Here is a 72,089-nt window from a genome sequence, read left to right as displayed (position 1 = left end):
ATAACCAGTATCTTTCCCACATTTATACTACCTTGAAGATATTAGTAACTCCCGTTACCACACAAAATTATTTAGAATTACTTTCTAGGAGGCTAAATGCAAACATACCTAACTGTTCTAGTCAGGGCAAGTGTTGGTGCAGCACAACACCACGACCAAAGCGATCAGGGGAGGAGAGGGTTAATTTGGCTTACACGTCTACATCATTGCTCATCATCAGAGGGAGTCAGGGCTGGAACTCAAGCAGGACAGGAACCTAAAGCAGGAACTGATGCAGAAGCCATGGGAGAGTGCTGCTTTCTGGCTTGCTTCTAATACCTTGATCAACCTGCTTGCTTTCTTTCTTTCTCTCTCTTTCTTTCTCTCTCTTTCTTTCTTTCTTTCTTTCTTTTTCTTTCTTCCTTCCTTCCTTCCTTTCTTTTTTCTTTCTTTTACTAAAACAAAGAACCATTTTATTGCTTCTTTGTGTATTTCACATCATACACCCCAACCCCTCCTATCTCCCCATCCTTTCATATCCATCTTTGTCACCTCCCTCCCCAAAGAAAACAAAAACAAAACAATAACAAAAAACCAACTTGTCATGGAAGCTGTGGTGTGTCACATAGCTATACCCTTTTATGTCCAAACAGCTTTACTTGCAAATATACATTGCAGTGAATTGTTCATTGGTCTGGTTTGAGGTCTCTGGCTCTTGCTAGACCATCTATTGGATCCCCTTTGGGACTCTTCTGGGGACATCCTATTGTTGCTCTGTGTCATGGAGATCTTGGAGCTTTGGTTCTGTAGGACAGGCCTCTTTACCTGCTCCAGCAGGTCACAGATGGGGTAGATGTTGGGGTGGTCAACTCAAAGCCTTGGATCTGGGGCTGGGTGGTAGCTGAGTTTGTCAGCCTGCCAGTTCTCTTGCTTTGCCCAGTCAAGGTGCAGAGCCAGGTCTTCTGGCTGGAGTGGGGGTGGGGAGGTGGAGTGGGAGTGGAGGGGGATAGGGGGAGCAGCGCTCCTGCGCTCATGTTCTTGGGATTGGTTCACCTTTGCTAAAACCACTAGGGCCAGCTCTACTGTGCTGCCATGAAGAGGTGCACCACCCACTCTCCCAAGTGTCAGCCTGCCTTCTTATAGAACCCAGGACCATCAGCCCAGGGATAGTCCCCCCTACAATGGGCTGGGCCCTCTCCCATCAATCACTAATTAAGAAAATTCCCTACATGCATGCTTTCAGCCTGGTCTTAGGAAGGTAATTTCTCAACCTAGGATCCCTTCTTTCAGACGACTCTATCATGTTTTGAGTTGACATAAAACTCCCAAGCTTGCTAACTCTGAAAGAAAAGCTAAGCCAGTCTTAGCTCCATTTGGGCCCACGGTTGCTCTTGGCAGAGTTAACAGTGTCAAAGTGCCCAGTGCTCAAATGTAATCAATGACATCATTTTCCTCCAGTCTTCACATGGTTCATTCACATTTCTGTGGGCTGCAGATCCAGCTACTTGCTCACTGGTGATTTTTATTTATTGCCACTTACTACCTAATGGGCATCATGCTAAATGCTTTACCTACTATCTACTTTAACAGCCAAAATAACCCTATGAGAGGTATGCCTTCCATTATATAAGTAAGAAAGGCAGAGGGAAAAGGCATACATTTCCTGAGGTCTTCCAGCTTGTAAAACCTAGAGCTGGGATTTGAATCTAGTCATCAATTACTCCAGAACCCATATCTTCACCTGGTGAATTTACTGCACACCAAATACTATATGATATTAATCCCACTAAGAAACATATATTGGATCTTAAAAACTATATATATCAAGGAGGGATGGGATTGGGGTGGGGTAAAGGGATAACATCTCAAATGTAAATACAGAGTATCTAATAAAAAAAGAGAGAGAGAGAGAGAAAAAAGAAAATTTGGGAGATATTGAGTGCTAGCTTTATCTTAATAAATATGTTTAACTTAAAAAATATTATATATATATATATTCCAGGTAACAAAGATACAGCCATGGATAAGTCCAACCTCACCTTCCTTCCAGTGTGGTTTGGGGGTGGGGATATTGGTGAGATGGGAGGTGAACATGATAAACTCTATGCCAATGTCAGCTAGCAGTAACTGCTCTAGAAAACATACAGTGACCTAAGAAGACACAGAAGGGGGGCACAGTGTGGCCAGGGAAGACCCCACTAGTGAGAGAGGTGTCATTTGACCAGAGCAAATAAGGAGAAAAGACATAGAGTCTCTGGGGTGGCATGGGGTGCCTGGGAGTCCCAGGGAAGAGCAGCCGCACAAGTCTTCAGACATTGAACACTTACTTAGTTGAGAGTGAGTCAGGGTTGGATAAGGCTGGTTCCTGAAAGCTTCGGCAGGGGGATGACTGTGATTTCAAGTGTGATGGGAAACCTTGTAAGGGCTTTTGGCAAAGTCACTAGTGTGTAAGAGGAGCCTAGAATAAAGTGTCCTCTTGCATCGACTTCAACTCCAGCCTGACCTTTTGATCACTCTCTTGATGCCTGCATTCCCAGGAGTGGCCCATTTCAGCTGCGTTCTTGACTGTGCTCTGAGCTCTCTGTGGCCACTAAGTTGGCAGTGCCCAGTTGTTCCTCATCTGTTCACCCAAAGAACTGCTTCTTCATCCTGTGTTTTGGCCAGATATCAAGGGGGCAATTGGAGGTTTTTCTGAACTTTTCTGGATCAGAGCTAGAAAATTCTTTGCTCTTAGCTTCTGTATGGTAAGTCTTGTGTTAAAACTGAATTCCTTATTTATCTCCCCAAGTGTAAAAATATTGCATTGTATAATACTATATGTAAACAGAAAACAAATTACCCATAATTCTATCCTAGTACTGTTATCAAACAGCAAACGTTGTCATCCCACTAGGTTCCAATCTGTTTACTATCTGCACATAGTGTCTTAGGGTTTCTATTCCTGCACAAAACATCGTGACCAAGGAGCAAGTTGGGGAGGAAAGGGTTTATTCAGCTTACACTTCCACATTGCTGTTTATCACTGAAGGAAGTCAGGACTGGAACTCAAGCAGGTCAGGAAGCAGGAGCTGATGCAGAGGCCATGGAGGGATGTTACTTACTGGCTTACTTCCCCTGGCTTGCTCAGCCTGCTTTCTTATAGAACCCAGGCCTACCAGCCCAGGGAATGGCACCACCCACAATGGGCGGGGCCCTCCCCCTTGATCACTAGTTGAGAAAATGCCTTACAGCTGGATCTCATGGAGGCATTTCCTTAGGGGAGGCTCCTTTCTCTGTGATAATTTCAGCTTGTGTCAAGTTGACACACAAAACCAGCCAGGACAATAAGTATTGCTCTGTGGACTTTTCCTTTTTAATAACATTATACCACCAACATTTTCTCTGATGCTGGAAGATGGCCCAGCAGATGAAGATGACTGACTGTCACCAGACCTGACCACCTCAGTTTGATCCCTAGGACACACATGTGCAGTGAGAGAAGCAGCTCCAGCAAATTACTCTCTGAGCTCTACAGGGGAGCCATGCTGTGTGGGTGCACGCACACTCATACAATAAACAAAACTCCCAACCTTCTTATTACAGCAAACTTCTAACATAAACAGTACAGAGAGCTGCCTAATGGATTTCCCTGTGCCTGCCACCAACTTCCCACAAGCCATTCACCTCGTTTTCACTGTCACCTCAGACTGTCCTCCCGTCAGGACTGCTTTAAAGCAAAGATCTGTTGTGTTAGTTCAGATATAAATTTTCCTCTTTGTTTATTTGAAATTATGGCTTTGAACTGGGGACATATCGCTCCTGGGAAGTATGTGGCAGTGTTTAGAGACATCTTTAGTTATTAGATCCATGAGGGGGAAGTTGTTAGTAGCATCTAGAAGGCTGAGACCAGAGATGTCATTAAATAGCCTATGGTGTATACAAGATAACCCCCAAGGAAGTGTGACCTAACCTAAAAGCCGAGGATGAGAAAGACTGCCTTAAACTACAAAGCTTCCATTAAAAAACTTTATTTTGGTATTATGTCATGCAGAAAGCTCACAGCTCAGAAGGGAACAGTATCTGTGAACTAACTGCATGATCCAGACAAGAGGCAGCATGCTGCCCCACCCAGAAGGCCCACTGAGGTCTCCTCCTCAGCCTCCTCAGCAGACAGGTGCTTCAAAGTCCGAATACTGCATAGGGATGCTTGGCACTGGTTCATCTCCTAGGTTACCAGTGAGGTGCTAGAATAGCCTCTGGCAGTGATAGCTATATAGGAGCTTTGGGACCCTTGATAATAGCACGACTTCCAGAAAGAGATAGAGACAAGGGCCTCAGAAGGTGCTAGCCCATGCCTCTATATTTAAATACCACATACACCTTGGACACAAAGACTTGGGAACTTTGACTGGATGAGTTTGTCACACAGGGAATAAGCACCCTCCTTCCATACAACCCATCTTGTGTCCAGTCTTGCTTGGACTCCACCTTGTGCATTTATTCCAATGATGATATCGGTCTGTGTCTATAACAGTGACCCCAATAGCTTCATTGCAGTATAAGTCTTGGCGGGGTGCTGGCTAGAGTAGCTTTGGATCCTAAACATATCCACGGCCTCTGATTTGAAATTCCTATTCACCCTCCTGGAGTGATTTCTCCGTCCTCTACCTAATGCCCACTGAGTCATTCGGCTGAGGTAAACCCAGTAACCTATGTCCCATACCATGGAAACACTAATTTGTCATGCAAACCCTTTGTCCTTGGCCTTATACTCTAAAACAGTGGCTCTCAGCCTTCCTAATGCTGTGACCCTTTAATATAGTCTCTTGCTGTGGTGACCCCCAAACATAAAATATTTTGTTGCTACTTCATAACTGTAATTTTGCTACTGTCATGAATTGTAAATACCTGATATACAGGACATTGGATATGCAACTCCTACAGGCTCTTGACCCACAGGTTGAGAAATGCTGCTCTAATCTATGAAAAATTTTCATCTTGTTCACACACACACACACACACACACACACACACACACACGTACTGTTGCTCTTTTCCTTCAAGCTAGACTATGTTACCATCACAGCAACTGGATTTTACTATATCTAAAGTTAACAGGTTACAGAAAGCATGGATTTCTCTGACCATAGCCACAGAGGAGACCCATAGAGACCCTCATCCTGAGAAGTAGAATGTCTCTAGCATCAAGCCATCCATTGCCAAGTATGCCCTGGCCTGCTCACTGGCAGAGGAAACTCAAGGGTTGCTATTATTTATTGTTTGCAACACTATATCTGGACAGATCTCAGGCTGACCTGAAGCTCATCATCCTCCTGCCTCAGATTCTAGAGCAGTGAGTGGTTCTCTACCTGTGGGTCTCCATCCCGTAGAGGTCCTCTATCAGATATTTACATAATAATTAATAACAGTAGCAAAATTACAGTTAGGAAGTAACGAGATCACTTTAGGTTGGAGTTGTCCCACGAGGAACTGTATCAAAGGGCTGCAGCACTGGGAAGGTTGAGAACCACTGTTGCAGAAGGCTGAGATTACAGCCTTTATTTCCATTCCCTGCCCCTGGCACGCTTCTGACTAGTACCCATTTTCTCCAGGAGTCTGTTTAGCCTAGGAGAAGTAGATTCACGTTTGCTAGTCAGTATACCCACCTATTAAAGATTAATTCCCTACTCCCCATGCCCATCTCCGAAAGGGAGAAAAGGGCCAAGTATTCTGGTGAGCCAGACCGATTTTAACCACTGGCTTCCCGTCCCAGTTCACTAAGGTTGTGGTCCCCCACGTAAACACAGCAGATAATAGCGGAGCAGACTCCAGCAGTGTGCAGACCTTAACTGATCCGTTAAGTGCTCCCGGACAGGAGCTTCACGAGCTTCTTGATGTTCCCAGATATAGAACCTGGAGTGGTCTAGAACAGCCTTATCTTGGTGCTGTTCGAGGCCTCTTTACTGCATAAATGACTTCCTTTTGTTAAACTCTCCTCCTACACCATCGGGAAGAAAATTTACAGAATGTTACGTGCCTAGGTTTTTGTGACAGAAAAATGGGCGACTGCTCTGATTCCGTGGGAGAGGGAGAAGAGGCTCTGCAGCCGCTCACCACAGTGAGCCAGCTGGATTCTGGGGGATTCTGGGCTGAACATTTTTGCAATCTAATTAAGATGAGTTACATAAAGTACCATTTGGCCTGGTCTGCCTTCGTGTGAAGGTAACTTAGACTTTTTGCCTCTTAGCCTTTAACACGGAAAGCAGAAGCGAGCAGATTTAAATTAAAACATTTTTTAAAAGCTTTTATTAGTTGAAATAACAAAAGATCCAGCGAATGGATAGGTACCAGTCATTAACACCCCCCTGGAAGAGGAAAGTGCCCCCTGCTGTCTTTGATGGACACACCCTCTTGACGGCCTTGTGTTCAGAGAGGCCAAAGTGAGCAGCAAAGAAAAGCCTTGGCCCTTACACTAAGTGCAGGTGCGGGATTCTGAGGAACAATAGCTTTCAGACTGGTGTCTTCCGGCTCCTGGAGCAATGCCATGGCAACATCTGTGGGGAAAGAGTGCGTGGGCGAAGGGGCTGCGCCAGCATATCCAAGTTCACGCCATGGGAGCTCATGTGTTTCGCGTGGATCACCCTTGCTTGTAAATCTCCACATTCCCCGATGTATTTATCCAGTCGAATATCCTTATACCAACCACCCTCAAGCAGCTCCTAATTGGTACTTTGAGCAAGAACAACGAGTGAAACCGAACAAATTTATCAGTGAGGGGGGACAGGAAAGAGTGCACACAAGCCCACGCCACACAAGTGAAGCTAGGAGCCGAAAGGCGCTTTAAGAGCTCCAGAGCCCCACAGGCATGCGATTTATGGGGCGGTATCCAGATCACTAATAGCTCTTGTGGGGCTGGAACGTCGAGGGAATTGGATTCTGTCCTCAGGTAGAACCAAATTGAATGGTCTTTTTCGGCTTGGCAATTTCATGTCGGTTGCAAAAGATTCAAAGGAACTAAATTTGTTCACAATTTAGTGGCTTAATTTTGGACCGTCAACTGAGTTCTCAAAATCTTTAAAATATTCCTCCCTTGCTTAGCTGAAAAGCAGGGGAGAGGAAGGATGGTGAGAACCGACGGACGGACGCTGTAGGAGTGGGAGAAACATCTGGGGTCTGCTTCTCTCTGCCAGAGGTTCAGAAGTCAGCTTTTATTCCTCAGATACTGGAGGGGCCAACTAAATGGGCCCGAGGTTCAGGAAGAGGGACAGAGAAGTAAATAGCCCCAGCGGGGGTATTTAATGGTAATTGGAAGAAGCATTTTTCAGAAAGACCAACGGGAAGTGAGGTCCTGAGGATGGGCGGGGTGGGGGTGGGGGTGGGGGTGGGGGGGGTAGGGGGGGTGGGGAGAAGTCAGTGAAGGAAGTATTCCCCAGGAAGATGGAAGAGCAGATATGCACAAAGGCCCCGGGGCAGAAAGAACTGTGGCAGATACAAGGAAGTTAATGTTAGCCAAGGGGATGCGCTGGAATTTTAACGGGGAAGGGAATGGAGGAATGTGCAGAGAGGGTCAGAGCACAGGGATGCGTAAGGAGGAGGGGCGGAAAAATGGGAAGAGACAGTAGTCGCTGGGCACTGAGCATGCCCGTAAGCAACCTCAGGGAAAGACTGTTACATTGGTTAAGAAGCTAAGTAGAGGGCTGGAGAGATAGTTCAGTGGTTAGAGCACTGACTGCTCTTCCAGAGATCCTGAGTTCAATTCCCAGCAACCACATGGTGGCTCACAACCATCTGTAATGAGATCTGATGCCCTCTTCTGGTGTGTCTCGGGACAGCTGCAGTGTACTTATAATAAATAAATAAATAGATATTACAAAAAGAAGAAGAAGAAGCTAAGGAGACTGGCTGCCAACTAGGGCCAAGTTTCTTGCAGGTCAGTCATTCTGTTAGCCTGGCCTCATGCTTTCCTCACCAGCCTACCTTGCCTCTGGGGATGAAATGCCCAGTGGAGGCTTTATCTGAGCTGGAATCCCAGCGTTGTCACTGACACTGGGGACCTCAATTCCAGGTCTCTCACTGGTACCCTCAGCCAGCAGAGAATGGCCCTTGTTATGATCATCATCACTAATGCTTGGAGAGGAGCACAATGCTCTACCAGCGTGATGCTTGTGTCTTTAGGATCCTGCGTGTGCATGGGCAACAAAGAGGGAGCTTCATGGTAAAGGTATCCCCATCCCCCACCCCACAGGCCTCAGACCTCTTCTTGTAGCTTTGGGCTTAATGTTGGTGAGAACCAGGAATACTGGCATCACCTGGGTGTTTGTTAGCCACGCATACGCACTCTGCCCCAGATAGTCCCGAGTAAGATTTTCACGTGCCTCTCAGACGACTCGTGTGCTCATTAAAGTTTAACAAGCACTCACCTAGGTTTGGCATGCCAGGGAATTTATGGCATTAAATATTAAATATTTTAGAGTTAGACCACCCTGAAAACCCACGTATCGCTCGCCTAATTGAAACCACAGCTAAAGTCAACTCTAGCTGCTCAGCTAGCACACGGGCTATGGCGTTCCTGTACCACACAATGTCAGTGGATTCCGCTTTCTCCAGTGGGAAGTTTCTTTCTCCGTCTACATCTACACCACATTCCCACGGTGTTTCAGAATAAAGACGAGCTCTCTTGTATCTCCTCTGCTGTGTACCTCTTCTTCTGGGTCCTTTATAACCAGTCAGGGGCCTGGGAACCGTGAGAGGCAATGACCTTCTAGCTGAGCAGATAGAATCTCTCCAGAGACTCCCAGAAAACAGCAGAAAGACACAGCAAGCTGAAGAGCGCACCCAGCCAAGGACTGGTGGTCATGGAGGTCATGGGATGAGCAGAGCAGCAGCAACCCGAAGGGAGAGGAGACGGTCCCCAGGCCTTGGTGACTCTTCTGAAGAGGGGAATCTACCGGATACTGATGGCAAGGATTAGTAGGAACCGATCCAGCATAGCGGGAAAGGAAGATGATCAAGGAGAGGGTGAGTCAGAAGCGCGGTAGGACTTAGCAATCATACCTCATTATTTCTTCAACTCTGAGCTTGCCTGAGGTCAAAACCGTCCCGATCCAGTCCCCTCTTAAGCACACCTTCCCTTCTCCAAGTCTTTGTCCCTCCCCTGTTTACTATTCATATCTACCTCCTGCTGCCAAGTCAATTTCCCCTTCTGGTTTTGTCAGGTCTTATCCTGTAAAGCTCTGTTTTTAATTTTAATAGTTAATCATTGCTTAACAATACAGAAAATTATTTATATGAAGTAAATGAAAGTGAGTGGTATCTTGATTTGTGTGTGTGTGTGTGTGTGTGTGTGTGTGTGTGTGTACAAGTCCTTCCTGAGTTGTCTTCTTGAGACTGCCCAGGGAGAAGTCTGGAACATGGCTAAATCACAACCATGACTTATGGGGACCCTAGAGTGAGCTCAGAGAAGGAAAGAGTCCTCCTGCTGAGTTTGTATGCTCGGGTTATAGCTCAAATGTATTTCCCAAGCTCATGAGTTGAGAACTTAGTTCTCAGGGCAACCTGAAGCATGGTTAAGAGGTGAGAATTTAAGAGGCAGTTTGGCCCTTGGGTATAAATCAATGCCATTTTTTTTAGCAGTGGGGAGATACTGAGGAAGTGGGTTCCTAACAGAAGGGTAAGTTCTGCTCCCTTCCCTTCTTGCCCTTGTTCTCACCATCATATAAGCAAGACACATCCACTCCATAGAGTGACACACAGGCTTGAATTTCTTTGGCTCCAGGGCCATAAGTAAGTTCCTGTCTGTTGCAGCTAGTGGACTCTGTGATGTTCCGTTACAGTACCAAAACACAGAGCAGCAAATGCCTTTAAATCTTCCTTTTGTATCCAGATCTTCACTACTCCCTAACTGTCTTAGTTAGGGTTTTACTGCTGTGAACAGACACCATGACCAGGGCAATTCTTATAAGGACAACATTTAATTAGGACTGGCTTACACATTCAGATGTTCAGTACATTATCATCAAGATGGGAGCATGGCAGCATCCAGGCAGGCATGGTGCAGGAGGAGCTGAGAGTTTTACATCTTCATCTGAAGGCTTCCAGGCAGCTAGGATTAGGGTATCAAAGGCCATGCCCACAGTGACACACCCACTCCATCAAGGCCTTACCCACTTCAACAAAACCACACCTACTCCAACAAGGTCACACCTCCAAATAGTGCCACTTCCTGGGCCAAGCATATACAAACCATCGCACTAACTGATGCCCAAACTTTTTACCAAAGAATGAAGTAAAAGAAAATGAGATTGTGAATTAACTTATCAGTGTAGTTCCAGAAACCGTGGGATCAAATTTTGAATTCAGGTTTTGTGTCTTTCAGGTTTAGAGCCTAAGAAGACGAGGAGTCACTCCAGGAGACACTGATTCTGTTCTGTGCTTAGCGGGAGTGTTTAGGACTCAGCTTGTCATTGTAGCTGCCTTAAGCTCTTCATTGTTCAGTGTCACTAAAAACAGCAGGGACTGGGAGATGGTTCAATGGAGAAAGGGTTTGCCATTTTGGACAGCCAGAACCATGTGGAGGCTACATTTATAATCCCAGGACTCATGAGCCCACTAGCAAAGGGTTTCTAGGACAAGCTGGCTAGGTCGAGTAAGTGAGCACCAGGGTCAGAGACAGGTCTTGCTTCAATAAATAAGTTGGAATTGTAAGAGCCCTTGGTGGTAGATGACTCCAAGGAAACAGCATCTTTTAGCTACAACAGGGCTGAAGCACATATGAACTCACTGAGACTTTGACAGCACACACATGACCTGCACAAATTCAAACCAGTCAAACAACCTACCGGGACAAAGGGGGTCTGGCACAAAGTCTCACTCCTAACCAAGGAGCTCTTTAAAATTGATACCTGTGAGAAGAAAGATGATCACTACTTTTCCATTGGAATGATAGTAGGTATATTGAACAAACTCCAGCACAGGCCCCATGTCAGGGTAGTTGACCAATACAAGGTACCATGTTTTTTGTGTGTGCTTTATAATGTTTTTTTTTTTTTGTCTTGAACATGTAGTTGGATATATAGAGGAGGATATTGGAGGACTTGAGAAGGAGAAAGATTATGATTAAAACATATTGTATGAAAATTGAACAAAAAATAATTAATTGAAGGGTAAGCGTGATGTCACCTCTGGTGCCCCATACATGTAAGCACATACATTCAAACACTCATGCCCACATACATGCAAACCACACACACACACACACACACACACACACACACACACACACATACAGAGAGAGAAAGAGAGAGAGAAGAAAAACAAAAAAACAAAACAAAACAAAACAAAAAAGCAAGCACCTCAGAACAGAGCCTACCTCAGTGGGGAAGTGTGTACTGGTTGGTTTTGTGTATCAGCTTGACACAAGCTGGAGTTATCATAGAGAAAGGAGTTTCCCTTGAGGAAATGCCTCTATGAGATCTAGCTGTAAGGCATTTTTGCAATTAGTGATCAAGGGTGGGAGGGCCCATTGTGGGTGGAGCCATCCCTGGGCTGGTAGACCTGGGCTCTGTAAGAAAGCAGGCTGAGCAAGCCAGGCAAAGCAAGCTAGTAAGCAGCACCCCTCCTTGATTTCTGCATCAGCTCCTGCCTCCAAGTTCCTGTCCTGTGTGGCTTCCAGTCTTGACTTCCTTTGGTGATGAACAGCAATGTGGAAGTGTAAGCTGAATAAACCCTTTCCTACCCAACTTGCTTCTTGGTGATGAGGTTTTGTGCAGGAATAGAGACCCTGACTAAGACAGAGTGCGTGTCTTCTGTATATGAGATCCTGTGTTTCATTGCCAATACCACAAAAAGAGAAAGAAAAACCCACTCCATCTCCCTATGTGGACCACGAATAACTTTATGTTGATAGTTAGTTTTATGTCAGATAGCGTTCAATGGCCCAGCACCCTACCCTGAGGAGCACTTTGTTCCATGTAAGACAGATGCTAACCATATAATTGATGACATCATATGTGTAATTTTGCTGTGCTTTACTGATTTCACCCACAAGAACTAGAAATAATCAAATTCAAATTCATGCTATGGTAATAAAGATCTATCCCTCTGGATTACTCTTAGAAAAGTTGATAAATTATCTTTCCCCTGGCTGTGTAATAGAGATTGAATTCAGGGTCTCATGCATATTAGGCAAGCATTGTACTGGTCAGCTATGTTCACAGCCCTGAATTATCATGCGTGTATGCAGTATGTGCATTCATATATATTATTCATAGGCAAAATGTGTCTGTTACAGCAACTTTTAAAAAAGAATTTATTAGGGGACTGTACTGGCTAGTTTTATATCAACACGACACGAGCCAGAGTTATTTAAAAGGAAGTAACTTTAAGTGGGAAAAATACCTCCAAAGATCGAGCTGTAGGGCATTTTCTTAATTAGTGATGGATAGGGGGCATTTCTAGCCCATTGGGCATGATAATATCCCTGGGTTGGTGGTCCTGGGTTCTAAGAAAAAATTTGGTACTAGGTTTGCAGGGTATTTTTGTGAGAGACCTGACCATGTGGTTTTGGAGAGGGTTGTGGAAGAATTTTGGAACTCTATGTAAGAAAAGCCTTTGACTGTTCAGTGCATGGTGAGCTCTTCTGTGGACGCTTGGAAGATAAGAAAGTGCAGTGTAGTTGATGGAGACCTGGCTTGTGACATTTCTGAGGGAAGTTTAAAGAGTCTATCTGGGCCATTTGTCATTTTGAATTAAGATTCTGTGGTTCTGGTTAGCTGGGGCCGACGAGTCAGCCGAGATTAACAAGAGACCCGAAGCATTAAAGGAAAAGCTTTGTTTTGCTGGGATACTCCATTTCTCATCAGCTGGAGCTGAGACACGCAAGGTTGGCTAAAGAGAGACCAGCATCCTTGAAGTGAAATGTCCTGGGAAGTGTTTCCTGAAGTTGGCACACAGAAGCTGTTTTCTAGAGGCAGCCAATGCTGCAGCAGAACTTGGTAGTGTAAGAGTCACCCAGGTGCTACTGGTTTTGAAGGCATGAAGGGGTCACAGAAAACAGCTAGGGCTGGGCTCTGGGAGAAACCACTGCTGAAGGTTCATCCTCAGTGGCAGTTGAAGGCCCAGAATTGAAAGGGTCATGCAGAGAAAGGGAAATGCCACTACCATAGGATGACCACGGAGATCAGCAGAGGGTGTGGAGCGGAGCCAACTGAAGCCTAGAAGACAATCCACGTGTGTTGCAGAGGATGGAGCCAGAGAAATGGCCCAGGCCCTTTGGAGGAGCACAGAATATTGGGAGAATATCCCAGACATTGGACGTTCAGTTATTTATACTTTGGGAGCTTGGTTTTGCTTTGCTTTGATTGTCTATATGTTGGTGTTTATTTTTTAATCTTACAGGAGCCCACAGTTGAGAGACTTTGAATTCTAAAAGACTTAGGATTTTAAAAGACATTAGCCATTTGAAAGAGACTGAATTTTTTTTAAGTAGCTGAATTTTAAAAATTTTATTTAACCTTTTTTTTTATATAGTCCAGATTTTATTCTCCTCCCAGTCTATCCTCTCATCCCAAACCCCCTCCCCCTTCTTCAGGAGGATGTCCCCATTTCCCCACCCCCATTACACCAGACCTCCTCACTTTCTGGGGCCTCCAGGCTCTTGAGAGTTAGGTGCATCTTCTCTCACTGAGTCCAGACCCGAGAGTCCTCTGCTTTATGTGTTTGGTGCCTCATATCAGCTGGTGTATGCTGCCTGGCTGGTGGCTCAGCGTCTGAGAGATCTTGGGGATCCAGGTTAATTGAGCTTGCTGATCTTCCTATGGGGTCACCCTTCTCCTGAGCTTCTTCCAGCTATTCCCTAATTCAACCACAGGGGTCACCAGCTTCTGTCCATCGGTTGGGTGTAAGTGTCTGCATCTGAGTCTTTCAGCTGCTTGTTGGGTCTTTTGGAGAGCCATCATGATAGGCCTTTTTAATGAGCATACAATAGCCTCAGTAATAGTGTCAGGCCTTGGGGCCTCCTTTTGAGCTGGATCCCACTTTGGGCCTGTCACTGGACCTCCTTTTCCTCGGGATCCTCTCCATTTTTGTCCCTGAATTTCTTTTTTTCAGCCAAGAACAATTATGGGTCAGAATTTTTTGACTGACTTTTTAAAGACTGTGGGACTTTTAAATTTTGGAAGGTTTATTTTGTAGTGTTGACGTTCATGTGCAATCTTGGGGCAGAAAGGAATGGTTATGGTTTAACAGGGTTGCGCTTGTATGTCCAGTTAACAAGGAGTCTGTGGTGCTGGCTAACTTTATGTCAACTTGTTACAAGCTAGTTTTTTGAAAGGAGAACACCTCAGTTGAGAAAATACCTCTATAAGATCAAGTTATGAGGCATTCTCTTAGTTAGTAATCAATGGGGAGAGGGCCACTGTGGGTGGGGCTACCCCTGGGTTGGTGGTTCTGAATTCTGTAAGAAAGCAGGCTGGGTAGACAACACCCCTTGCTGGCCTCTGCATCCGCTCCTGCCTCCAGGTTTCCCCTGTCCTGTTTGAGTTCCTGTTCTGGTTTTCTTTGATGAAGATCTGTGATGTGGAAGCATAAGCCCAGCTTGTGTTCTGGTGTTGGTGTTTCATCACAGCAACAGAAACCCTAAAGTCAAGGACACTGAACAGTTCCAAATTCTTCAGAAAGGGAGAAGAAATATGATCAGGAGAAACATTCAGATTCTGCTATAGGAGTGACCTCAAGAGCCCCTCTTGCTGCTTTCTGGAGGACACAGCTTTTTTAAGTGTCCCTTGCTTGTTTCACCTCTATTTATCAGTGGCTAATACTGTCACAGCTTCCGTCCTTCGCATTTTTAGTGACAGGCTCTGAGATATCGTATCTCCATCATCATCTCAGTGGACTTTATCATGTTGTATTTTTCTGTGTCACAAGGTCTGCGAGCCTGAAACCTGAAGCCTGGAGCAGAGGCCACACATTCCTGTGCCTTAGATGTAGGGGATGCCAAGGGAGTTTTTATCCTTGGTAATTCCAGAAGTCTTTGCTGTTCTCAACAATTCCTAGCTGTTCAATCCCCCAAAGGGAGGGTATCCAGATACTGGTTCCATCATACTCAGGTGTCAAAATAGACATCAGCGGCAGAAATGGTGAGGCTGCAGAGGCAAGAAGAAGCTTACTAGAGCGTCACGTCTTCCTTTAAGTATGAGTTCTGAGGAACTGGTGTGTGTGTGTGTGTGTGTCAGAGAGAGAGAGAGAGACAGACAGATAGACAGACAGAGAGACACAGACACAGATACATACAGAGAATGAGAACTCTTGGAATGTTCAAGTCCAATCCCTCCAAAAGCCTGTCTTATTTTCGTTGCTACTTAAACAATGCAGTTAGCTGATGTGAGTTGTGATACCTGTTGGCATACTGTGGCAGACACACAAGACTTATATAGCACACATACCGGATGCACACACTTACATCTCAGAGTTAGGAAGACATCAGATTTGAACTCAGGTTTGCCCTGCGTTTGGAAGGAGCTTGTGTGTTTTCATTAGTTGCCATCATCTAGGATAGGAGATGATGATGGCCAGATAGTAAAAATTTCAGGATTTGTAGATGCTGTGGTATGCCTTCCCATCATCAATTCTGGCTGTAGTGAATGCCGTAAAGTATCAGGGTGTAAAATGCCAGGGAGTGGATACTGGCCATACTTGAAATAATCTGATACTTACAAAGACAGGCTGTGCCTTCAAGTGCCGTTATGTAGAATAGCTGAATCTAACGTAAGTGCTTGGTCTGTTGTAAAGCTCCCAGGTCTGGAGAGATGGTTCAGTAGTCAAATGTAGCTCCTGCTCTTGTAGAAGACCTAGGTTTGGTTTCCAAGTCTGGTAGCTTCCCACCACCTGTAACTCCAGCTCTGGGGATCAAGTGCCCTCTTCTGGCCTCCATGGGACCTGCACTCTGTTGAACATACCTACAAACAAATGTGCATACAGATGGCTAATTAAAAATAAGCCAATGTGGTGGATGCACCTTTGGTCTTAGTTAGCACTTTGAAGACAGAATCAGGCGGACCTCTGTGAGTTTGAGGTCTGTTCTGCATAGTGAGACTTTGTCTCTAAATAAATTGATTAATAAATAAAATCTTTAAAATATTTCAGCCAAGTTCTATATTGCAATTTGAGTTTCATTTTTGAATCTACGTCCTTCAGTAACATACTTTGGGTCAGCATGAGATGAGATGATCTCTGACTACTGAATAAGAGAATTGTTCTTAAGCAAAGGGTAAATAGACTGGTGTGTTTCTAAAGGCTCAGTGAGCAGTTGACTGCGGGAGATGAGGTTGTTTGCTCCTAATCTGCTACATCTATTCTCTAAGGCAGAAAGGGCTGATGGGAATTCTCTAGTTCTCCTGCCTGTCACGCGGGGCTTGGTGGGCGGGGCTTGGTGGGCGGGGCTTGGTGGGCATGCTTTAGGATGAGAATGAGTATATCCTTTTCCCAATGGTCAGATAATCCTAGACAATGAGAAAATCTGACCTGCACAGCGATCAAGGAGTTAAATGTTCTTCATTCAGACGAACAAGTAAATTGGCTTTTTGGCTCTCTGTTTCTGTCTCTCTCTAAGTGTTTTGTTTTGAGGCGGGGTTCTCACTATGGTTCCCTGGCTGGTCTCGAGTTCTGGGCTCAAACGGTTTTCTCACCTCTGTCTTTTTCGGAGCTGAGACTGTAGGTCTCTATGCCCAGCTGCATAGAGAAGGTTTCAGTCTGCGGGATGAGCCGCCTTTGTTCCCCTCCTTATTTTGTTTCTAAGAGTCTCAACAACAATCCGAGTGTGAGTTAGTAAATATGTGGTTAGAGTTGGGGCAAAAGGTCAGATCAGAAATTATCAGAGGTAACAACAACAACAACAACAACAAAAATAGAATTTAATGATGTTACAAGAGCTGAAAGTAGTGAAAATTAAAAAAAAAAAAGTTTTCTTTGCTTTTTGTGGGTATTCCTAGAGAAGGTTAATTTTATGATCAGTTCTTCATAGAGCAGAGGGATCCACACTTTAACTTTGTAGGAACGCAATCAGGAGCTGTCAACAAGCTCCACTTGCTCGCCCTCGGCAGGGTGAGCTGTGGGTGTACTGACTTCCAATCCACTGGTGCATTTGTGCCAGGCACAGCCCCGGCTCCACACCAGTTCCCAGCATCCACGGCTGGGTTCACTCATCTTGTCTGCTTGCTGCCGAAAAGAGGCTCCAGGCCCCAGCAGAGGAAACTCTAGAGTGAAGCCAGTCTTAACTTCGTCAACCCGGCATGTTGAGTCAAGTGTCCGTTGGGCCGATTAATTCCAGCCCATGTATTCTGCCAGGAGGGCTCAGGAAAGAGGCTCGGAAAAGCCAAATGGATGCACATTTGATTTCACTGAATGCCTTCTGAAGCCTGCACTAGAAAAAAAGGGACAACACAATGCTCCCTGTGTCACAAGTGTGGACAGCAGAGCAGGAGCAGCAAGGCTGACTGTAGCACAAAGAACGGGGTCAGGCCAGGGGCACAGGGCGGCTCCTTCCACGGAGAACTCCTCCACTAACAGCCACAGCTCATTCATGCTCCATAAGTACACACAGGCACTCAGGTCTCCGAAGCACAGCAAAGCCACATCGCTTCAATTAACAGCTGAGTGGTGCCCTTTGCAGCCCAAATTCTGCCAGCTGCCAGCAACAGGGAGTGCCTTGGCAAGAGGGCAGTGAGCCACAATGGCTAATGTGACCCCCTCTGCCACGGCAAAGACACTGTGGGCACTTCTGTGGTTTTGCTTCTCTGATAATAAGCAGAAGATCTTAGTTTTTGAGCTTGACAGGCCCATAGATGAGAAGATGAAGGACAGAGTCATCATCACACACTGGACGCTCTGACTTTCTGGTCAGGACACTGATCTGGAACCTTCTGCTGAGACTTAACAGCTCCCCCCCCCCCCAACATACGACTAGAAGCATTCAAATGGAAGTAAACACCAACACCGGAACACAGCATGGTCCAGCACACAGCACAGCTGCGAAGGGATTTATCCATAAAGCCGTGGCTGACACAGCACATCTCCCTCCATTTACCAACTAGATCCCGGTGGCTGGAAGCTGTTGTGAGATCACCCAATCCTGGACCCTTTCAGCTCTCTCTTTCTCCAGGCATAGGGGCATGTGAAATGTTTGGGAGTAAAGTTTGGGTTTCCATCATGGCGGGCTTTGGAAAACTTTAGAAACTGGCCATTCAGGCCCAGGGGCTGATGGGCACTGAACATCTTACTGTAAAGGAGCGATTAGTTCTTTTCAAGAAGGGTCCCCACTGAAATGTCCAGAGTGCTTTTTCTGGAGGAAACCATATTCTTTTCAGACGGGAAGGCCACAGACAGAAAGACTTGCCTCACTGGCATGGTTCTGGACCTGGGTCCCAGACTTTCCCTAACTTCAGGGCACAGATTCCATGAACTGAAAGTCAGGACTGAGTGAAGCTAGTTAAAGAGCAGTCCTGGGAATCAAGCACAGTCTTCTAAACTAGGACAATGAGCTCCTTGGCTCCATGCTGAGCTGACATGGTGGTTGACCTTAGGAACCTCTCCTGCAAGACCATTTAACAGGGCAGGCTGTGCAGGGGCGAGGCATACCTCACAGTGTGGCAGACGCTCTTCTTTTCCTTCTAAGGTCAGTCTGTGAGGACTAAAGGTGTCTACCCTCTTAATATTGGTGTTTCTGGTGACCCGTCCCAGCCAAGGTTACCAAAGGACCTCATCCTAAATCACTACTTGAACATAAATTCGGGTATAACAGGGAGAGATGACCAAGTACATTTCTTGTTATTTCCCATTTGTGTTTGGCAAGCTACAAAATCTAAGGAAACGTCTCAGTGACATCAGCACTTCTACATTAAGTCTGCTTCTATGGTCAAGGTTTCTTGTGGCCAGAGTGATGCTGTGAAGCCGGCTGTTAGCTGAGACAGAGTCGGAGGCATTCACAGTTAGTGCCCCGAGACTTGACATTTAGATTCTATTGATTCCAAACAGAATGTGTTGGTCTGAAAGGCCACACTCAGGGCAAAAAGGCCATATGGTGACTTGGTTGGTGACATCTAACAGGTGCCTAAAGAATTATTATTATTATTATTTTATTTTGGTTGAACTAGTTTACATTAACACTGGTTCTCAACCTTCCTAATGCTGGGACTCCTTACAGGTCCTCATGTCGTGATGACCCCCCCAACCATAAAATGATATCTTTACTACTTCATAATTGTAACTGCTATTGTTGTGAATCCTAATGTGAGTGTCTGATATGCAAGCTATCTGATATGTAACTCCCAGAGGAGTCGAGACCCGCAGGTTGATAACTGCTGCCTTTAAATGATCTAGGAAAAAAGAGAAAGCTGTATCTTATCAACACCCAGAGGTTTCGCAAACATTAAAAACAATCGAGAGTTAAGAAAGTGTTATAAATGAATGTCTCTAGTACATATCTTCAGCTCCCAAAGGATGAAAAAAAAAAAGGATAATCTGGTAAAGAATATTAAGAATGCTGATTCGAGTTAGTCAGCACGGGCCCCTGGGTCCCACGTTTCATAACAATAACTTTCAAGCAGCCAAAGTTTTAATTAAAATGGCAAAAGGATTCACTGTGTTCTCTTGAGTGACTATAATCAATAAATCAATAAAGGCTCCATGGCTGCTCTGGAGAGACAGAAGTCTAGGGAGACAGAGCAGTGTGCCCACATCCTCCCTAACGTCTGAGTGCGTAATCCAGCTCTGCCAGCCTTCAACACTCCTCCCACTGACTCCATTTTAAGCCGTGTATGGGTCTGTGTCAGCTCCTCCCATCTCTTAGTTTCTTCTCAGCCCCCAGTCTTCAAAGAGGAGTTCTTTCCTCTTGCATATGCTCATTATATCCCCTTAGCCTCTTAGAAGCTTTGAACATTTCTATGTAACAGAATGCTCTCCCGTCACAGGAAATGTGTCATTCTTTCCTTCCAAGGGTTTCTTGTTTCTTGGTTTTTTCTCCCAGTGCAGTTACCTATCAAAGCACAGGCACAGCTGAGGATACTTGATAGGTACAGATTCATGACAAGCCTAGAACTTCAGTTCTTTCAAAACTGTGGGGCCTCAACCCACCAACCTGAGGTTTCCCTGGGGACCCTGCAGGTGTGTGTGTGTGTGTGTGTGTGTGTGTGTGTGTGTGTGTGTATAGGTCCACTTTGATTGATCTGTTTTTAATGTTCCCAAAGATCTGGGTCTTAGGCACATTGCAAAATGGACGGCAGGAGTCCTTAGGACCTGGAAGAAACAGATTGACACCGGGAAGCCTCCTCCTTGGGAGGTCTTTAGTGGGTATTTCCCATGGTCCCATTCAACTGGAGAACAATAGGTTTCCTTACCCAGTGTGCTCAGCATCCTAAAAGCTTTTAAAGCGGTGTGGTTGGTTAGAGCAGAGAGTGGAGTACCCATAATGGAAACAGTACCACAGAGTCCGTTTATTCCGTGTTTGCTCAGTGCACACAGCTGTGCTCAGCCCTACATGGTCATTCTTGTAAGCGTCCAAAGAGACTGACATTGTTCTCATTTTACAGTTAAAGGCCTAGCAGCTCAGAAACATGGAATGACTTCTAGGTCACACCCTTGGGCCACTCCCTTTGGTGTCCCCACTGACGGTATCTTTGGGGCCTAGGGCAAGGTTGCAGTAGAGGCCCATGTACCTATACATACAAATATTTTAAAGTTATAAATTCAGCTAACAAAATGTAGAATAGTTTTTCTGCTTTGAAAAGCCTACTGCCATCTCTCCCCGGCTGCACAACAGATGTTAAGCTGGGCTCTGAGGATTGTGGCCGAAACACTCATTTTGGTTGTGAATTTATGGTTCATGAGTGTTGGTGCAGGGCTGGAGCCTTACTTACCCAGGTTTGGTGAAAGTGTTGCCCTCAGGGATGACAGGTGGCTCTAACCCAGGAAACGTGGTCCTGGGATCCTGCTGTCCCAGGACATTTTCAAGGTCAACTCTGTGGCTTGACCTCATTTTTTTTCTGTAATAATTCAATTTTAAAATTACCATTTAGAATGAAATTATTAATCCCTAAGCCGAGACAGAACACTTGAACTTTTTTTTTTTTTTTTTTTTTTTTTTTTTTTTTTTTTTTTGAACCAGCATATTTCAATTCGGTTGGGCAATGTAGGTTTAAGCTTTAAGGCTTAACAGAAATAGATTTTACCACTGAGCAGTTATTAGTAGTAGCTTTCTCTCCGTGCCCCATCTCCATTTGAGAGGATGCTTATGCAAAGGATAGCACAGTTTCTCATTTTAAACCTTTCAGGTCAAAGATAAAGGATTAATTTTCCTACCACATGTAGTTCCTTCATTATCGAGTTAATGAAGATGCAGGAAGACGGGATGATGAGAGCAAGGAACCCAGCAAAGGGCTGGCAGGCCCAACACTGGATGTGCAAAGATTCCCAATCTTACAACTGATTTTTAAACTGAAAATCAAATCAGCAAGTGTTTTGCCTTTTTAAAAAGACAACATTTCATTGGAAAACAAAAAAAAAAAAAAAAAAAAAAAACAAGAACAAAAGCAATGGTGTTTTATCTTTTTTTAAAACAACATTGCATTGGCAAAACAAAACAAAATACCAAACCAACCAAACAACAAAACACAAGAACAAAACCAACCTGTAACATGAAAGGACGGACTGTCTCAAGTTGCAGAAAGTGTCAGTGGGTTTGGTTAGTTGGAGTGGGACAGTTAGGACTGAACAAGCTTAAGAACATTGACTATGGGCTGGAGAGATGGGTCAGAGGTTAAGAGCACTGACTGTTCTTCCAGAGGTCTGGAGTTAAATTCCCAGCAACCACATGGTGGCTCACAACCATCTGTAATGGGATGCAATGCCCTTTTCTAGTGTGTCTGAAGATAGCAATAGTGTACTCACATACATAAAATAAATATTCTTAAAAGAAAGACTTGGCAAGCAACTTCTAGAAATGTATTCAAAGGAAATGGAACTAGTGGGGTTCTTGAAAGAAACAAAACTAAAAGACTCAAAACTTTTGTTGACTTAACTATCTTGCGTGGGTCATTTCAGAAGTTGGTTAATTTTATCACAGAGCTCATTCTTTTTCTTTGTCAATTTATTCAAAGAATCTAGAATCAATCAACCAACATCATCGGTTTTCTCCCCCGCCTCCAAATATTGTTAAAAGTTTTATATAAGGACTCACCAAATTCATTGCCTCTCACAACTGGTCAATCAGGATAGTCAAATGTGTTTGTTTGTCTCTGTAAGTTTGTAAAATAGTTCACACCCTGTGCTTTCAGTAATCTCTGAGCTTCTAAAAGAGGCTTCAGTAACTAGAGAGGCAATATGGGATATATACATATATGTGTATATTTATATTATATATAATCATATATGTGTACATACATATATACATACATACATATGCATATACATAAAATTTGAGGTGAGAAGATCCACTTTTAATCTGGGATGCACTTTCTGATGGCAGTCTATATAAAAGACATAGAAATAGAAAGATTGTTTGCTCTTTGCCTGTTCTCCATTGCTCTTGCTGGCAAATTCATTCCTTCATTGGCATTGTTGTGTGTGTATGTGAGGGGGGCAGTTTAGGTGGTTTATATGGTGTGGTTCAACAATGGTAGCCTTCCAATCTACCAGTGGAAAGTCCCACACTCCAGTAGTTGTTCAGTACAAAGGTTGGATGTATCAGCTGTTCTTCAGTGTACTCTGGAATTCCAAAGAAGTGGGTTAGAATGCCAGGGGAGGAATGAATGTGCTAGCAAGAGCAAGACATTGTGATTAAAAGTGGGTCTTTTCACTTCAGATTATTTAATCCAGAGAAAAATCCCTCAATAGCGTAACCAGGTTGGGCTTTAAAGCATTGTTAATGTGGCCAAGTTGACAACCAAGACCAGCCATCACAGGACATCCAAGACTAGACCAGCCATCACAGGACATCCAAGACTAGACCAGCCATCACAGGACATACAAGACTAGACCAGCCATCACAGCCTCACCCCTTTTCAACTCGACACACAATTATATCTCTTTATGCCATGCTTCATTTCCACGTGTAAACCATAATCAGGTTGTAATTATGTACTTATAACATGATATAACATTTACGATTATAAATTACAAAGACAATTAAAATGCATTATAAATTCTAGAATAGGTGTAAATGTCCCTTGAGGGACATTCCTTTGGTATCTCAAAACTTAAATAAAGTAATCACTGATTCTCTCTCAAGTAATGGTTCACTATACAATGATAAAGAAATTGAGGGAAACTCACTGTATGAAACATCTGCACAAACACGTTCTTAATAAAACATGACAGAAGCACGCATGCCAACTATCATCCTTGTCTCTGCAACTGGTCACTTGGCTTTAGCTAGTATTTATAGCTACTTTCCTCTACTGCCTATTCTGTATTTTCTAACCTATACCCTCAGAAAGCACCTCAGTAGGTCTTGGGCCTCTTCCTGGAGGAGTAACCAAGGCCTCTGTGCCCCTTGTCATCTTCCTTGGATTAAGATTTCCATTGGCATTCATCACAGGACTTGGTATCACCAAGGGAATCCTGAAAGGCTCTCTGGCACCCCAGTCTTTCTTAACTGCATTGTGGAGAAGCAATCCAATTCCCCTTTGGTATTTTGGACCAATCATTCCTTTTAATACTGTTATTTCTTTCTCAGACTGTTTGTTTAAGGGCATCAGAAACCCAAGGGGGATATAGTCTGGGCTTCCAGTTCAATGGAATGTCTAGAATTCTGGCAGAATGCTCTGGCGGGGGTGTTCCACCCTCTGGAACAAAAACTAGGCCAGCATAACTTCAGGAACAGGAATCAAAGCTCTTTCTGGTGGGTCACTAAGAGTGACAGTAAATGAAACCATTCCCGCTCCCATCCCTTGTTTCCAGGACCTAGCTATGGGAGAAAACACACCATATATTGGGTGCTGAGTCAAAGCATATGCTACCTTCTGGAGAACCCTGCCCCAGCCCTCCAGGCTGATGCCACCGAATTGGCTCTGTAACTGTGTCTTTAAAAGACGTTTCTATCTGCTTGAGGACGGTTGAGAACATAGTAAAGCCAGTGGATTCCATGATCACAGTGAGAAAGAATACTGAATGGAATACCATGCAAAACATAATTTTCTATAGTCCCATTTTTAAAACAACACATTTAAAATGTCTAATTGGAAAACTTAAAGTTTTAAAGAAAACCTTTTCAGGACAGAGACGATCTCTCTTCATTCTATTATTGCAAGATGGTCTTTTTGACTAGTTGCTTTATCAGACAAAAGCAACAGGTGTATGCGAATTACACTGTATTTTCCTTTGTGTTTCTGCATTTATGGAAATTAACCATGAGGTCCTGTGCAGAAACACAATTAGACTTTCAAAGGGTGGGCATGGCAATGTATGCCTGTAAACCTAGCACTTGCAAGACTACAGCAAAATGACTGTGAGTCAGAGGCTAGCCTGGGCTACACAGCAGGACTTTCTCATGAAGGCAAATAGTAAAAAAACCAAAGGATACAAAAGAAGAAAATAAATGGCTGTTGTGCCAGACATCCAGCCTTTTGTGTTGGTTCAGATGCTCAATAAGGGTTGGCATTAAGAAGCAATGAAAATGGGCTGGAGAGATGGCTCAGAGGTTAAGAGCACTGGCTGTGCTTCCAGGCACTCTGAGTACAGTTCCCAGCAACCACGTGATGCCTCACAACCATCTATAATGAAATCTGGTGCCCTCTTTTGGCCTGCAGGCATACCTTTAGGCAGACTGCTGTATACATAATAAATAAATAAATCTTAATAAAAAAAAGAAGCAATGGAAACATTGGTAAGGTGTACACATTGGTCTCTGGAAGGGTGTTTACAGGGAAGAAGACTCACCCTGGAGCTGCTTCATCCCATACACTGGGGGTCTAGATAGGATAGAGTAGGACAAAAAGACAGCCAGCTAATGCTGTGCTTTTCCTGTTTCTGGCTGCAGTGGTGTCAGCTGGCCTGTTTGGTCATACCTGCCTGTCTTAGTCAGGGTTTCTATTCCTGCACAAAACATCATGACCAAGAAGCAAGTTGGGGAGGAAAGGGTTTTTTATTCAGCTTATATTTCCACATTGCTGTTCATCACCAAAGGAAGTCAGGACTGGAACTCAAGCAGGTCAGAAAGCAGGAGCTATGAAGGGATGTCACTTACTGCCTGGCTTCCCCAGGCTTTCTCAGCTTGCTTGCTTATAGAACCCAAGACTACCAGCCCAGGGATGGCACCACCCACAATGTGTTTGATCACTAGTTGAGAAAATGCCTTACAAGTGGATCTCATGGAGGCATTTCCTCAACTGATGTTCCTTTCTCTGTGATAACTCCAGTTGTGTCAAGTTGACACAAAACCAGCCAGTATACTACCCCACCATGATGGACTAAAATCCCTGAATCTTGGAAATAAATCCTTTTTTCCTTCAGCTGTTTCTCTTGGATATTGGTCAAGTGACAGAAAACCTAACACATCCTTGTGTTAAAAGAGATATTTGTGGGGTCTTAAAAAATGTAACAAACACAGAATTAAATTTAAACATAGCTGGCTCTTGTGGCAGTTGCTCATGGCCTTATACTGTTTGGACTGTAACAAAATACCACACAAGGTAGCTTATATAGAAGGGTTGAGGATAGAATCATAGGTCAGTGGTTAAGAGCACTTGTTGCTCTAGCAGGGAACCCTGATCTGGTTCCCAGCACCCACATGATGACTCACAACCATCTAGAACTCCAGTTCTGGGGATGGTAACCTCTTCTGACCTCCACAGGTTCCAAGCATGGTGCACATATATACATAGACACATACTCCCACATATAGAATGAGTACATTGTTTTTCTCATATCTAGAGAGGCTGGAAATCCTAGAAATCTGAGATCAAGTCACAGGCAAATCTAGTGTCTGGCAAGGACCTGATATGGTTCATAAATGTTGAATTTTTGTGTGTCCACACATTTTAGAATGGGCAAGGGGTTTGGTTTCTCTCAAGCCTGTTTGATAAGGTCACTGACCCTCCCCATGAGGTCCTGCCCTTGCTGTTTAATGGCTTCCTATATCAGTTGGACTTTTTATCTCTATGGAAAATGTAGGAAGGATTTAGTGTGGCTTTCATTTTCAGAGGACTCATCCATCGTGGCGGGGAGGGTGTGTTAGGGCAGGATGGCTCACATGCTAGCCAAGAGGCAGAGGAAACAAGGGCCCCAGAAGGCTTTCTGTTTTATTCTGTGTGATTCTTCAGCCTGGATGGTGCTGCCCACGTGCAAATGGACTCCTCTCCTAATCTTCCCTGGAAACATCCTCCCAGATGTGCACAGCCGTGCTTCACTGCTCTCCTGGGCACTTCCCAAGCCAATCAAGTTAAGATTAACCATCATCTCTCCCCAGGGCTCCACTACTTAGTGCTGTCACCTTGGGGCTTAAGATTTCAACATATCATTTTAGAGACACATAAACACACAGACTATACCACGTATTAATCTATACTCCCACAAACAACAAGAGACACACAGTGCAGATATTAACAAATAGCTTTATGTAGACGTTAAATTTTCCTTTGAAATGAAATTATTCCACTAAAAGCAGAAAGCGTTTTTTTTTGACACTGGTTGTTGCCTAGGACTGGGAGCAGCGGTGGGAATGTTTTAGGTCGGGCCTTTTCTCCTAAAATGGCTGTGTTAGAAAGCATATGGAGAAGTGCTGACTCATTGGGCCTGAGATATGATGGATTGTGTGTGTGTGTCTGGAGATTCTGGCATCCCAGGGAGATGACTCTGTAATAAGAGAATTCATTGGAAACTCAGCAGTTGTTTGTTTTTATTTTATTTTGTTCTTTTTTAAAAACAGAAGCAATGACTTGGGTAACCCAGACTGGACTTGAACTCCGTGTAGCCCAGGCTGACTCTGAAATCTTGATCCTCCAGCTCTCAACAACCCCCCCCCCCCCCCACTGCTGAGATTAGAGATGTGCAGTAGCGCACATTCATTAGTAATCTTTGGAAGGTCTATCGTGATTAAAGATATCCAGGTGTGTTCAATCTTTTGACATCAACACAGTTTACACTTGAGAGTCATGCAATCAAGTTACCAGTCTCCCATGACAAGTTATTAAAACTAAAATAACAAATAACCTTCATAGTGTTCTAAGTAAGTTTTCAGTTTTGTGTTGGACTGCATTCGTAACTATCCTTGGCTGAGTGTGACCCATGGATTGTAAGCAGGTTAGAGAATTCTTGTTAGATAGAACAGTCTGGCAGCATTAGTAATGATGGTTTGGAGCAGAATAAACTTGGAGACTGGGCAGCTATTGTACTTATTGAGGTTCAAAAGTATGCAAACAGCACCTCAGGGCCTGTTGATTCTTGCTTCCTGATAGTTACCAAAGCCTAGCTTCATGCATACGACTTCATGCATAAGGACAATGTTCCACATATCACAATACTCAGCTCCAAGAATGAATGAGGTCTGGAATGGATCTGGTTGTCAAGGGCTTAGCATCTGGGGTGTGTTAGGCAAACTCAAATACAGTTCATGCTTTCCTCTGGTCACATTGTCTTTGGCCTGTCCGCAACACCCTGTCACTCGAATAAACGAGCTGTCTCCCATGTAACAGCCACCCAAGGCAGGCCAGGCCACTGGGAAGGGAAGGTCAGACCCCCTCCTCCCTCACCGTTATTTCTGAATACGGTTCTTCTGCTTCTCACAGATGGAGGTCTAGAGTCCTTAACTTTTCATCCTTCCAGTTCCAAAGTCTCAGCACTGTGTACAGGAGAGTAGCTAATACAAGCTCCCTCCCTCTCTCCTGGGTTACAAGCAACAACAACAACAACAACAACAAAAAAAAAAAAAAAAAAAAAAAAAAAACCAATCATCTTTCCCATTGGGCAGAGAGGCCACCTCAGAACCCTCTTCACAAGCACTTTATAGACGGTCACTCTAACAGATTAGCAGTATGAGGTGAGGACTTGTCATCCACAGCCAGAATCTCCTTTCCCATGAACATCTGTTTTATCTAGGATGGTACCCACTTTACCACAATCCTTGAGTCTGAATTTTTGGCATACTTGGGGCTCTAATCTGGCATAGGAACCATACCCTATTCTTGACTTCTTTCTTTTTATTGAGGTTAAACCTTCCTGCTGAGTCAAAATTCAAAGGTGTGGATTATGGAAAGAGTTTGTGTCCTGGAAGTTTTGAAATCTTTATAGACCCAAAACAAGCCTTGGACAGGCAGTTGAAATAGAGATCTCTTCGCCTAATATAACCTAGGTACAGCACCACATAGGAGAGAGTAACCAAGCTGGTAGTGGGACTTTGTTCTCCTAGAGTTTTGTCTCTAGAAAGAGATGTCATGGAGCTAAGAAATAAACCTAACATTCCAGGCATCCAAAAAGGAAACACTAAATAAAATGATCAGAAAGGATGACAAACACCACCAGAAGTCAAAATACACAGGAGCAGATAATTTTGGAGACAGCAAGCAGGTGCGCACACCCGATTTATCACCAAGTCTCTGGCTGTGGTCCCTCGAGTGCCAGATGATGGGGAGGCAAGCCAGGTGCAGTGGAATGAGCAGGCAGGAGGAGGTGGTACTCTGCTGGCCCCGGTGGGCCCATAGAGCCTCCTGGAACTGGCTGCGGCTCCCGGAGGCAGCAGGAGTGGGAGAGCAGCAGGCACACTCATCACCAGGAACATCCACGTGGTTCCTTTGTCACTATCCAAACTTAAACTCATCTACACCCACAGCCTTGACATCCCCGGGAGGCAGCCGGCAGTGGATTGGGCCACTGCCACGTGATGAGTGTTCCGTGAGGTTTCTCCTGGTGACTTCACAGCAGATGACATGGGCTAGCTAGAAAAATGGAGAAAGATGAAAGGTGTAAGGTATACAAGCAGAGTTCAAGGTGACCACACACCGACCCCCCCAAATGTAGACTATTCCGGGGTTACAGAGTCTGAGTAGAGATTACTCACTCTTCCACACCCTGATAATTGCTGAAAGGCTCTGTGGGGCTTGTGACAGGAGAGGACCGGGGCTCACTGAACTCCAGGAATCCTCAGGATTTCCCCTTTACCGATCTAGCCAAGGTCACGATAAGGTAGTCATGATAAGTAACAGTCTGAGGCAAACGACTTCATGCATGACTCCCCATTCCCACCACTTATTGTACGCAGTGGCTAAGAATGTAAGTGGGATGAAGAGGAGCTAAGGTACCCAGGGCTGCTTACGTCACCCTGTCTTCCCTGAGAGTGCACACTGGAATAGGGCTTAAGAAGAGTACAACGTGTCCCCATAGGAACTAACTGCAGAAAACCAAGGTAGCTAGCCCCTCCCCCCAGAGACTTTTATTCTTTGATTTCTTCCTCCCCCTGGCACTACATCATCTCTTATGACCTGGCTTTGAGAGAGGGTCTTGCATGGGGTACCACACTCTCTCAATGAACTCTTCTTTTCCCACCTTAATACAAACCACCACTCTCCCTTGCTACACCTCTTGCTAATGACTCTCTGATTGCTGTTAACCCTGATTCTGATCCAGCCCCACAGCTGAATAGTACACAGTTTATATTTTTCGTCAGTTAGAAAAACCTGTTCAAGCAGCCAGGTTATTCGCAACACCGCAGCTTCCAAATTATAGCTTTGAGCCCTCTAAGCAGAAGTGATGCTCTGTGCTAGAGACCTAGTGTTTGTAATACCTGGGCTTTCCCCTCTAACACAGCAAAAACAACTGAACACTGACTGTCTGGTGCCATTTGTAGGTTTCTAGACACCTCAGGGATCTCCTTCCGCACTGCACCCACTAGAGCTCCGACTCAGACTCTCCGTGGTTGCTGGCTCCATTTTGACTTTGGAGTCGTCTATAAAGTGTTTTCCATTTGCTTTTGGTATAGCTGCTTCCTTCTCAGAGGACTTGGCTTCAGGAAACAGAGGTTCTCCCTGACTGTCTCATCTGTTCTATATGATTAAAATAGATGTCACTGGTTATAAGATGCACCATTATTATTATTTAAAGGCTATGTTTTATGTGAAGGAGTGTTTTGTTTACATCTATGTGTGTGTGTACACACGTGTGCGTGCGAGTGCGCGTGTGTGTACTATATGTGTACCTAGTGCCCATGGAGGCTAGAATAGGGTATCAGAGTCTCTGAAACCATGTGGGTACTGGGAACTGTACCCAAGTTCCCTGGAAGAAGTAACTAGTCTTAAGCCCTGAGTCATCCCTCTACCCTCCCTGCCCCCACACTATTATTCTATGTTCAGCTAAGAAAGCAGAAAAACTACTTACTATTTCAAGCTCCATATATTACAAGTTGAATCTTGATATCAGAAATGTCAAAGTGTTAAAAAAGGCAGATGCCAAGAATCCACAAGATGTGACAAACAGAACCTCCCTGCCACCTCTGTTATTGTACAGTTCTCCAGTGTGGCTCAGTGTGCACCATTATGGCCTTACTTTTGTCAACTGAAAAGTCCCTTACAACCGGGGTGTGCACTTCATTCATGACCTCAACTGTTACTGCAGTCTGTGGGCCCTAACTGATATCTTGTATTCGGCTGACGATGACATGACCGACTACACACAGTGACCCGAAACAGAGATCCAGGCTTGAATTTGTCTCCGTCCTTAACCCACTGGGTGACCTGGAACCAACAACCCTTCTTCCTTGGACTCTGCCTCCTCATCTCTGCCTGGAAAAGATTGATGCTGGCTACATCTCACAGCCCTATCTAACCCCACACCCCGGGAACTGAGTAAAGAGATCTTTAACAAGTGTAGCTTGTTTTTATGGGAGTGTCTTGATCTCATAAATGCACCAGGGTTTTCATATGGTCCTTCAGCCACAGTATCATGAGTGGATTTCTTCAAATCCTGAGAAGTTTTACATGGTACACACACACACACACACACACACACACACACACACACACACCCCATATCACACACACACCACACACACATACACACATACCATATCACACATACACACCACACACACATACACACATACCATATCACACATACACACCACACACACATACACACATACCATATCACACACACACACACACACCACACACACATACACACATGCCATATCTCTCTCTCTCTCACACACACACACACACACACACCACCACCACCACCATAACACACACACCACACCATACACACACACCACACCATAACACACACCACACCACACACACACACATACCATATCACACACACACCACACATATACACACACCACACACACAACACACTATACACACACACAGCACACCACACACATACTCACCACACCACGAACATATACCACATCATACCACACACACAGACACACCACACATACCACATCATACACACACACCACACACACACACACACACACACACACACACACTGCTACAGAATATCTACAAAGCCTCCCTTGCCCTGACCACAACTCCCAGGCTGCTCCCATGTCTGCCCTGTAGGAGCATCAATAATAAATAAGGACTCCTCAGCATTGCAGACAGGTACCCACTTTTCTCCATGAGGCTGAGAAAGAGCAGGGTTTCTGCAGAAAGGAGCTGGTTAGCTCTATGCTATGAGCTGGTGCTTGTGCCTTGTGGCATCATCTCTCAACTGTATTTGATGAATATTCATTACCTCCACCGTTCCAGACTTCTGATGAGGAAGAGCAGAGACTTAAGATGAAGGACAGTCAGTGCTCTAGTCTAGGGTACCAATGTTGTCCTGAAAAGGGCTGCTTGGTAAATATTTTCAGCCATTTGGTCTATATAGCGGTGATCTATTCACTGCACAACAGCAGAATTAAATTGTATGTAACTGTATGGCTGTGGCAGTGTTTCAGAAAAACTCTGACAGAAGCAGTTGGTGGTGGTGGAGGTGCATGGGGCCTGTTTCCTGTCGATTGCCAACCGATGTTTTATGATTCCAGGGCTCATTGGGATTGTATATTGACCCCTCTGGCCACACTTCAGGTCAGTCAATAGAGATGGGTATTCTGGCCTACCCAAAGCTAACAGGAGTGAGAGCTGAGTCCAGGCCTCCTGACCCTTGTGCAGAAAAAATTTCCCAGCAAGGGAAGGTGCTACCTTCTACTGGTCTCGTACTTACTGAAGAACCCAGTACACTAACTTCTTTCTAGCTACTGGGAGAATATGTATTCTTTAGGCATTGTATTAGAGGTCTCTAAAGGAATGGAACTGATAGAATATATGTATATATATATATATATTTATATAGATAAATATACAATGTATCATATATATCATAAACATGATATATATGATATAATATATCATAAATATATAATAGAATATATACATATACATATATGCATATACATACATATATATGGAGATTTATTAGTCTGGCTTAATGCCTGGGTAGTTCAACAATGGGTCTCACAACAGAAAGGCCAAGAATCCAGATGTTGTTCGGTCCACGAGGCTAAACGCATCAGCAGTCCAAATCTGGTGTTGGAGTCCTGGAAGACTCCTGGAGAGCTACTGGTCTTCAGCCTATGTTGCAATCACTAAGAATCTGGATTTAATACTGGCCACAGTAATAGGAAAGACAAACTTTCCAGCAAGAGTGAGGGCAAGCAGAGAAAGTAAACTTCTCCCATGCCCTTCTATGTCAGCCATCACCAGGAGATGTGGCTCAGATTTAGGGTGCATCTTCCTGCTTCAAAAAATAGGATTATGAAAACGTCTCACAGGAGCGCCCAGCACCCTGAGTTTTAGTTGTCTTTACTCTGAGTGGATGAGGGCAACTTTGGTTCTGTCTCCTGGTCTTGGTTTTTGGCAGTGGCTGGTGTTCTATGGGAAGTGTCCCCATGGCCTCTGTCTAAGTCCAGCTCTCACAGTAGACACTTTGTTGGCTCCAGTCATTCAAACCGATGTTCAGGCAGAGCAGAGGAGACAAACGGGTTCATATTTGGGAAATGGACTTTAGTTCGCCCTGTGTTGCTTGGCACTGCTCATTGGCCATAAATATGCAGACGTTTGGCTTTAATTTTTTCTACGCTGCTGAGGATCTGGCTTTATAGATGCTAGGCAACCATGCTGTCACTGAGATACATCCCAGCCCCGGTGACTAATTTTGCTCTTAGGGTCTTTATGTTATGTGGAGACAAGGCATAAGCCTGTAAAAACATAAAATGCAACCCCCCTCTCTGTCTCTCTCTCTGTCTCTCTGTCTCTCTCTCTCTCCTCTCTCCTCTCTTGCTCACCCCCCTCTCTCAGCAGTATATAAAGGTGTCTCCAGACAGATATAAAGTCACCTTGAGGGTCTGGAGAGATGTCTCAGGAGTTAAGAGCATGTAGTGCAGAGCCCTTACAGAAGGCCCTGCTTCATGTGGGAGGAGGGGACACTACTGCTTGTAATGCTCCAGGAGAAATTCTGTGCCTCAGACCTCCACTCATATGTACTTACCCCAACACACACACACTTAAATATATAGCCACCTTGAGAAGGAAAAACTTATTTTTCTCGAATAGAGAATAATCTGTCCTAATCCCCTAGTTCCTTAGTGACCTCTGCATCCCTTTGCAGAGTGGTTTCATTATTTCTTTCATGTTTACAGAGGAGGCCCACAGCTCAGTAAAGCCTACGAACCGAGAGCCACTTCAATGTCTTGTTAGACCGAACATCTAACAATGGCGGATGCTCTCAGTTCCCAGAACACAAAAGACAGTGAGAAATGAGTTCTTTGCTTGCTTTTGAGATGAAATTCTAGCTTTCAGTGAGGGACAACTTATAGGGTAGGGTGTCTTCCTTTACAAGTGGGCAGCATAAGAATTTATAATCCACCTGGTCATGTAAGGGGAAGGCATACCCTCCCATCCTTAGACCTCGAGGAAACACTGCCCAGTTACATTTGTTCGTGCGACAGAATAGGCCCTGGACATCTGCTCTGTGCAGTCTGCCTTTCTGTACCTGCGTGATGTGGGATGTGCAGTGTCTTCTGTAATGAAGACGTTGGGCTCGTGGCAAGAACATCAACATTAAAGAGGGAAAATCGGCCTCCTTTTCTCTTTACCTGTTTACATTTTTCACTTAACCCTGTGAGATTCCCAGTCTTCCCTTAAGAAATGGTGGCATCTGTTACTCTACATTGTTTCCCAGCCAGTGAGTGACAGCAGGCTCTAGCTTAGGAAGAAGTAGGTCACTTGGCTCAGTCCTGTCTCCCAAATCCCCAAGCTTGGAAGTGTTCCTGAGGACACTCACAAGTCCCACGGGATGAGTCTCAGCAACTAAACCACGGATGGGTGGTGGAAAGCTGAAGGTCCTGCAAGAGCTCACCTGATCCCATCAGACTTGGGTCTGCTGCCCAGGCATGGAGATCCTTAGAACCAGCTTTACTATGGTTGTGACCGCTATGGGGATCCGAGGACGTGCAGGAGCCCAGTGTGACAGTAGTCCCGTACATTTCCAGCTGTGCTCATTTTCTGTCCTCCTTGGGTCCTGTGTGCCTGTCCTCGGCTCCCTTCCTCTGGGTCTCAATCCACGGGAGTCCTTTCAGTTCACTGCAACCAACCTTCTCAGTAACTCCAACTCCAGGAGCCAATACCCAAGTGTTTGAGGGGCCAGGGGCAAAAGCCAATACCCAAGTGTGTTTATAGTCAAGGTCTCTCACTGAACCCAAGAGCTTACCCGATAGCTAGACAATCTAGTCAGCAAGCTCCAGGGAGCCACCCATCTCTGTCTACCCCAGAGCTAGAGTTATGCATATGTCTCCCTTTTATGTGGGTGGCGGGGCTCTGAACTCAGGTCCTCTTGCTTTAGGTAAGCATTTCACCAGCTGTGCTATCTCCCTGCCCCAACGCGCTTCTTCTTGTCTAAGTCTAGGAAGAAGAGAACACAGGAGAGGGAATGTCAATCCCATGGACTCCCACACTGGAAATCCTGGCGCTCCAGCTGGCTTTACTAGCAATGACTTTCTAGAACAAGGCTGGGCCTGAGACACCTGGTATTATTATTATGTGACCAATTTTCACCGTTAGGGACAACCCTAAAAGCCAGGATCCCAGCAGAGAATGTTACTGACTTTAAAAACCTATCATTTTTAAAGTAGACAAAGCTGCTCACAGAGTCATTACAATTCAGGTATCTTGCTTGTTAAGAAACACCATACTATTTAATGTCACCATATATTACAACAAAGCCTCTAAACGTTTTGATCAGAATTATAACGCTCTTGGCCTCATGCCCCAGAGCTTATGTTGTCCTGAATATTCTTGCAAACTGTACTGATACAGGGCAGCACTGACTTCTTCAGCCCAGAGCTACAGACAGACACTGGCCTTGCAGGGGAATCCTCTATGTTCTGTCTGTTTAATTTCCATTCACCAATTCAGAGAGACTGTTAATGAAGATGACATCAGAGCCACCGTCTGCAGGCACCTGGTTATTCTGGGACTGGTACCATGGATTCGGGCTTCCCAAATGTCAAAATAAGTTTGATCATGGCCTTGGCTGTTCCCATCCTTGGCATAATGACTGGTAAATATGTCAGCTCTTAGTTTCCTGGTTATCCCTCATTTCCACATTTCTGGTGGAAGTCTAATCTCTGTTTTTTTTTTTTTTTTTTTTTTTCTCCAGTTTGCTTCTAGATTTTATTAACCTGTGTTCTGGAGTGTGAATTAACCTTGGAATTCCCTCTGGACTGTGATCCCATCAAGATATTTTTAAAGGAATAACATTATTTTTTGATGTGAAAATACGATATATTCTCAATGACACAAATCTAATCAATGCACATAGAAAGTTGGAGAAAAAATAAATTAAAGATCAGCTGCCTCTCTGCCATTCAGAGAACCATTAAGTTCTTGGTAAGGATTCTTTCAGAAGTTTGTGTAGATAAATACTCGGGTAGAGGTGTGCAGACATAGTTGTACACAATGGGAAACATACAGTTCTAAGGATGGCTTTCCTCTTTGAGCTCAGTCATACATCACTGTGTGGGGACAGGTCTCTGTGGGTCTCCTCCACTCTTGCCTGTGCACTAAAATAAAAAGTACTTTTTTCAGCATCATGTATGTACTGAAAACCCAAGAGACTGGCAATATCTTCCTTCTGGGTGGGATTATTTATTATTTGCAATAAAATGGTTATTATTGTTTCCTGAGCTCTTGACACTATTGAAGTATGAGTGTGAGTGTATTTACATCAATTCCTACAGACTATGATGCCAGCTCGCCGTCACAACACTGTCTAGGCTGGCCATGTTGCTGAGACACACTTGCTTTTGTCTCATGATTATCAGTTACGTTGTCAAGCATGAATACTGATAAGGCTATATGTTTACATGTATAATTGTAAAGAAGAGGTTGAGGCCCAGCAGTAAAATGGTTTGACGATGTGTCTTAGTTATGATTTTACTGCTGTGAACAGACACCATGACCAAGGCAACTCTTATAAAAAACAACGTTTAGTTGGGGCTTGCTTACAGATTCAGAGGTTTAGTCCATTATCATTAAGGCAGGAGCATGGCAGTGTCCAGGCAGGCATGGTGCTGGAGGAGCTGAGAGTTCTACATCTTCATCTGAAGGTTTCTAGTGGAAGACTCGATTCCAGACAGCTAGAAATTGGATCTTAAAGCCCATGCCCACAGTGGCACACCTATTCCAACAAGGCCACACCCACTCCAACAAGGCTACACCTCCAAATAGTGCCACTCCCTGGGCCAAGCATATACAAACCATCACTAAGATCACACACAATAGCAATGTTTGAGTTAGATGCCCACTTCCATCTTTGTTCATGGTTCACTAGTTCAAAGCCACTGTGAAGTCTGTCAGTTTTAGTGCTATGGTAATCAGAATCACATTTCTGAGCACCAAAACTAAAGGTTTAAATATCTTTATTAAAATCAAAGTAAAGTCATTTTATTTTAAAAAGTAGTAATGGGGCTCGAGAGATGGCTCAGAGGTTAAGAGCACTGACTGCTCTTCCAAAGGTCCTGAGTTCAAATCCCAGCAACCACATGGTGGCTCACAACCATCTGTAATAAGGTCTGATGCCCTCTTCTGGTGTGTCTGAAGACCGCTACAGTGTGCTTATATATAATAAATAAATAAATCTTTTTTTAAAAACTAGTAACAATTTAATTAAAACCATTCCCACTAACTCAAACATTAAACATATGGCTGGCCCAGCCTGCTTTCTTGTAGAACTCAGAACCACCTATTCAGGGTTGGCCCCACCCACAATGGGCTGGTTCCTCCTCCATCAGTGGCTAATTAAGAAAATGCTCTGCAGGCTTGTCTACAGCTCTGATTAGAGAGACATTTTTTTTCACTTTGGGTTCCTTCTTAATTGACTATAGCCCGTGTCAACTTAGCATAAAATTAGCCAGTACAGATATGTAAATAATAAATAAATAAATGTGATTTTAATTTTTGACAAGAATGAAGTCCAGCCAGGTGCTGATGTATGATGATTTCTAAGACACATATTTAAGTGAATTTCCTGTCATTTCAATGAATAAGGTAACAGAAGGTCAGTGTAAACCAATCCCAATGTTCATGTCTGGAGAAGGGGAGGAAGAGAATTCATTCTTTCTTTGTATTTGAGTCTTCAAATATCATGTGCTTGAATATATTAATTTGGACTTTTAAAAGAACGGTATCATAGGAAGTGAGTAGTGTTCAAAGTGGTGTTTCCCAAGCCTGATTAGAATCCATGGGAAGGGTCTAGGCATCATACATAGCCTACACTTTCTTGATTAGTCACAGATGGTCCTCTGGTTAGCACTTTCTGTCACTACCTTAGAACAACCTAGGTAAGTGTGTACTGAAGTTCATGGTGGAGACTTCCTTGCTCCTTCTTTGCTTATGATTTGACATCTACTCTCACGTTGCACATCTGTTATGGAACCTACACTTCCCCCGAGGACCACACTACCTGTGTATTTTCTTATAAAAGGGCCTCTCCCGCCAGTACCTTAACCCTTGCCACCCTCTGTTTCCCTAAACTATCTGAGCAGACAGTGCCCATGAATACTAAGAGACACTTCTGCTTCCATCTTTGTCTCTCTCTCTCTCACATTTTGGGAGCTAAGAACTACTAACTTTGATTCGGGACTTCATCTCCACCTAGGTAAAATCTTTTCCTTTTCAAAACCTGGTGTCTTTTACTCTTCCCTGTCAAGTTCTGGTGAGCTTAGTAAGAAGTAAGTACAAGTAACAGAAACTAATTTCCACCACAGTTCTAGAGTTTTGTTTCTGACTCCTGTGCTGGAGAGTGTGAGAATTGGCCATTAACAGCCATAATAGAGAACTGGACAGATTTGTGATTGCACACAATGAAAGTTACTTGGGATTTCAAACACATTTAAAGACATCCTGGTACTGGTGACACCAGGCTGAGTTGGTCAAGTGCCACATACCAGTCTTACAGCTTTGCTTGTGCATAGGATGTGGGGCAAACACACTGGGATTACTCAGAGGAAACCATGGTGTTACATTTCAACATGGTAGCTATCAGGTGAAGGCTGAACCCACTCTGAGACACTGGTTCTCAACCTGTGGGTCACAGCTCCTTTTTTTGGGGGGGTTACATATTTGATAGCCTACACATCAGGTATTTACATTACAATTCACAACAGTAGCAAAATTATAGCTATAAAGTAGCAACAGGGTATGTTTGGGGGGTCACCACAGCATGAAGAACTGTATCAAAGGGTCATAGCATTAGGAAGGTTGGGAATCACTGATCTTAAACATTCAGGTCTTGTGAAAACTGCCTCAGTGAGAGACTCTCAGGAAGAACGGTGTCAACTGAACTGAACAAAACTCCATGACTATAATAAGTATCACTTTGAAAAAACCAGCAATCCACATTTTATGATTCATAGCGTCTGTCTGTCAATCTGCTTTCTTCTGCTCTGACCACGGGAATTCCACACAACTCAGCATATGGTATCCTTGTTACTGTCCTTTCTTCTCCACTGCTACCACTCATGTTCTTCTGCATGAGGAATCTCGCTCGTTTAAAGCTCAATAAATATTTTAAAGACGATACTGAAGACAGGGGAAAAATAAAAAAATCAAAAACTTAAGACTGTTTTGGGGGGCTATAAAAAGAATTTTCTCTGCATGATATTCTATCACAAGATTCTTTAAAGTCATGTCTGAATTTAAAGTTACAATCCTGGTGTGGTTGGATTTATGGCCGTTCTTTTTTATATAAGGTTTAGTTTTAAATAAAATCACTGGGTTGGAGAATTGGTTCAGTGGTTAAGAGCACTGACTGCTCTTCCAGAGGTCCTGAGTTCAATTCCCAGCAACCACATGGTGGCTCACAACCATCTGTATTGGGATCCGATGCCCTCTTCTGGTGTGTCTGTAGACAGCTACAGTGTACTCACAAATGTACCATACATTTTTAAAAAGATACAAATAAATAAAAGCACCAGAGCAGGGAGCAAGAAGAATACATAGTTAAGCCATCTCGATGCGATAGTGGTCCGATAGCTCATCAACAATGACTCTGGAGAAGTCCTTATCAGCCGCAGGGGCATCCCCCTGTCATGGGATGATGGTTCCTGCTCAGGGCAGGGTAGCTTGTTTCTATCCTGGAGAAACAAGCTTTCTATCAAGGTCCTACTTAGGAGTGTGATCTCATCATGGGAAGAGTTCCTGAAGAAATGTCAGGTGACTGAAGATTTAGGACAAACACTGGAGATTCTGAAGAGCATTTTTGGTGTATGTGCTTGCAAAGGTGAACAGTAAGGTGCCCCAGCTATTCTGATCTTTGTGCCAGCAGACTTGAAAGGTGATAAGACAGGCTACCTAAGAATTGTTTAGACAGTTTTCGAATGGGTACTCTTTGAGAAAGTAACATCCCCATAGGACCTGAAGGAAATAAGAGAGATGCCAGGCTTTTATCTTTCTGTGATGTCCTGTGAACCCAAAGGGGGAGTCTCTGCTTTTTAGCAGAAGCTGTTTTAAGTGCCTGCTAAAGACATGTGTATGCGTGCATGACTGCATAGAAGTGAGCGCATGTCAGCACAGAACATACATGTTCTCAGCAGGAAGAAAGATTAGAACTTTAAAGAGACACTGTGCCCTTCCCTTAGTTTTTAGACCATTGAAATAACGGACCCCAGGGCATCGCTCCAGGAGACATAGGGTGAGTGAAACTAAAGGCTGATCCCCAGTACCCACCAGAGAAGGAACCTTTTCTTGGTTCCAAATAATTAAATTCCCAAATAACTAAGATGGGATTCTTATTTACTTAACAGTTTTAAGGTACTACAACCGAGCCTAGCGGTGTCACTCTATTTTAATCCTCTAAACTAATCTGGTTACCTCCCAGCCCAAATCCCCAAGATTTTTGCATTTTATGGCTTTCTTTGTTCCAGCTCTTCTCTTCTGCCTTCTCCTGGACACATTCCTCATAGCTGAATTCCCATTTCCTCTCTCTGTTGTTCTCTCTCTTCCTCTTCCCCTCTTCCTCCTTCTCCTCCTGCCCCCCACCCCCACCAGCTGGGAGGAAGTCTTGCCTACTCTGTCCTCTACTCAGTCATTGGCTGATCACCTTCTTTATTGACTAATCAGGGAGTAATTGGGGTGCAATGCTAACACAACATTGAGACAGAAAATTCTCAGAATAAGAATTGCAACCAGATATGGGAACGCAGAACTCAGCATTTGAACAACACAAGGATGGTCTTTATACAGGGCACAATAGCACTATTCCTGCACACCTTACTAGAGAGGGTAGAGCAGAGACAGTGGTGACAAACTGTCTTCATCAGTGAAGCATTATCTCTTGTCTTTTACTTAAACCTAAACTTCCTGTTAGGGCCCCAAACATGAACTTGGAGGGTCACTGGTCCTCTTTATTATTCGTCTCAGTGTGACCACATTGATTAAATATCCTTTCCCTGATCTTCACAGTTAATTGTGTCTTTAATTGGTCTATTAAGGCCAGGTATCTGATGAGTCTAGCTTATTAGGACGGTCAGGGTCCAGTCCCTGATCTTAACAGTTCTATTAACAAAAAAGTTTTTTTTTTTTTTTAAAAAAAAAAAGGTAAAATTATGATTCTCATACAGATATGGGTGGAACATATATTAAAGATCTTTATTGATTCATAAATCAATGAGGAAACCAGATGTCACAAGCAGTCAAAGAAGTCTTAAAAAATCCAAGTTTATAGGAGTAAAGGAATGTTGGATGGGCAAACAGAGGCAGAGTTAGCTTTTTCCACAGTGGGCCAGGAATGCCAGCTAAACTTTTCCTAGACCAGATGGAATTTGCTGGAAACTTGGCCCTCCCATCTTAGACAATCATTATTTTCCGTCGCCATCAATTACCTACAGTTCACCAAGAAGTAAAGTAGCTTCCCCAGAAATAGAATCACATAAGTCATGGTGCCACAGTTTTCCATGGAAGCATTTTTTTTCCCACAGCTTACAAAGCCTTACTGTCTCCTCTCAGCAGGCAGCTGCTAGAAAGAGAGCAAATGAGAAAAGGGGCAAGGTTCATTTCCTGTGAGTGCAGAGGGAAGCTGCTCTCATTTCCTCCTGACTTCCGGCAGGAGGACTGTGGGGAGAGGAGGTTGGGGCTGTGGACTGGAAGAGGAAAAGGGATTTTAGGCTGTCCCTTTCTTTGTACTTGGTAGTGATACATTTCTATTGACCCTATTTGGATCCCATGAAGTGGATCTGAAGTCCTGCCAGGTTGATTAGACTTGGCTTTATCAATAAATGAACCACGTAAGTCAGCAGAACCATAAAGGGATGGAGAATTTGGAGGAACAGAGCCGGAAGTGGTTCATTCACTCACCACATCTCAGTCTTATTTGCAGACAGTTTCCTCTGTGGAAGTGTTCACATCTTACAGGCTTACCAGATTCTCTTCTTAGTGAGAGAGGAAGGGGAGAGAATTGCATTATTTTTTCCAGTCTGGCCCAAAACATTCTTTCTTCTCAAGCTGAGGAGGCTCTTTCTCCTTCTGTAGAGCTTCATTTTAATAAGGCCCCAAAAGACAACCGTGGGGGTGTACAGCAAACCAGGACTTCAGGTGTATTTAAGAACCTAGGTCTTTACGGGTTTTGGTTGGTTTTTTATTGTTATTGTTTGTTTTCTTTCCTTCTGAGTCTTGGGCAGCTTGGTCAACATGCCCTGAGAAGATGAATTCTGGGATATTCTGGGCAGCTAACTAGTATTTGTTCTAGAGCATGGTCCTCACTGTTAGGAGAAGGGTCTTGACTGTCTAATAAAGTGTGCTCTGAGAGACAGACAAGAGATCAAGTACAGCAGGTTAGAATATCATTGTTGAACTTTTGCTCCTGTGGATATCAGTATTTTAGTAATAGAAAGCTAGGTTTGTCTTCTTTTTGTGATTTATTTATTTTATGTATGTGAGCACACTGTCACTGTCTTCAGACACACCAGAGAAGGGCATCAGATCCACTTGCAGTTGGTTGTGAACCACCATGTGGGTGCTGGGAATTGAACTCAGGACCTCTGGAAGAGCAGTCAGTGCTCTTAACCACTGAGCCATCTCTCCAGCCCCTAGGCTTCTCTTCTTATTGACAATCTTCTATTCAGTAAAGTAGTTGATATCAATGGCATATACACACATCTTTTCCCTCTCTTTGTGATTCAAGAAAACCATTTTTAGATTTCTTGGCAAAAAAAAAAAAAAAAAAAGCAAACATGCTAATCTTTCCTAAATTAACTTTCATACTAAGAAGAAATAGAAGGTTGCTTAGCACTGAGTATAAAAACTAAAATGTTCTTTACCACCAGAGAGATCTATATTTGAGTGTGGATACTGAATGTTGACAACTTCGTAATGCCGGGTCTAAGTTAGCTACCTTCTGACTTACACAGCGGGGGTGATAAAGCCTGCGCTGTCACATGTAGGGGTAAGGATTCCACTTAATCATTTCCTGTGGCTCCCCAGCAGCTCCAGCACTGTCATGGAAAAGACTGCTTTCCCTCATTGAACAGTCTCAGCACCTTATGAAAGTCAAAATACCAAGATGTCATATGTGAGCTTTGTTTCTGGACTTTGAATTCTGCTCCTCTTGGTCTGGATGCCCACCTTCGTGCTAGTATTACTCTTTCAGGGTTACTGTTGCTTTATGGTAAAATTTGAACTATGAACATGTAAGTCCTCTTTTGTGTCTTTCTAAAGCTGGTTTGTTATTCTGTATACCTTGCAATTGCCTCTAAATTTGGAACAAATTTTTCAATTTCTCTAAAGCGGCCATCTTGGATTCTGTTGGGGATTTTGATAGTTGGGCAGCTCAATGATTCAATCTTAGCAATGCTACGTCAGAGGAGAGGATTGTTTTAAATGAATTAAGGTTGTCTTTTAACAATGGTTTGTAGTTTTTTTAAATATCAATTTATTTATTTTATGTATATGAGTATACTGTAGCTGTCTCCAGAGACATCAGAAGAGGGTAATGGGTCCCCTTGCAGATGGTTGCGAACCACCATGTGGTTGCTGGGATTTGAACTCAGGACCTCTGGAAGCGCAGTCAGTGCTCTTAACCGGTGAGCTGTCTCTCCAACTCCTGGTTTGTAGTTTTCAAGGTGAAATTTTCATTCTTCTTTGTTGCAGCCCCTTTCATATCCTGCCAGACTAAGTTTGTAAATTTGTTAATTTTTATTATATATTTATCAGAGATATAAATCTTTATCATTTTAAAGATATCTTTGTCTTGTTTGGGAAACAAGATAATCCTAGTGTCAGAGATTTAGTTGGAAAATGTTTCCTCTTCTTCTACGTTTTAAAGCAGAATTTATGAGTACTTCAACCATTCCTTGATACCTGGTAGAGTTTTGCAACAAGGCCATGCTTTTTGTTTTGGAGAGTTAATATTATTTATTGCTTTTTATGTAGTCCAGGCTGTCCTTGCAGTCACAACCCTTCTGCCTCAAGCTCCCAAGGAATAGGATTACAGATGTATGTCACTATATCTGGCTTCATTCTTTATCTTAGGTCTATTCAGACTTCCCATTTCTCCTTGAGCCAGTTTTGTTAGATTATTATGTGTGGAGGTTTGAATGAGAGTGGCCCCCGTACGTGCATATGTTTGACTTTTTGGTCGCCAGTTAGTGAAACTGTTTTAGAAGGATCCAGAGGTGTGACCTTGTTGGAGTGGGTGCAGCTTGCTGGAGGGGATATGCTACTGGGAGTTTCAGAAGCCCATACCAGGCCCAGTGTCTCTCTCTCTGCCTGTGGGTCAGGATGTAAAGCTCTCTTCTACTGCTGCAGAGACATGCCTGTCTGTTTCCCACCTTGATCATCATGGACTAAACCTCTAAAACTGTAAGAAAACCCCAATTAAATGCCACACATACACACATACACACAAACACACGTGCACACACACGTGCACACACACACTGTACGCACATGAAGGCATCTTGCTGTGGTGACTAAAACATTATATCTGTTGTGTGACTTTTCCTGAGGAGACATAAGAGGTGTATATTCACCCTTGACAACGAAGAAACCAGCCGAGCAAACAAAAAATTTCGTTCAAACCCAGCTTGGTAAATCAATGGATTTGTTGGGTTAATTATGGGAGCATGGGTGATTCAAAGACAGCTAGGCTACCAGGAAGTCCCACCCCCAAGCACAGCCAACTCTGAACAGCTATGCTATTGAAGAGTTGCAATTCCCAGGCAAGATTCCATCTCCTGTGAACTTGAGCCCATTTCTCATATCCATAGCAGCCGGAACAGGACTATGCACTGGGAGTAGGGCGTGGAGCAGAGTTTCAGGAGGGGCTCTCGTGGCCCTGCTCCTTCCTTCCAAGGGGGAATGGCAACAGCCTCACTATTTTTGCCACAGACTTGCTATCATCTGTATTGTTGCTAAGTATTTCCTTGCCACAGCTGAGGGCCGAGGACTTCTATAGGTTGCTAGAGACAGTCCATCCAGAGAAAATGGTTATCCTACATTGTCTTTCTAGGACTTTACCAATTTCTACCAGATCACCTACTTTTTTCTTCTTTTAAATACAATTACATTCTAGTGAATAGAATACGACAAAATGAGAATTTATCACTCCTGGTATCACATTAAATGAGACTATGACCTCTAGGGCTGGAGAGAGGATTCAGATGTCACAAGCATGTTAGAAACAAAGTCGGACATATTTGTGTCTTTTTGCAATGCCAGAAGTTATTGATTAGCAATGAATTTACAAGGTAAAATAATTTCATTAGCAGTAATTTCCAAGTAACCCTGCTTAAGTAGCCTCTTTATAACTTGGAGCAAACATAGGTATCCCAATCTAAATTGTTGATATTAACTTTCAGATCACACATTACACACAGAAATATATCTCAACATGGGTGTACATGTAGGTTCCATACTGGATGCAGACTTCACAAGGCCATGACAGGGGCTGAGGAGGTGGTCTCATCAGTGAAGTGCCCGCTGGACAAGTCTGAGGACTTGAGTTTGGGCTTCACATATAAGCTAGGCATGGTTGTACACATGCCTGTGACCCCAGTGCTGGGGGCTGCTGACTGCCAGCTTAGCTCTTGGGTTTCATGAGAGACCCTGTCATAAAAATAAGGCAGAGTTACAGAATAGGGCACCTAGTGTTCTCCTCTGGCTTCTATACACGCGCGCGTGCACACACACACACACACACACACACACACACACACACACCAGTTCAGGCATATGAGGGAAGGCAAGAACAGACTCTGGAAACATATTTTGGTATTCCTGCCGAGTTGTGAACAGCTTTCTTCCATCATTGTTGCTATAGGGCATGTATTCCCCACACCCATGGCTAGGATCACACAAACACGTAGAGATGCATTTCTGTGTGTGATGTATGGTTTGAATTTTCTGTTCCCTTTGACCTACAACTTCGCTCTACGTGCACACTTCTGCCCCTGGCTCTGGGGTCTGCTTTACCTGCCTTCTTGAGGCCTGTATGACTTGGGTTGTTCTCTCTCGTGCTGCTTGTACATTCTGTCTTTGGCTACGGTGGTGCTGAGTTAACCCAGCTGTTCTTGAAGGTGGGTGGCAGCGTTCAAGTAGTGTCTTCTGGGTGTTCCTGATATGCAGTGCGACCTGTGCCTCACCTATATCAATTTAAAGAGACAGTAACAGGTCCCAAACATTGGGTTCTTCTGTCTCTGAGGTACTTGCTTTGCATGCTTGTCCACTGGGTCCTGAAAGGAGCTTTAAAAAAAATCCAAATTTCTTTATGGGTTTTTCTCCTAATCTCTAGAGATCTTTACAGGACAGATATGTATGCTGAATCTTCAGCGATGTGATCATACTTTTCCTGAGCACAAAAACAAAACCAACCACACAAACAAACAAACAAAATGAAACAAAACAAAAAACCAAGAGGAGTTGAAACTTGATCTCTGCCAGCCAAGGAAGCTTCTGGAACTTAGTCTCTGCTGACCAAGCAACTCTCGAATCGGATGAAGAATGCTCCATCCAGCTTCCAGCTAGATTATGGAGTGTGGTCACTCTGGAATCAGGCAGGCTACTCATGAACCCCAAACTCCCGATGAGATGAGGACATATCAGTCTCTGGGGTTTCCACTCTCTTCTAGAAGGGGTTTTCCCTTCCAATCCCTATCGATCCGTGTCTTTTATAAATCCTTCCACATTTGCCCCCTGGACTGTAAAAAATAAAATAAAAATTTTAAAAGGAGGTGCTATTGATTTGGACTCATAATCTATGTAGATAATTTAAGTTAGATGATAGAGACACCTGAATGTAACCGGTAACCTTTAATGTCATCCTCCAGCTAAATATGTTTGATAAAGACAGAAGGTGATCATCTGGGGTCTAGGCTTTTAAGGATTTTATAAAGGAAAATGAGACAGAAAGAAAATCCCTAGTGTGAGAAAGAGATAGATGTCAACGTTTAGTTTTAAAAATACACTTCTGGTTAAAAAAGGAAATACTTCTCGATGAAAAAAAATTTGTGTGACAAATGAGTTGTGCCTTAAAGTATTGTTGAAAATGGAAATAGAAAGTGATTAAGGAAGAACCAAGAGGTTAAATTATGTCGCAAGAAGCTTTGTGGAAATTCAAACTTAAAGAAAGGTGGTATAAGTTTAATCAAATTGGCTATAATTAAGCATCATTAATACTGATAAATTCAAAATTTGAGAAGATGATGTAGAACTGTTAACAGCAATTAGGTTTCCTTAAAATGTTAATTTTCTCGTAGAAACAATTACAAGAGGCTAGAGAAAAGAGATTTTTGTATTTATAAGGATAATTGCTTATAATTTCTATTGACTCTGCCGGCCTTTGAACTACAAGGAAAACTAAGGTTTAACAGATCCTGGATTCATTTAAAACTTTGTCAAGTTTTACGTGTTACACTAAATTTGAAACCACTCTTAAAACTCTTCCAGACAGGTGCGGCTGGCCTTACTTGCAGGTCAAAGCCAGTAAGGATAAAAAGGCTAAGAGTACAGCTGATATTTTGGCCTCTTCCCAGACCAGCCAGGTCCTAGAGGGATGCTGGGACATGACTAAATGACATTCCAGCTCCAGCTGAGGACTCCAGAATCTGAGTTGTGACCAGTGTACACATTGAACCAGAAGGAGGCTCACTGCGGTGGAAATATCTTCAGTCTTCCAAGGGACGCCACATGATCAGCACAACCTAGACCATTCCTTACAGATGGCACTGTCAAGGACAAAACGAGAGAGAGGGAGGGTCTCATCCTAAGCCCATAAAAGAGCCCCTGAGGACTTTAACTTACCATAAAGAAAATGATTAATTTGGGACAGCCTACATGGTATTTAAACACTTAGCAATTAAATGTAGCCAATGAGTGGATGATGGGGCAGGGACCACAGAACAGAACTACACTGGACTTTATCATGAGGAAAACAGTGAATCAGGCCTCACCGGCCTCCTCTAGCCCAAGTGTGGGCTCCTGACGTGCCAGGCATCGTCATCACAGCCACCCAGCTATAATCAGATTAAAGGACTCTTGGGCTTTTGCTAACTATCATAAAAAACTATTTTCTCTGGCCTGAATCCCAGGCAGGACCTTGATACTCAGCCAGCAAATTCTTCTATTGTGGACTTTTAGCTCTTTTTTGGCCCCCCAGTAAGACCCCAATGCTGACTATTCAGATTGTTTTTTTGATTTGCCCTCCCAAGATCTTGTCGGGGTGGTGAAGGCCTTTCTTTTCCTTTACTTCCCAGGCTCCTCAGCTAAACCTCTGAGAACTAGAGATTATCTTGACTGCTCTTCAGTTCCCAGCTGAAATATGCCAATCACACCATGAAGCTATCCAATGAGAGACGTCCTCTCATCTTTTCCAATGGCCTTCTCTAGGATTTCTGTGGGTTCTCATTCAACCCTGGCTGAAGTCCTTTTGGGGTGCTCTATGGGTGCCCCTTTCTAAATGCAGACCTGGTCATGGACCATGAAGCCCAATCTTTTTTAAAAGTATTTTTTAAAGATTTATTTATTATATATAAGTACACTGTAGCTGTCTTCAGACACACCAGAAGAGAGCATCAGATCCCATTACAGATGGCTGTGAGCCACCATGTGGTTGCGGGAATTGAACTCAGGACCTCTGGAAGAGCAATCAGTGCTCTTAACCACTGAGCCATCTCTCCAGCCCGAAGCCTAATCTGTAAGCCCATTTACTTAATGTATCTCAACAGGCTATTAAAGAAGATGTGTTACAGAGATCTACCCAAGCCATTGGAAAATATGCTACTGTCCCTTTTTCAACTGGAAGAACAACCCACCCAGCTCCCAGGAATTGCCATTAGGTTGATTGATTGTCATTCCCAAGTTAGAACCTAGAAAGGTACCAGGGACCAGCCTTGCCTTGAGGGGTGCTAGGAAGGGTGTTTGGGAGCTGCGAAAGAAACAACACAATGATGGGGTGCAAGCAGACAGCCTTGTAGTCGGCTAGAGATGGCTCTCTAGACAGCTCTCTGTAGACAGCTCTCGGCTCCGTAGTCTGCTCGAGCCAGCTTTTTGCTTGAGACAGCTCTCTTCTAGAGATAGTTCTTTCATGCTAGAAAATAAAACTTTTTCAAAAGCTCTCTGGATAGCTCATGAGTTTTCCAATCAAAGTCAGAAAAACTGCTAGAAAAAAATTTCTTGGATTTTCTCAACCAAAGTCAAAACTCCTGCTAGAAAAATTCTAAAAGAACCACGTTCGCTCTCCCAAACAGTTCTCTCTGGGTAGCTGATAGAAAAAAAGAAATCTAAAAAGAGCTGTACTCACACTCCAAGCTAGGCCCAATGTCTCTTCCCACTCTCTGTGGATCCAGAGGTACAACTTCAGTTTCCTCTCTAGCACCATGTCTACTTGAATGCCGCTGTGCTTCCTGTACTTCTGATGGACTAAACTGAACTGTCAGTCATCCCCAGTTAAATGCTTTCCTTTATAAGAGTTCCCATGGTTATGGTGTTTCATCACAGCAATAGTAACCTTAACTAAGACAATCATACTCAAATTTTTCCATTGAGATATGAGATAGTTTTTATTTTCCATCAATGTTGTCAGTGGATGTTATTTGAATAAGACTAAGTGCTTTCCCTGATATTCCATTAATATCTCATCTTCTTCATGAAATGTTCAAGACCAGATTCAGTCTATGTCAGACACTACCATCCCTTTGGATAAACTACTTAGACAGTGGAGCTCCAGGTTTCCTGGTAGGTTGTACCTGCTTTAACTTTGCTAGTGATGTTTTTCCTACACGGACCTTGTACTTCTTTGCTGTCTTAGTTTTATCTCTTCTCCTTTTCTTGGGAGGTCCTGTGACATACTCACTCCATCAATCTGAGTCTCCTTGATAATTAGTGACGGGTTCCTTCCCTTATCAGCAGCATCTTGTAAAACTAGGAACAAAAACATCAGGGCTTCGTTTACTGGTCAGAAGAGTCAGATCTGAGCTGTAACTCTGGCCTTGGGTAGAGTCATATATGGTAGGTGTTTTTCAGGGAGCTATTAAAAAATCTATTCAGATCGAGAACCAATGACCCAAGACATCATTTCACCTAAATCTAGTGTAATGAACCAGTAAATGTATTTGGGGTTACTTATGTGAATACGAGTGAGGGGTTATTTACAAGAACACAGGTGTCTCAAACACAGCTGCATCACCACAAATTCCACCCCAGTAAGGGTGACATCTCATGAAAACTGTGTCTCTGAAACTTCCCACGTAACTTTGACGATAGCTCAGCTGACTGAAGAGTTTCCTTCTCCAACAAATATCATTGCTTATATACCTTGAAGAGAACCCTGGAAAATCTTGTAAGTTTCAGGAAATTTCTGAGACTTGTGAGTTTTGTTTATTTCTCTAACCTTGAAAGATTTGCTTACTTGTGGAATTTAGATATTTATTTATTTATTTAATGTGTATGGGTTCTGTGTCTGAATGTATATGTATGATTCCTGAAACTGATAGAGTGATAGAAACTGAACCTAGGTCCTCTATAAAACTAACATGTGTTCTTAACCATTAAACCACCTCTCCATGTCCTACTTCTAGAGTCTTAAGAGACCTCATTCAAGAAGCAATGTTTCAATTTAGAAAAAAAATAGATATAGGACACGACATTGGAAACTGTTCCAGATATCCCAAGATTACCATCTAATTGGAGGCTTTCTGGGATAGAACAAAGATAAGCTGTCAGGAGTTGATTCAAATGGAACTGTCAATCACCTGGGTAGAAAATGTCCTCTAGGAAGCTGACTGTTCCAGATATAATACAAAACATGATTAAATGTAAGCAGGCTCGCTGGTCTCTATGGCCACTTTGGATCTCATACCACTGAGCTTTCTTCCACAGCAGGCTCCCAGCAGAGCCTGTCTGGTTATCATGTAGATAAGGGGCCAGCTTGTGATAATTAACGTTGATTGTCTACTTAACTGGACTGAGAGGTACCTGGACATTTAACAAATGCCTGTGCTCTGTGGCTCTTGTTCAGTTTCATCCTCCAAGAGTGCTCCCTGTGGCCACTGCCCACTTTTACTTCATAATATTCTATAATAGACTCTGCCTGGCTTCCACACCAGACTCTGTATCATCTGAATGGATTTTATGGAGAATAAAATACTGGCAAGTCATGCGAGGCCAGAGTAAGATCCTAGTAACAAGACCTGTGTCAAAAACATAACCACATCATAAAATCACTCATAAGACAATAAATGCTCACACAGCGCATGTAGCTCGTTCGTTCACCATGCAGATCTATGATTTTGGGTCAGCTACTTCTCTTGCTTTGTTTTATGTTTCAGTAAAATAAGATGTCTAAGAAGACTGATAGAACAAGAGAGCTTTGAAAGGTGTTCACTGAGCTGTAAAGATGTTGGCCATCATAGGGACCAGGTCCAAAGACAAGATATTACGGTTTTCAGCAGCAAGACTAGATAGTAACTGTGAAACTTCTGTTGAACCAGGGTAAGAATGGTTTTTGGTTTTGTCGTTGTTTGAAAAAAATAATGAGAATGTAGTGAAGGAAGGCACATATGGTTGATAGAGAACACACACACACTGACTATACATAAGAGAGGCACTTTGAAAGAGGACGGTAGATGGAGTCCGAGCTGGGGCTGCACGCAGGGTACAATTGTACATAAAGGAAAATGGTTTGGAGTCAACTTCTTAATGTACATCCCGGCATTTGGCACAGTTTTGCTCTTTTAGCCCTGTACCCTCCCCCCCAACCTAATACACACTCCCTGTCCTTGTTGATCAAACGTAGGTGATTTGAGAAACTTTATCTTCTCAATTTCTACCTCACATTGTCTATGCTCCAACGTCTCTACTGAGAACTGTATTGAATGAGTCAGGTTGATCTTCTCAGGGGAACTACCTGCTACTGTGTAAGGAAGTGTGTCAGGGTATCAGCTAGACGAGAAGCCAACATGAGATAATTAACCTTGATAGTCTACTTAACTGGACTGAGAGGTGCCTGGATATTTAACAAAGTACATCTTGGTGTGTCCATGCAGAGAGAATTAATCGAATGAGAAGACCTGCCCTGAGCATGTGTGGTGCTGTCCTTCTCCCATCCCTCTGCCTCTCTCCCAAATCCACACTTCTCTCCTCCCTCTCTGCCATGATGTAAGCGGCTCTGCTCCACCAACCCCTCCCTCCTACAATACACCAAAGCCTTAAACATAAGCCACAATAAACCCTCCCACCTTTACACTGGTCATTTCAGGTATGTGGGCACAGCAAACAGAAAAGTAACTGATAGACCACCGCAGATGGAAGAGTCCTGAGCTCCATCTCAGGGTTTGTACTTGGGTTGATGAAGGTACTGTTTCTGGGTACTCATTTACTGCCTATGTAATTCTTTATCCTCATGAACACCATGCAAGTAGGACAAGGACAGGAAACCAAGCCCTGCACCACACCCTCCACAGAGATCGTAATAGCAGGGCATTCTGTACATAACAAATGTCTAGCAAATATTCATTTTTCTTGATATCATAAGCTCCTATCTCATCCAGCCCCATTTCTGAACCCACTTAAGCTGTGTTACTGGGGAAAACCCAAACTGAGTGCACTATTGTCTAGTTAGGGTTTTACTGCTGTGAAACCTAATGACTAAGGCAACTGCTATAGATGACAGCACTTAACTGGGGCTGGCTTACAGGTTCAGAGGTTCAGTCCATTATCATCAAGGCAGAAACATGACAGCACCCAGGCAGGCATGGTGCAGGAGGAGCTGAGAGTTCTGCGTGCTCATCCGAAGGAAGCCAGGAACAGATTGAGCATCCTCGGGCAGATCTCCAAACCCACCCCCACAGTGGCACACTTCCTCCAACAAGGCCACACCTTCTAATAGTGCCACTCCCTGGGACGAGCATATGCAACCCATCACAGCTATATTCTAGAATTATCTTCTAGGGGGAGTTGGTGAAGCTTCTGAATTGGCAGAGGTTGATGTGTTTGTTGATAAACCTTGTTGAGGAATTCGACAGTATTCTACTCCCAAGCTACTCAGACATTGCACCCAGACTATACAGGAAGAGGTAGAACAAAGTGTCACCCTCAGAGTTGTCTGTCTAGAGCTGCTCCCTGCATAGGGACAGTTTGTTTTTATAAATCAGCTCGTAATTCAAAGGTTAGACACCATGAACCCAACCACTTCCTCCCATACTTTCTCTAACCCACACTACGCAGGAACAATGTCAGAACCTCCAAAATCTCCTTCTTTTCTTTCAGCTTTAGTCTTGAAAATGGGTTTGCTCTGAGGTCACACAAGTGATAGATACACCCTGAGTCGTCGCACTTGAAGCCAAGACTTTTCCTAAAGAAACTCTGGGCAAAGTGTCACCATCGGTCACTATGGCAACAATGTGCAAATTAAAAACTGATTCGCCAAGACATCATACATCCAGGATGTCTGTTAGGGGACTGGTTGGTTTCTGGCGTCTGTGTAATTGGGAATATGGGGAACATGATCCGGGAGGAAGGTGGAGCTAGGGTATGGGAGAAAGGGCAAGAAGGCCTCTTCCAAAGCCTTCCTGCTGCAGGGGTCAAGCATGTCAACATTAATACATGAACCTGCTCAGTCATGGGACTCATGCTGTAGGCCTGCCAGTTTTTTATGTACCCAAGTTTTTGTTATGGTGTCATTGGTGTGGACAAGGGCATTGAGGTTCCCAGCCCATAAGCCACTTGAGGGCAGTATCTCACCACAGCAGCAGTAGCAGCTGGGCCTCTCCCCCCAACAAGAGCTTTGATTTCTCTGCATAGCTGGCTGTTGCCTGGAACTCTCAGTTATGAAGCCTTCTGATGTTTGCTCTGATGTTTGTTCTGTTTCATCTTTGTCTGAAAAAGCCACTAGGACTACACATTAGAGTGGGATTCTCCAGCCCAATCTCCCCTGGCTGTACCAATCTCCTAGGTCCTTCAGTAGATGCTTATACCCTGTATCTTTTGCTTCCTGCCATATACATTTTGTCTCCGGGGGCTCCTCCTGGTTGGCTATTAAAAATAAGTCTCTGGTTCTAACCTCACTATTATGACGTCTGCCCTAAGGAGTAGCTGTCCCCTCAAAGCCTAGCAACTGGTTTCAAAACTGGGGCAACTCATTTATTTGCTTACACGAAAACCAAACTCTATCGTGATAAAATTCCTGTACATGCCCCAGCATAGTGGCTAAGGCTTACCATGGCATCAGAAGCTGGAAACTCAATATCACAATTTCATCCACACACAGGAAGCAGAGAACAAGAAGTAGGTTGAGGTTAAAACTCAGAACCTGCCCCCAGTGACATACCGTGACATACCTCCAGCTTAGCTCTAGCTCCGTAAGGTTCCGTAACCTCTCGAAGCAGTGTTGCAAACTGGGAAGCAAGTGTTGGGATACATGAGCCTACAGGGCCATTGCTCATTCAAATCACTGAAGTGTTTTAAAAGAGATGGATGGAGAAGGAAAGGATGAAGAGGAAAGAAATGGGTGTTGCTTGGGAGTTGGACAGTACTGGGTATTACCATCTGAGTGGGGGGTGTGTGTTTGTGTGTGTTTGTGTGTGTGTGTGTGTGTGTGTGTGTGTGTGTGTGTGTGTGAATGTCCACACCATTAAATTAAGCTTAAGTTAAGTCGACCATTCCTGAAGCTGACTTTCAATGAGAATTCTTTTCAATCACCCTCCCGCCCTTAGCCTTCTGCCCCTCTCTTCCCTCCCTTCAACTTATTTCTCCCTTTCTCTTGCTCCCGTTGTTTTTATTCCCAGACCCTCACACAGGCTCTTTTCTTCCCATCCCCAGCCTCTCTGTGCCAGCCAATGTGATGCAAATAAAGAAAGACAGGATTTTGGTTTCGACTGAATGGGAGCTGCTCCACTTGAATTTACAAAAACACAACATCCCAGTCCCTCTCAACAGATTCTATTCAAAGTTTCTTGGCTTCAAAATTTTTAAAAACAAGCTGTTCTTGTGGGAGGTTAATGAGAACGCTTTTGGTCCACCTCCTATCCCTCTAGTGACCAACATGAAAGAACCTTGGAGAAGGGTCCTTCAAAACCAGACCCCTGCTATTAGTCCAGTGAGCCCAAGCTCAACCATCTGTGACACCAAATAGAGATACAAGTTGAAGATGCTCAGAAATAGATGGTATTTATATATACACACACACACACACACACACACACACATACATACACATCACCACCACACACATACATATACATACACATGCACACATATACATACAAACACACAGTACACATACATAAACACCACATACATACCTGCACACACACTACACACACACACACACCACACATACATACATACATACATACATACATCACCATCACCACCACTACACACAGACACACATACCAAACACACACACCCACACACATACATACACATCACCACCACACACATACATATACATACACATACAAACACAAACTACACATACATAAACACCACACACATACATACATACTTGCACATACTACACACACATACACACACACCACACACATACATAGACACACTAGCACAGACATACACTCAAACACGCACACACCACAGACACAAACACACACACAGATTTGATAGTTCCTGTTAAATAGAAACCAACCCTATCAACTTGGATTTCCTAAGTGTTCTCTTTTTCATATGGAAAACAAGTAACAGGGGTGGGATGGTGAAATTTTGAGGAATTAGAAAAGCCACAAAGACAGGGAGCATCTTGAATTCTTCACTATCTGTCAATGTATTCGATGACTTGAGGTGGGTGATGCAATGTAAGCAAATGGGAGGAAGAAGATGCCATGTCCTCTTCTCGCTGGTTTTTCTTTCTAAATTAAGGGCATGGAACAGTCAGGAAAAAAAGTATTCTAGTATGTATGGCCCAAGATAGGCGAGGCATCAAGAACCCGTAGTTTCTCGGATGAATCGTATTATCCCAGCAGTTTAGTTGCATGTGGCAGACATCGTGTGCTTAGATTCAAGCTGGGGGACAGGGGAGTTGATAACAAGAGACTTGTCTACCACAGGGAGTCAGTTCTGGGAGATACTGGTAAGTGTCATAGTTAGTGAGCCTCGGTAGATGGAAGATTGTTTAGCAGGTGGTCAGTGAGAACTTAGCGAGCGATGGCTCTGGGAAGGCACAGCCTGCCTGCCAATGGCACACTCTCTCAGTGCTCTCACTCAGAGCTCTGAGGCAGGAGGATAGCCAGTTATAGGTCAGCCTGGGCAACATAGCAAGCGCCTTTCTTCTTAAAGCAAAAGCATAAATAAACCGACAGAAGAACCCAACAAGCCAGCACACCTTTTATTTGAGAATAGATCCAGCCAACTGCAATTTTATCCTCACCGCCACCACCACTGTTTTTACCTGACAACAATTTCCGGAGAATCTGGCCATTGTGTTTTATTGGGGGTCTCAGAAGGGCATGGTAAAAATCGTTTTGTTTTGGTTTGTTTGTTTGTTTGTTTGTTTCTAGAAATAGCTTCTCACTGTAGTCCAGGCTGGGCTGAAACTCACTATGTAGCCCAGGCTGGCATTGAATTTACTGGCAATCCTCCTGCCTCAACCAAGAGCAGGGATTACAGGCATGTACTATATAACTTCCACACTCAGAGTCTCCATGATGTTGCTGAAGACAAGATGTGGAAAGGCAGTTTCTGTTGTGATGCGGCTAAGGTCAGACATTTAACAATAACTGGTGAATACTTTTGACTAATGGGCTGTGTGCCCATGCAGAGAGACCCTCTACATTCTAGAGCTCTGCTTCTAAGTCTGCCCCAAGCAGCGGCCTCCTATTCCAGGGATTTGCATAAAGATAAATATGGGAGTGAAACAAGCTGGGTTAGAATCACAGAGGAAAAACACAAAAGCTTGGAATTTCAGAAGAATAAGCCCCAATTATGTTTCTTATGCAGTTGGAGGGAGAAGAACCAAACTAGTGCTTGGGAAAATGAGGCACAAGGAGCTTGAGTTTCAGACCGGCTCCGATTGTGTAAGAAGATTGTCTTAAACAGCAAAAATTACAAACCTTCTAAAACAACAGAAGCAGGTAAGTAAAAATCAAATACAGGAAAAAGAATCCCACGACAATGACTTGAGAGAATCAATAGGACTTTAAAAGTCCACAGGAAATCATAAGGGATGGTACACTTAAGCTGAAGTTAGAATTAGCTCCTTAAAGGGAAGGTAGAATTTGTTGTTGCCCAGAAAGACACAGTGATACAAAGTAGCCCCAAGTCTCTTTCCGCTGACATGCATTTTAGCGAATGAGTTCAGTTCTTACGTTTTGGGACATTACTGGTGTGCATGGAATTCTTTTGGTGTCTCTTTCAGCTAGAAAGGGGCAGGCGGGGGCGTCTAGACACAGGCAGTGTTCTATTTATGGGTGTGGATTGTGGAGCCCAAGTGACAGTGATGCCTTGCAGCTCACATTAATGCACACATTAACAATCACAACCTTTCCTCCTCTCCCCAGAGGCAGCCACTACCCGCATTTGTATAGAAAACTAGTCCAAGCACTGAGTTTGTAAATCTGAAGAAATGGTTTTGTTTGTATTTCTGGAAACAGAATATAATGGAATGAAGTACACTCAAGGCCCTGAGGACACAGTGCTGGATCACAGTACCTGAGAATCTTCAGAGTGAGTAGATAATGTTAAGCTGGGTCTTTTCTTTTTTTTTCTTTCTTTCTTTCTTTCTTTCTTTCTTTCTTTCTTTCTTTCTTTCTTTCTTTCTTTCTTTCTTTCTTTCTTTCTTTTAAAGATTTATTTATCTATATGAGTACACTGTAGCTATCTTTGGACACACCAGAAGAGGGCACCAGATCCCATTACAGGTGGCTGTGAGCCATGTAGTTGCTGGGAATTGAACTCAGGACCTCTGGAAGAGCAGTCAGTGCTCTTAATCTCTGAGCCATCTCTCCAGCCTCCTTCTTTTCTTTTCTTGTTTTTTTTTGGGGGGGGGGGTAGAGGGAGTTGACATAGGGCCTCTCTTTGTAGCTCTGGCTGTTCTGGAACTTGCTGTAGCCTGGGCTGACTTTGAACTCATAGAGATCTATCTGCTTCTGCCTCATGAGTGTCAGGATTAATGTCATGCACCAATATCCATGGCCCTCCAGTTGTCTTAAAGTGGATATGCAATCTATACTCCACCCCGAGTATGTAACATTCTTATTCTTCTACATCATTGTCCTTTCTTAATATTTACATTTTGTGTTAGTATTCAGACATTTTAATTTTAACTCATAGAAGACAGTTATGTTTCTATTGTCAAATGAATACTGAAGTTTACATCATTTCAAAGTCTAGGGCTCCCGCTCTCACAGCCATTGCAGTCCACTGAGCTCCATAGAGACAGCGCCGGGGCAAGTGAGAGCCGGATGGGCACTGAGAGGATGCACTCTGTGCATCGCAGAGGAAAATCAACTAAAGGAGATCCTAAGAGGCACAATGTCCTCATATGCATTCTTTATGCAAACCTGCCAGGAGGAGCACAAGAAAAAGCACCCGGATGCTTTTGTCAACTTCTCAGAGTTCTCCAAGAAGCACTCAGAGAGTTGGAAGACCATGTCTGCTAAAGGAAAGGGGACATTTGAAGATATGGCAAAGGCTGACAAGGCTCGTTATGAAAGAGAAATGAAAACCTACATTCCCCCATCCCCAGGGGAGACCAAAAAAAAAAAGTTCAAGGACCCCAGTACACCCAAGAGGCCTCCTTCGGCCTTCTTGTTCTGTTCTGAGTACCGCTCAAAAATCAAAGGCGAGCATCCTGGCTTATCCATTGGTGATGTCACAAAGGAACTAGGAGAGATGTGGAACAACACTGCTGTGGATGACAAGCAGCCCTATGAGAAGAAGGCCACCAAGCAGAAGAAGTACGAGAAGGATATTGCTGCTAAAGGAAAGCCTGATGCAGTGGAAAATGGGGTGGTCAAGGCCGAAAAGAGCAAGAAAAAGGAGGAAGAGGAAGATGAGGAGGAGGATGAGGAAGATGAAGATGAAGAAGATGATGATGAATACATTGGTTCTAGCGCAGTTTTTTTCTTGTCTATGAAGCATTTAACCCCCTGTACACAACTCACTCCTTTTAAAGAAAAAAACTGAAATGTAAGGCTTTGTAAGATTTGTTTTTAAACTGTACAGTGTCTTCTTTTGTATAGTTAACACACTACCAAATGTGTCTTTAGATGGCCCTGTCCTGGTGGTATTTTCAATAGCCACTAACCTTGCCTGGTACAGTCTAGGGGTTGCTAATTGGATGGAAATTTAAAGCAGGTTCCTTTTGGTGCAGAGCACACATTAGATATGTATGGGGACAGTAGTTTTTTGTTTTTTTTTTTCTGGTTTTTTTTTTGTTGTTTTGTATTTTTGTTTTTTGGGTTTTTTTTGTTTGTTTGTTTTTTTTCATCTTCAGTTGCCTCTGATGCAGCTTATACGAAGATAATTGTTGTTCTGTTAACTGAATATCACTCTGTAATTGCAAAAAAAAAAAAAAAAAAGCTTCTGAATGCTTCTTAGTAAATACAATTTTTCTTTTCTTTCTTTTAATTGAACAACTTTATTTTAAAAAACAAAGATAAATGTACAGATTTTAAAAGCATTTTTGCATAAAAGCATACATTTTTGTCAGTACTTGATTTTTTTAAAGGTTTGATAGTATTCCTTAAAAATCTTACTAGTTACAATGAGCATAAAGTACATGTAAAACAAGATGTAACCTGGAAATAGTCCAAGTTTTCTTGGTGTGTAAAGATTAAGCACAATGATTTTTCTTTATTTTTTTTCTTTTTTTTTATTTTATTTTATTTTATTTTTTGGCCTTTGTTTTTCTTGAACTTCATATAGTCTGTAAGTTGTTTCTGGGGTGTTCAGAGCTTTCTGGGGTTAGTATCCAATTATCAGTGACTGCATATTATGTCTGTTCTTTTGTGACTGGGTTACCTCACTCAGGATGAAATTCACTAGATGCATCCATTTTCTTAAGAATTTCATAAGGTCATTGTTTCTGATAGCTGAGTAGTACTCCATTGTATAAATATACCACAATTTTTGTATCCATTCATCTACTGAAGGACATCTGGGTTCTTTCCAGATTCTGGCTATTATTAATAGGGCTGCTATGAACATTGTGGTGCATGTGTCTTTGTTGTATGTTGGAGCGCCCCCAGGTATATGCCCAGAAGTGGAATAACTGGGTCTTCAGGTAGTACTATGTCCAATTTTCTGAGGAATCGCCAGACTGGTTCTTTTTGTTTCTATTTGGTCAATTTCTGCTCTGAGTTTGATTATTTCTTGCCGTCTACTCCTCTTGGGTGTATCTACTTCCTTTTGTTCTAGAGCTTTCAACTGTGCTGTCAAGTTGCTAGTGTATGCTCTTTCCAGTTTCTTTTTGGAAGCACTCAGAGCTATGAGTTTTCCTCTCAGTGCTGTTTTCATTGAATCCCATAGGTTTAGGTATGTTGTGTTTTCATTTTCATTAAATTCTAGAAAATCCTTAATTTCTTTCTTTATTTCTTCTTTGACCCTGCTATCGTTTAATAGAGCATTGTTTAGTTTCCATGTATATATGGGCTTTTTGTTGTCTTTGTTGTTTGTTAAAGACCAGCCTTAGACCATGGTGATCTGATAGGATGCATGGGAGTATTTCAATCTTTTTATATCTATTGAGGCTTGTTTTGTGACCGATTATATGGTCAATTTTGGAAAAGGTGCCATGAGGTGCTGAGAAGAAGGTATATTCTTTTGTTTTAGGATGAAAAGTTCTGTAGATGTCTGTTAATTCCAATTGGTTCATGACCTCTGCTGGTTTTACAGTGTCCTTGTTCAGTTTCTGTTTCCATGATCTGTCCATTGGTGAGAGTGGGGTACTGAGGTCTCCCACTATTATTGTGTGGGGTGTAATGTATTTTTTGAGCTTTAGTCGGGTTTCTTTTATGAATATAGGTGCTCTTGTATTTGGAGCATATATGTTAATGATTGAGAGTTCCTCCTGACAAATTTTCCCCGTAATTAGTAAAAAGTATCCTTTCTTATCTTTTCTGATAACTTTCGGTTTAAAATCTACTTTATTCGATATTAGAATGGCCACTCCAGCTTGCTTCTTGGGGCTGTTTGCTTGGAAAGTTTTTTCCCAACCTTTTACTCTGAGATAGTGTCTGTCTTTGTCTCTGAGATAAGTTTCCTGTATGCAGCAAAATGCTGGATTCTGTTTATGTATCGAGTTTGATAGCCTGTGTCTTTTTATTGGGGAATTGAGTCCATTTATGTTAACAAACATTAAGGAATAGTGGTTGCTATTTTCTGCTATTTTTGCTTTTAGAGGTAGAATTGTGCCTGTGTGTCTTTCTTCTTTTGGTTTTCTTGCTTAGGTATTTTCTTGTTTTTACTAGGATGTAGTTTCCCTCCTTGTATTGGATTTTCCACCTATAATTCATTGTAGTGCTGGGTTTGTGGGCAGATATTGTGTAAATTTAGTTTTGTCCTGGAATATCTTGGTCTCTCCATCTATGGTGATTGAGAGTTTTGCTTGGCTTTACATTTGTGTTCTCTTAGGGTCTGCATGTTGTCTGTCCAGGATCTTCTGGCTTTCTTAGTCTCTGCTGAGAAGTCGGGTGTGATTCTGATCAGTCTGCCTTTATATGTTACATGACCCTTTTCCCTTTCTGCTTTTAGTATTCTTTCTTTGATTTGGGCACTTGATGTTTTGACTATTATGTGTCAGGAGGAATTTCTTTTCTGGTCCACTTTATTTGGAGTTCTGTAGGCTTCTTTTATGCTCATGGTCATCTCATTCTTAAGGGTAGGGAAGTTTTCTTCTACGATTTGTTGAAGATGTTTATTGTGCCTCTTAATTGATATTCTTTGCCCTCTTCTATTCCTATTATCCTTAGGTTTGGTCTTCTCATTGTGTCCTGGATCTCCTGGATAATTTGGGTTAGGAGCTTTTTGGCTTTTGCATCTTCTCTGACTGTTTTGTCTATGTTTTCCATGTTGTCTTCAGCCCCTGAGATTCTCTCTTCCATCTCTTGTAGTCTGTTGGAGATGCTTGCATCTGTGACTCCTGATTTATTTTTTAGGTTTTCTACCTCCAGGGTTGTCTCTTTCAGTGTTTTATTTATTGTTTCCATTTCCATTTTAAATTCCTTCTTCAATTCCTTCATCTCTTTGGTTCTGTTTTCCTCTAGTTCTTTGATTTCTTTGAGTGTTTTTCTTGTTTCCTTTTTAAAAGCTTCTATTTCTTTATGCTTTTCCTCCCGTTCTTGTTTAAGGATCTCTATCATCATCTTGAGGTATGATTTCGGGTCTGAGTCTTCTTTTTCTGGAGTGTTTGTTATTCCGCTGTTTGCTGTGATGGGAGAGCTGGGTTCTGGTGTTGCTAGGTTGCCTTGGTTTCCATTGGGTAAGTTTTTTCTCTTTCCTCTTGCCATCTTGTTGTCTGTGATTATACACGGTCTTGTTGTCAGTAATTGGTTCCTATCTCTCCTGTGTACCTTGCCTGTGTCCCTGGATCTCCGCTGTTCCAGGTGGCAGATGGCCTGAGAGTTTGGTCTGCATGCATGCAATTTTTCTTAATTAGAAAAAGAAAAACAAAACAAAAAACAGTCTAGGGCTGCAGTGTGCTGTGGTTTGATTCTGAAGTATGTCCTGTAGGCTCACATTTTAAACACGTGTTCCTCAGGTGGCACTGTTTTGGAAACAACCAAATCTTTAGGAGGTGAGGCCTCGCTGGCTAAAGTGGATCTCTAGGATGGGGCCTCTGAACATTTTACCCAAACAGCTCCCATCATGTTCTGTCTCTGCTCCCCATCTGCCTCTGCCACACACTCCCACTACCAGGACTAAGCTGCTTCGTTTTCTGTGTGCCACCATGGACTGGAAGCCTCTGAAACTGAACCAGAACAAATCTTTCTTTCCTTAAGTCGTTTCCGTCGGTACTGCAATCACAGAGACACCAGGGTAGCTACTCAGGATGTATTGGCGTAGAGCGCTCGCCTAGCATGCTCAAGGCCCTGGCGGTATCCTCAGAATGGCCAGAACCAAATGAAGAAAAAGTCTAGCACAGGTATTTTACAAGAACATTGATATGCTTTTACTTTCCATGGCTGCCCAGCTGTCTGAATCGTACATACACTTCTCTTGTTGTCATTCAGAGTTCTAGATATATCTTTTCATTGCTTTTGGTTTTTAATGAATAATATATCATACATAACTAGCTATGAGAAGAACAGGTGGATCATATGACAAATGAATCTAAGAATTTTTGTAGGCATTCTGAGGGAAGCAGAGGGGCTGACGAAAGAAATTGTAAGGGAGCAACGGCCCCAGAATGGGGCTTTGAAACTAGGATGGCGGCCTGAAAGTGCCCTGGGCATTCTTTGTTTTTTGTTTCTTCCTATTGTTGCATTTTTTTGTTTTGTTTTGTTTTAGTTTTGATTTTGGAAACAAGAGCTCACTCCGGAGCCTAAACTCACAATTTACAACACAGAGCAAGCTGGCCTTGAGCTCATGCCATCTTCCCCCTAAGTCATTTGATTAATTGATATCATTAATCCACTGAGCGATGGATTAACAGTGTGAGCCAGCTTGCCTGAACTAGAGTTTCTTCATGATCCAGTTGTGTTGTTTTTATCTTATTTTTTTTGATGAGCGTATGTTTATATGTTTAATTTTTCTCTAGATTGTGTATGAGATTGGGATATTTGCCCATTATGTAGCTCACTGTAGAGTCTTCAAGTTCATTTTTAAATGATAAAATATAAGGGCAAGACAAAAACACATTGGGATTGGACAAAAACAAACAAACAAACAATAGGAAAAGAGTCCAAGAGAAGGCACAAGAATTAGAGACCCACTCACTCACACACTCACACACTCACACACTCACACACTCACACACTCCCTCATCATGCTATGACTTTTATCATGGAGGGGTGTTGGATTTTGTCAAAGGCCTTTTCTACATCTAATGAGATGATTATGTAATTTTTTTTCTTCCAGTCTGTTTATATGGTGGATTACAATTATCTATTAATGTCTTCTACTGTCTTAGGATTTTACTGCTGTGAACAGACACCATGATCAAGGCAAACTCTTATAAAGGACAATGTTTAATTGGGGCTGGCTTACAGGTTTAGAGCTTTAGTCCACTGTCATCAAGGCATGGCAGCGTCCTTGCTGGAGGAGGGGCTGGAGGAGCTGAGAGTTCTACTTCTTGTTCTGAAGGCTGCTAGGAGAAGACTGGCTTCCAGGCAGCTAGGATGAGGATATTAAGGCTCACATCCACATTGACACACCTACTCCAGGAAGGCCACACCTCCTAAGAGTGCCACTCCCTGGGCCAAGCATATTCAAATCATTACATGTACACTGAATCATCCTTGCATCTCTGGGGTAAAGCCTACTTTATCATGTTAGATGATCTTTTTGATGTGTTCTTGGATTCACAATAAGTATTCTATTGAGTATTTTCCCATTTATCTTCATAAGTAGAATGGTCTGTAATTTATTGAACTCAATAACGTTTATTAATAATTAATGATATTGTGTTCCCGTTTTCATTTTTAACTTTGTTAATGTGGATAATCTCTCTCTGCCTTTTAGTTAATTTGCATAAAGGGTTGTCCATCTCACTGATTTTCTCAAAGAACAGCCTCTTTGTTTCCTTAAATCTTCGTATTATTTTGTTTGTTTCTATTTTATTGATTTCATCTCTGAGTTTAGTTCTTGCAGTTTACTCCTTTGGGGGCTGATTTCTTCTTTGCTTTCTACTGCTTTCAGGTGTGCTGTTAAGTGACTAGTACGGGATCTTTCCAGTTATTTTCTGTAGGCACTAAGTGATAGAACTTTCTTCTTAAAACCACTTTCACTCTGTCCCATAAATATGGGTATGTTGTGTATTCATTTTCATTCAGTTCTAGGAAGTTTGACCCATTTTTTCATACAGTGGTAAGTTGCTCAGTATCCATAAATTTGTAAGCTTTCTGTTGTTTCTGTCAATGTTGATATCCTGCTTTAATCTATAGTGGTCATATAGGATGCAGGGCACGATTTGATTTTTCTTGTATCTGTTGAGACTTGCTTTGTGCCCAAGTACATAGTCAATTTTTGAGAAAGTTGTATGAGGTGTGGAGAAGGAGGTACATTCTTTTGTGTTTGGGTAAAATGGTCTATAAACATGTTAGATTCTTTTGATTTATGACATTATTAGCTCCAGCGTTTCTCTGCTTAGTTTTTATCTGGACCACCTGCCTAATGGCAAGCATAGGGTATCGAAGTTTCCCACTCTCAGTGTTTGAGGATCAATATGTGATTTAAACTGCAATAGTGTTTCTTTTATAGACTTGGGTTTCCTTGTGTTTGGTACACAGATGTTAAGAATTGCAATGTCCTTTTGGTCGATTTTTTTTCATTTGATGAGTATACAGTGTCCTTCTCTCTCTTTATTAGTTTTGGTTTGAAGTCTATTTTGTCAGAGATAAAAATGACTATGCCTGCTTGCTTATTAGGTCCATTTGCTTGGAATATCTTTTTCCATCCTTAGTAGTCATTCTATTAGTCTGTGTCTTTTTATTGGGAAGTTGATACCATTGATGTTGAGAGGTATCAGGGTGGTTGATTTCTGTTATTTCGTTGTAGTAGTGGTGGTGGTAAGGTGTATGTGTTTCCTCTCTTTTGAATTGCTGATTTGAGATTATTCATTCTCCGATTTTCTTAGGTGTGGTTAACCTCTTAGATTGAAATTTTCCTTTTAGTACCATCTGTAGGACTGGGTTTGTAAATGGATGTTGATTAAATTTGATTATTATTATTAAATGTCTTATTTTCTCAATGTGAGGTGATTGAAAGCTTTGCTTGGTATAGTAGTTTGGGTTGCATCTGTAGTGCCTTGGAATCTGCAGCACATCTGTCCAGACCCTTCTCGTCCAGGCCTTTAGAGACTCCGTTGAGAAGTCAGCTGTATTCTAATAGATCTGCCTTTGTATGTCTCTTGGTCTTTTTCCCTTTCAGCTTTACTGTTCTTTCTTTGTTCTGTATGTTTAGTATTTTGATTATGATGCGGCATGGGGATTTTCTTTTCTGGCCCAGTCAGTCCATTTGGTGTTCTGTATGGTCTTCTTCTATGATTTTGTTGAAAATATTTTCTGTACATTTGGCCTGGGTTTCTTCTCCTTCATTTATTCATACGGTTCTTAGATTTGCTCTCTTTACAGTGTTGCAGGTTTCCTGGCTGTTTTGAGCCAAAGGGTTTTTAGATTTAGCATTTTCTTGGACCAAGTTATCCATTTCTTCTCTCACATATGTCTTCCACGACTGATATTCTCTCTTCCATCTCTTGCGTTCTATTGCTGAGGCTTGCCTCTGCGGTTCCTGTTCAAGTGCCTAAATTTTTTCCTTTCAGATTTACCTCAGTTTGGGGTTCCTTTATTGATTCTTTTCATTTCAGGTCTTGAATGGTTTCATTCATTTCTCTCCATTGTATTTTTTATGGATTTTTAAAGGGATTCATTTCCTCTTTAAGGATTCTATCATATCCATAAAGACTATCTTAAGGTCTTTAGTGTTCCAGCTATGTTGCAGTAATCAAGGCCTTCTGTGATAGAACTGTGTGCTTTGGTGGAGACATATTGTCCTGGCTGTTGTTGCTTGTGTTTTTACACTGGTCTCCAGGCATCTGGGTTTGGGAAGATTATAATTCTGGGTGCTGATATCTGGTCATGTCTTTGTTGAGCGGGTTTTTTTGTTTTGTTTTGTGTTGTACTGTTTTTTGGGGGTTTTGTTTTGTTTTGTTTTGTTTTTTTGTTTTTTTTTTTGTTTGTTTGTTTTTGTTCCTTGGTTTCTGGTTCTTACAAGATTCTAGTGCCCATGTGTTTCTTGATAGGAAATTCTTCTGAGGGCCTGATAGGTGTGGCTGCCAGGGGTTCCAGGTATTGGGAGCTAACACTTAGAAATGAGGATGGAATAGGGGGTAGGTTGGAGGGAGTCCATGGGAGGGAGAAAAGCAGGGTGTTCCATCAGGATTTATTAGTTCCCTGGGAATGGGGGAGAAAGTGGGGAGAGGTCACAGCAGAAGAAGGTGATGCTACAGAGCTAGGGGTGAGACTGGGGAATAGACTTGAAGCAATGAAGACAGAACTGAAGGTCTCCAGTGAGCCTACCTGCTTCCTGAGCCAAAGTGGACTCTATTTTCCCAGGAGATGCTTGTTGGTTATGTAGCATAGGATGAAACCATGAGTAGTGGAGGGGAGGCGGGAGGGGAAGATCTCTGTGATCCAATGGAGATGAGGCCAGGGGCAAAGGAGGCCTCAGCCAGTTGATCCTAGTTATTTTTTAAGTAAATATTTTATAGCTGGGCAAGGTGGTACATATCTTTAATCCCAGCACTCAGGAGGCAGAGGCAGGCAGATAGGTCTCTGTGAGATCCAGACCAGCAAGGACTACAGAATGGGATCCTGTATTAAAAAATAAACATATTATATAAGCAATGCTTGCAATATGTTTTATTATTCGTAAGTCATTGCATTATTTCGGGTACATTGAAAAAAACTACACTTATGTATTTCACGTGAGTGTTTGTGGGGGGGGGGTGCTGCAACTTGCATGTGACAGTCGGAGGACAACTTTCAGAAGTTGATTTTGTGATTTCCAGGAATTGAAATCAGATTGCCCGGTTGGTTGCAAGAACTTTTCCACTCTGAGCCATCTCACCAGCCTTCCTTCTGGGTTCTTGATGGACAGTTCCCTTTGTTAGTTTCTCCTCCCACTTACGACCTGTGGGTGGTAAACTTTATAAGTATGGGTATGTCTTTATTACAATAAAATAGGATTTAATAAGGTATCATTTCATGTAATCAGAGGGAACATGAATTAATCAATTAGAGTTAAAATTAGATGCCTACTTTATGTTTTACAGGAGAAGCATTTTTAGATGTATGATTTAACAATGGAACAGTGAAGTGGGGAGAGTGAGAAATGAAAGGGTGGGTGATTTCTACATAAATGTGGACTAGGGAATTCTTCTTTAATATGCCATACAACTCCAAGCTTTGTAAGAAAGAAAATGTCATGAAGAGAAAGTCTTTCACATATCAGGGAAGAAATCACTGATACACATAGAAAAAGCAAAAATTAATTTCCATAATACAAAATAGGATTAAAAATCATACAGTAAAACAAATAAACCTAAAGAAAGGTAGTTGCTGAGTGGGAATATAAGAGTTATGTAACATATAAATTACATATTATTTGTATATGTATAATATAAAAAGGCACACATGGAAAGGGAATGGCTGTGGGTTAGATGGAACAGGACATAATGACAAAATACTAAAAAATGAGTACTCCTTATCTGGATCCTGAATAGATGACCCAGATATGAAAGACATTTTAAACAACCAGGAATACTTTAACATGGAGTAATAGAGGACTCTGAGAAACTGTTTAAGTGTCCCTGAATGTGGCGCAGGTTAGTGGTTGACTTGCAAAGGTTCTCAACTTTTAGAAACACATGCTGAGGTATTTATGTGATGCCCTTAAAGCCAGGACTTTAGTTCCTTTCAAATATGCTGAATGCATGGAAAAAGAATTACAGAGAGCTGATACGTTTATACAGGGGACAGAGCTGAGGGAGCTTTGCTTCAGTGAGCATTAGATTTTTCTGTAATGGAAGTTGATAGATGTTGGGATCTGGAAGCAGAAGGATCAGGAGTTCAAGGCCAGCCTAAGCACACAGCATGCTTAAGGCCACCCAAGGCTATATGAGACTGCCCACCAAAAACTAAAGCCAAAACCAAACTAAAGGTGAGGGAAAAAATAATGCTCTTATACAACATCACATTTTTGTCTAAGAACACCCAGACACATCAGCTACAGTCATAATGATCACAGGCACAGGAAGGATTTGACTGATGAGAATTTTACAGTTTCTGATAAAGTCAATCAAAGATGTCAAAGGTGGCAAGAGTCACAGGATTTATGTGTGTAGAAAAAATAGGCTGGGTTAAGTAAGTGTCCTCTCAAGTAACAGATTAACTCAGCATTTCAAATATAAATAAGTACTTGGACCATGAATAAGAAATAAATTTTCAACCTAGACATTTAAGTCTTCTGGCATTTTTCTGCTTCAACAGTTTCCTCTTTTTCTCTCATTAATATCCAGACACTTGCAGAATTCAGGTATAAAGGAAGTAAATTAGCTGGAATTCTCAGATCACCCTAAAGAGATAAGATATGAAGCCTGCTGCTAGATACAGAGACGTCCTTGTCCCTTTGGACCTGCCACACACCGCCTCTCATTGATGACTGATTCCTGTGATATTAATTTGGTTAGATCTGGATCAACTAACACAGGTCTCTGGGCAGGTTTGTGAGATAGTTCCAAAGAGGAAGAATTGGGGTGGGACGCAGAGTCCCCCAGATGGGCAGCACTCTTCCTGCATGTGGCCCAGAAGGAGGTCTAAGAGAAAGGAGGACGGACTGATTGCCTGTCCTTTATTGCCCTCAGAACCCAGATGTTTTGCTCCTCCCACATGGACTCTCTGGGAATATTCCAGGCCTTCATTGCCAGATTGGTACTACTGAGTCACCCAGTCTTGTAGGCTGAGCAGTTCCCAGCCTCTCCAGTGTGTAGTCAATCTAATAAATACTCTTTGAAGTGAGCTCACTCTATAGGTTCTGTTCTTCTGGACAGCTTTGACTAACAGAATCTCAGGTACTATGCAGGGGTTCATTACATTTTGAGGCCCAGTTACTTCAAGAAACACAATGCTCCTTGGATTTCCCTCTAGCATTGGTTCTTTCCTCCTCAATGCAGGTCCTATAACCAGCGACACTGTGGATGTCAGGCTGAGATGCTGTAGTCTATGAGCATAGTGTCTGGAAGTGTCCTCTATAAGTCACATTGCCAAGGGTCATGGGTGAACCTGACCACACTAGGGATGTCAGAATAATCCTCATCTTCCGATTGCCTACCTCTAGCACCTTGCAGAACTCCTTAATATTTTGAAAATATAATATAGTCATCTGTCTATGTCCATGGGTTTTGCTTCTGTGAGTTTTGTCCATATTGGATAGAAAAATATGTAAAAATCAAATTACCCCCACGGTAAACATGTTGCAGACTTTTTTCTTGCTCTTATTCTTTAGCCAATATAACATTATAGCTATTTACACAATATTGGCATTGCCCTGGCTACTGTAAGTAATTTAGATATGATTTTAAATATGTAGGAGGATAACCATAGGTTACATGCAACTCTGAGGACATTTCATTCAGGGACTTGTGCACTGGTGGATTCTGGTACATGCAGAGGTGGAGAGGTGTTCTGGAAGCAATTCCCCCACTGACTCAGAGGGAGAACTGTATAGTAAGAAATGAGAAAATGCTTTTCATAATCACAGCAGCCATCAAGAAGTACATATATTATGAAAGTCAGAAGTAGCAGACCCTTCTATGCTAATGTGGTCATGAGCTCTGCTTTGACACTGGGCACCATGGTGGTTTTATGTATGACCTGGTGCTAGATTAAGGCATGGGGATGAAGAATAGTTGTTCTAGTTGGGGTTTCTATTGCTGTCATGAAACACAATGACTGAAAGCAACTTCCCCAAGGAACTTGGGGGAAGGGTGTATTTGGCTTATATTTCCACATCCTAGTTTATCATCAGGACAGGGACTCAAACAGGGCTGGAACTTGGAAGCATGAACAGATGCAGAGGCCATGGAGGGTGCTGCTTACTGACTTGGTCCCCATGGCTTGCTCAACCTGCTTTTTTATAGAACACCAGCCCAGGATAGCCCCACCCACAATGGGCTGGGCCCTTCCCCATCAATCACTAATTGAGAAAATGCCTTAGAGGCTTGCCTACAGCCTGATCTTACTCAGGCATTTTCCTAATTAAGGTGCCATCCTCTCAGATGACTTTAGCTTGTGTTAAGGTGACATAAAACTATCCAGCATGAGAGTCAAAGGGCAGGTCTTTATAAATAACACAGAGTCTGAGTTTTCTTGGGACAATCTGATATAAGGAGGGTAGAAGTCAGAGAGTGGAGGGAGCCAGCTACTTATCACAAGGCTGGGGCACCATGTATGTGGGGAGTCTGGCCAGGGAAGTATCCGGTGACTCAGTGGTATAAATGACCATTGGAAAAGGGAAGGTGGTATGCAATTTGATAATTGCGTTTCTGCCAGCACTCCTGACATGGAGACGGAAGATCAAGGTTTATCCTTAGATGAGTTCAAAGCCAGCCTGGGCTTCATGAGACCATGTGTCATAAGGAGGGGAGACAGTTTGAATATAAACACCTGGGTTTTCTATAAGCATTGTCATAACAGCAAAGGCTGTTCTGATCCAACAGAGCTTACTTTTGTTGCTTTCTTGGTAGGAGGAAGGTGAAGGAAATCAACTGGGCTCACTTCCCTGCGGTGGTGGGTAGACCTGGTAAGGAATAATGTGAAGCTTATGAACCGAGTTCCCTTGGTTGAACATAAAGTGAAGGAGCTGCTTATCCTAAACATTACCTGATATTTAAGGAGCCAATGCCCAACTTCTTTCCTCCCTCCTTCCTTCCTTTTCAATGGGTTGAGGTTTTGTTGTTGCTGTTGCTGTTATTGTCGTTGTTTTTTTTTTTTTTTTTTTTTTTATTTCTGTATTTCCCAGGCAGGTCTTGAACTCCTGGATTTAAGCATTTCTTACATTCTGTCCAATCAGTGAACTACAGCCAACTGAGATGCCTGGTTTCTAAGGTTGACCTGAAAGCCAAGTTTCTCTCATCAACCCTTTGATCTGGTGCCTTTGAAGCCAGATAATTTTAATCTTTTCAGCAATTCTCTTCATATGAAAGCAGTTCACGACTTCTCTGATTCATTTCTGCTATTGTTTGGCGCTTGGTGAGAAAGGCACTACTGGGGCCAGATTCTGGCAGTAACACAACTTCAGGGTCTTTTCTCCTTTTAATGGCTAAACTATTTTGGAGAAAAATGAGTATGCCCCGAGCTGTTCTTGTCCACCATCTTTGTGCTGTAAGCTGGGCATGCACCAAAACGTTCCATTTTAATCTCTCAAGCATGTGCTTCTTAAGCTAAGCAT

This window comes from Micromys minutus (genome assembly GCF_963924665.1).
Source record: "Micromys minutus genome assembly, chromosome: 8".
In the NCBI taxonomy this organism is placed as follows: Eukaryota; Metazoa; Chordata; class Mammalia; order Rodentia; family Muridae; genus Micromys; species Micromys minutus.
This window is presented reverse-complemented; position numbering follows the sequence as displayed.